Source organism: Abramis brama (genome assembly GCF_963993115.1).
Source record: "Abramis brama genome assembly, chromosome: 16".
Lineage (NCBI taxonomy): Eukaryota > Metazoa > Chordata > Actinopteri > Cypriniformes > Leuciscidae > Abramis > Abramis brama.
In genome coordinates this window covers 26,375,327-26,447,415 of record NC_139978.1, presented here as the reverse complement: position 1 = coordinate 26,447,415, position 72,089 = coordinate 26,375,327, and the positions used below count along the sequence as shown (strand labels likewise).

General features: G+C 38.6%; 1 protein-coding gene across 2 annotated transcripts; it reads right to left on the bottom strand.

The window, feature by feature from the left end:
- Positions 1-17,488: 17,488 nt before the first annotated feature.
- trabd2b (TraB domain containing 2B) lies at positions 17,489-70,390 on the bottom strand. Of its 2 annotated transcripts, none has more exons than XM_084087562.1 (7): positions 69,939-70,390; positions 66,487-67,053; positions 35,771-35,917; positions 33,351-33,525; positions 21,648-21,738; positions 18,476-18,724; positions 17,489-18,384 (listed from the first exon to the last, which is right to left on the bottom strand). In XM_084087562.1, the coding sequence occupies exons 1-7, from the start codon at positions 70,047-70,049 to the stop codon at positions 18,159-18,161; spliced, it is 1,566 nt and encodes a 521-aa protein (XP_083943688.1). In that variant the 5' UTR covers positions 70,050-70,390; the 3' UTR covers positions 17,489-18,158. The 2 variants fall into 2 exon arrangements, with proteins under 2 accessions (XP_083943688.1, XP_083943687.1); XM_084087561.1 differs by having other exon boundaries at positions 66,487-67,056; positions 69,939-70,379.
- Between the last annotated feature and the right edge of the window lie 1,699 nt (positions 70,391-72,089).

Sequence of the window (72,089 nt, the reverse complement as noted above, 5' to 3'; positions counted from 1 at the left end):
TAGGTCCTGGCCTTGAACTTGGACTTGACATGACCACTTTCTTCTCAGATTTTGTCTGGTTACTGACATTGTCCATATAGGAAACATTTTCTGTGCACTTTTTAGCCATTCTGTGAACCTGCAACTTGTAAAGCTGTACATAAAGTTAGTTAGCACTAAGATTTTGTTTGCAATTTATTATATTAATGTTAATTGTGAGCTTTATTGGTTAACTTGAAGCTATTTTGTTTAATGGATTTCACTGTTTAAAAATGCTCACACATTGTATCAGATAATCACAAATGTACTTTGATAGTTTTCATATTTTCTTTTTTTATATATATATCTTTTTTTTAAGATCTTTGATTTTTCAGATAGTTCTCCTATAGTTTTCCATTTGAGATTTCTTTCCTAAAAATATACTGTCCCATTCCAAGCTGTTTCATCAGCACAGTAGAATGTGCATTAAATGTCATTAGACTATGTCAGTGTGTATGTGTGTGTGTGTGTGTGTGTTTTTGTGTAGAGATAGTTTAGAACATCTGATATATCTGCCCATGAGAAATGTTAGTAAATTTATAGATGCTGTTACCATTCCCTGTGCTCTGGGAAAGCCTTACATTCTTCCGTGTCACAAGCCTCACATTTCATCTCCCACTTTCCATCTTTTTCCATCTCCATGTTTTTCATCCATTTGCCTTTCTCCCATTAGCAGTATATCTCACAGTTTTACACTGTTTTTCTGATGTATTTGCAGTGAACTGACTGTCCCGATGCTGTCTGCTCGATTTACAGGACTCAGAGGTTGCAGATGTCATGTGATTCAGTCCAAAAGCCGGCTTCTGGTCTCCTATCAGCCGTGAAGCTTTTTGAGTGCTGACTGCATTATAGCTTTTGAATACCTTGAAATCCCATCACTGCATAGCATACTCCACAGCACTTTGTTTTGTTATCTGTAATGTCTCTCTCAAAACTTAAATCAGGAGACATAGACTTGATGAGACAATGGAGGGGTGCGTGTGTGTGGTTATAACCAATGTTCGGGACGCTACTTTGAAATTGTAGCTTGTCAAGCTACAAGCTAACCATGATTTGAAGTGTGACTTTAAATACTGTCAAGCTACTGAAAGTATTTAGCTTATCTCAGTTAGGATGACAGTATCAATTTTACAAATTTAAATACAACACCAACACCACCCTAATTTGCACATATATGCAGTCATGGGACGCCAATTGGTGAATCGTATTTGTGAATCTGTTTATTTACATGAACAGTCTGAATAAACAATGCTACACAGTTAGTCTACAATGGACTTTACGATGTTATATGAAAGAGCCATTACGGCGCTATATATGAAAGAGACCAGTTAGGACAAATGGATACACTAGAATGAATCTGTTTTTTGCAGGCTACCTATAAGAGAGTTAGAGAAAGGACTGTTTAGGTAAGTGTGTTTGATTGTTCCCTCAGAAAACAGCAATGCAGCGTTTGGTCATGTTTTAGCGATAGTCTTTGGATAAAGTAGCTTACTGGAAAAGTAGCTAGTGAAAATGTCATTCTACTGTCACGCTTTTGAAAAATGTTGCTGTTTTTAGTTAGTTAGGCCTATAGCAATTAGTATGAACTTCTGCCATGTTCTGATGTGATGGCTCAATTGGTAACTTCGGAGTCAATTTCGCTGTAAGGCGGGCTATTTCTACTTTTACTGAAAGGGTTAGTTCACCCAAAAATGAAAATTGTCCCATAATTTACTCACCCTCAAGACATCCTAGGACTTTCTTCTTTCAGCCAAACACAATCAGAGTTATAAAAAATATCCTGGCTCCTCCAAGCTTCATGATGGGAGTAAATGATATCTTGTTTTTTGGAGCCCAAAAAAGCACATTCATCCTTCATAAAGGGAGGAATAAAGGCCTTCTGAAGCGAAGCAATGCAGTTTTGTAAAAAAAAAAATCCATAATTATAACTTTATTAAACTGTAATCACTAGCTTCCGGTAACGTCAGTCCGCGCATTCACAAGAGAGTTGAGTTCCGGCGAATGAGGTAGGACTAGGAGTAGCGTAAGCTTTGGTGAGAGTAGACCTCAAACAAATAGGGCTGGGCAAGAAACTTAAGCTCCTCCAACATTCCCCTTTAAAAATTATTGTTTTAGACTACTAATTCGTGACTGGTGTTTTCTATCATCAGCACTTCTGCGTTCGTCAATACGTCATGCGTCAGTAAGAGTTCGCTCTTCCGCCGGAACTAGACTCTCGTACGGCCGTTACAGGAAGCCAGTGAGTATATGAAGTTATTAATATAGATATTTTTCTTACAAAAACGCATTACTCCACTTTAGAAGGCCTTCATTAACCCCCTGGAGCTGTATGGATTACTTTTATGATGGATGAATGCACTTTTTTTGGGCTTCAAAGTAACATTATATAACACTTGGAAGAACCAGGATTATTTTCAAATACAACTCGGATTGTGTTTGGCTGAAAGAAGAAAGTCATATACACCTAGGATGGCTTGAGGGTGAGTAAATTATGGGATAATTTTCATTTTTGGGTGAACTAACACTTTCAGTATGTTTTTCAGTAGGCTACTCTTTACACCTCTGTCTAAAATCAAAGTGAACTTGTTGAAACTGAGGTAGAAACAGTCCTGAGTAAAGCCAAACACGTAGCAATTGCGGTTATATGCATTAAAACTATCACATGCCATCTCATACAACAAATTGTTTACTGTGAAGCAGAGAATGGCCCACAAACGAACATGCAATAGATGCTATTGTGTGTTAACCGCAGCAAATTAATACAATTATTGTGGTTTTATTTATAGTATCATCAGACATTATAAAACGAGGAGCATTTCAACATAGTAGCAGATGGCAAAATAGCAAAAAGCAGAATAAAATGTTTTAGTGTTTGTTAGCTTCTTTTCCTCTTCCAACCCTCTCATATAATCACATGGCCACACAAACACACACTCTTTCTCAGACCAGCTGAATAGTTTTTGGCCTCTCCACAGGTTGAACCAAAAATAAGAGGCTGTTTAACAGCACTGGCAGGAGCTTACATAAACAGGCAGGGGGATTAGAGTTTCACGAGTTTCTGTCTCTCTGTCTGGTATCAGCACTTGAAGAGAATCAGGAGAACCACATGAAACATTTGGAAGGAATGAGCAACCAGCTAACGTCACATCATGCATTATGGATGAATACGCTTTCCATCTTCATGGAAAAGGCTCACATTGTACTGTTCTTTGTGTCATTGTTTATATGTAAATGCTTGGTAGTAAATTAAAATAACATGCTTTGCCCGTTTTATTACCTTCAGATCTAATAATGGAAATATGGCTAGGTAAACTCTCAGTGTCAGATTTATTGATGTGCAATAATTTTTTAAGTGCAAGTATTAACTTCGCTTATTTTAGTTTTGCAGTTTAGACTGGATTTTAGACCCTGTAATTGTTCCACATTACGCTTTAAATTGAAAAAAAATATATAGATTTTTTTTTTTTATTGTAAAACTCTGTTTGTAAAGGCAGAACAGCTGAAGGCTATTTCTTGTGAGCCTTGTTTCATTAAAAACATCTGATCGCTTCTGAGAAGCACAAAGGCGATGCCTAAAAACCAACACAGCCAGTTTGCATTCATGTGAAATTCTTATATCCTGCATGCACAACCACTATTGTGGCAAAACACAAGGCGTTTGTGGAAATCAGTCCTGTGTGAGGAATCTCATTGGCATGGCGTATTGTATATTGCAGAGGGTGCAGACATGACTGACCATGTGTCATTCCTCTTTTGTCTTTCTCTCTGATGGTTGCTTGGGCAGTTTTCTGTATGCCCTGCTTTGATCTCAACCATAAGTGAGCTGTGACAACAACCATGAGATGTAAAGAAAATAGCCATGTTTTCATGACAGGCTCGTGATATGTGCATTTTGTCTTACTGTATGGCCCACTGATGCTTTTTCATGTTTGAATCATAATGTATCAGAATTATCATGTTACATTTTTTATCCTATTTAGAGATTTTTGTGACTGATGAATCAGTGAAATTCATTTATCATCCTTCATCTCAGTGAACCTCTACAATCATCATCCTTATGCAGATTTCCTGCAGTGAGTTTTATCCTGTCTCCTTCATTCTCTTTGAAGGAGAATAAGGACAATTTTAGCACGTCCCACCTCGAAATCGCAAAAATCTCTAAATTGGACAAAAAAATTAACACGATAATTATAGAATTTTGCCCCACTATCGACGGCCCTGCTCACTGACCAAGGCTGTGAGGCCTAGAGAGGAGAAAAACCAACTGTTCAGCACAACTGACTTAATTTGTTAAAATGCTTTAGAAATGCTATAAGAATTTTAAAGGAATATTATTCCTTCAGAATCCCTCTTCACTGTATTTTTTTTTAAATGCTTCTATTTATTGTTTCTATGGTATGGCTATTTTTCTTATGTTTTATGCTTCTTGATTTGTTTTATTTGCGTTGGATAAAGTATGTATTTTATGTATTTTTATTTTATTTTTCTGTACAGCACTTTGGTCCACTTCAGTGGTTTTAAAGTGCTTTATAAATAAAGTTTGATTGATTGATATTAATAATTTTCTTAAATTAAGGGAAATATAATATTTTTTAATATTAATTGAATATACATTTCTGAACATGCAGTATATATTAATGTAATATATTATTTTGTGCCATAGGTCTTTAAAACCTATTGGAGTTAGCAATTATTTGATGTTGTTGGCTGAGTGACAGCACTTTTCCAACAGACATGCTTAATGTATCCGAGAAACAGTTACAATGTCAGTTCAAGTGAAATATCAGAGGGCCGTTCCAGAACAATAAGCGTATACAGGTGTCGCCATATGTCTATACATTTCACATATGTTTACTGACAGTGAGTTTGTAGGCTTTCATTTGTGGTCTTGTTTGTTTGCGTGTTAAAAAGGTCTGCCTAAACATCTGAAAGTCTGTGTGCTTAATCATGTACACAAAACAACATTAAACTCTCTCTCTCTCTCTCTCTCTCTCTCTCTCTCTCTCTCTCTCTCTCTTTCTTTCATAAGGACTCCTTTGCTTTCAGTCTGTTGTTGCTACCAGCACTAACACACTCTTGCACACACAAGCTTTTTGGCGATCTCTCTCTCTCTCTCTCTCTCTCTCTTTCAATCCATTGCACCCAACTGCACAAACACAGCTATCCCACCCTGAGGACTCTCTGGGGGTGATCTAAGGGGTTTTGGGGGGAGTGAGGCAGAAGCTCACACATGGGCAGCTGTGTGTGTGTGTTTGTGTGTGTGGGAGGGCTTTGATCAAAGACAGGGGGAACAGCCAAGTGGAGGTGGCTGCAGAATGCGGGCTGTGATCATTGAGGAAGGGGTGGGATTGGGGGGGGGGTTGGCTCACTACTGAAACACACTAGCACTGCAAAGAACAAACACCTGCTTATCTCCTCACCACCTCCTCCACATCCAAACCACTGCCTGCTGCCTGGCTATGCACTCACCAAGACAACCAGGAATAGGGGCTCTGGGAATATGGGAAAAGCGTTTGCTGTATAGTAGCCTTGTAGTTATTAGCTGAAAAATAATGGCCTTTTATTTAGCCATTTTCTCTGTGATTGCCAGATTTGTTCCCTGCATGCATTTGCACATTTGCAGAGCTCTTTATTGAATAGTCAAGGTGCAAATTATGGAGGAATTGGGAGGTGTGACCTCCCTAATTATGACTTGAACCCATCCAAAGGAGGTCAAAACAAGGTTGAGGGGGTCTTATAATTATGCATTATTTTTGAACATAAGCATATACATTTCAACAGCCTTTTCACACAATGTTTTAGCAACCAAAATTCGTGCAGTTATTCGAGATCCACAAAACATTATTTATGATTGTATTATTTACGCGTGACAAATAGACTATACAGCAATCTTTAGCTGGCCCAACATATAAATGTATTTATTCTGATAGGTTCATATGCTATTTGAGCTCAGCACCACACTCTCTCTCTCTCTTCTGTGGAGGAACATATTCCTAATCTGACAGTAGATTTAACCCAACCCAGCTGTTTTAAAAAATGTCTGTACGAATTGGTCGTGATATAGCGTTGGAAAAGTGTGGGATTTTAATAGCCTATATGTTTGGCTAACAACCAAACGTATTATAATAATCGAGACTGCTGAAAATATATATTTTTTCGTTTTCAGGATTTCCTTCAGTTTCTGACACGCGTGAAACGTTATGCCTAACTCAAAACACATCCAGAACAGCTTTCTTCAAAGAGTCTCTGTTTTCTGTGTCCCCAAACCTGATTTATTTTCAATAAAGCAGCTGCGAGTTGTCCATTTGGACAGAAATATAATAGTTCTCAGCTATTTTACAGACTGCCCGGGGAAGAAAAATTAATTATGAATGAAATAAATTAATAAATAAAGCCTTTGAAACTAAAGAAAGTCAGATCGTGAAAAGCTCCGCAATCCTTTGCCAAACACAACTTACAAACACGCTCCTGAAAATTCACGGTTTATTAGAGTTGACGCATAAAGATGGAAAATTAAATTTGACAAATATAAATTAATAACAGAAGGCATTAGGCTATATGGGCAGATTTTAGTTGGGGTTTTGAAGATAATGTTCCATAATATGCAATATTACTGCACTGATTATTATTTAATCTTACTTTTAATAATAATAATAATAGGATAGCTAATAACATTGTTGTTGTTGTTGTTATCAAAATTATTGTTTTTATAAAAGATGTGTAAATATAAATTGAATTAAATACATAATTGTCTAAATTATCAAAGTAAATTTATATTGATAGCAATGGACCATTATTGTTATTAGGCCTATATTATTATTGGCTGTGGTGATTTGCAGTTTAGTTGTTCTTTCTCTTTACAGTTTGGGCATAATGATTCGTATTTGAGTATTTTATTATTATTATTATTATTATTCATCAGCTGTGCTTTTCTATGATACTTCATATTTTAATAGCTTGCTACACATGGCTATACACTTTTAAAGTCCAAACATTTATTTTATAAACGACGTCACAGTTAACCGTCAGTTTGCTGCTCACAGTCCGCACAAAAGACACACGTCAGAACTATCCATAAGTGGCTCTGAGGAAGAAAACCCACAAACGAACATATGTTTTAAGTTTAGTTTCCAAGCCGACTAACACATCGAATTGAGCTGGAGATGCCGCCGACGTTTCATCCGTTTCATGCTCCCTGAATGATGTCATGTAATGGAATCATTGCAGAAAATGACGTTGCAGTTTGAGGAAGGAAACGCACAATTAAAATCAGAGTGAATCGGCATTACACAAATCCTGATTTAGCCCCCGTGTGGTGTCTTAGGCCTATTTCACAAGCATGTGCGTATGTTGTTTGAGAGTCTGTCGTGTTGTTCAATAACATCAACGTAATAATTCAAGCCTTTCCGTTTAACAGCAGTAGGACAGAAGACCACTGGACCGAGGCTTGGCAGTGAGACAGCGTTTGAACGGAATCTGATCCCCGCAATTTATTTTGCAAGCCTGACGCTTCATTACTGTAATATTGCTGTAATCGCCACATAATTGCTGCTTCCTTGCCAAAACAAGACGTAACCTTGTTGAAATTAAACTGGGATTTCACTAGGAAATAATCAGAGAAATTCATTATGTTGATATTATTATTTGTTATACCCCGTTTATATTATTTATAGAATATAAATATAGTTCATATTTTTATAAGGATAGGCCTATACATTTAAGGCGTAATTATTTATATAATACAAATTTAAATATGTTTCATATTTTTATAATGATATAAATTAGCCTATTTATTGTGGGCTATGAACTCAGTAGGGCTACTCAACTGTTTTGTGTGGTTTTCTTTGTAGAAAGAATAGTGCCCTATTTTACCTGGAAATGGGAACATAGAAAACGCGAGAATTAAATCAATGTGTGTTTCCAAACAAAACGAATGGAATAAAAAAAAAAGTGTTTGGTTGTTCAGTGGTTTTCTCCGCGGGCGATCTCTCTCTTCTTCTGATGACCCCTCATTGGAGTCTTGGATTGTGCGACACAAAGGCGAGCAGATGGGCTCTAGTCTCCTCTTTTTTCTTTCTCTCTCTTTCTCTGCACTAACAGCCTTGCACGCAAAACTAACACACGTCTCAGCGCTGTTTCTTGAGGACGTGCTCTTGCCACCAGTACCGTCTTAGACACAGGTCAATTAGACATTTTGGCTAAACAGTAATGTGATTCCTTTCTAAATTAACTTCGAATTAACTTCGTTGGCCGGGTCCGTTTTGCTGACTTGATGTCGTAATGTAGGCTATGTCTGTCTAATTGTTGTAGACAACAGTAAGCAATTTTAAAAGTAGGCCTAATGAAATAAATATTTCAGCTCGCGCATTCGCCACAGAAGTGCAGCCAGGATTGAGAACCCGCCGTGTTCATTGCCCTGTACCAGCCCACCTCGAGAAGTGGTTTAGTCCTCAGAAGTGTATTTGGCATGAATAGCTCGGGGTCTCAACAAAGAGGCCGAGCTCTGTGCTCCTCATCGGTGTTTGGAAACCACTGGTTCGTGTGATGAGACCGAGGGGAGAGCTGGGTCTGGAGTCTCTCTCTCTCTCTCTCTTTCTCTCGCCGCATTAGGCCGTAATAGGTTTGGGATGACCTAAACGATTTGTTGACTGGGACAATAAATCTGTTGTGTGTTTCTTGGCATGCTGAGGGGAGGATTACAAGTTGTCGTACAAAGGAATGCAAATTGCTGGCCAAACTGCTGGAGAGGGCTTGGAGGAGGCGAGCAATTCGCACCATTTGTGCGGATCCCTTCTTCTTTTCTTCCCTTTATTTTATGTTTTTCTATTAGGCCTAATAACTGTGAAGGGGTTGAAAGTAGTCACTGTATTCATCCCAAATCAATGGATCACCCATAGCAAGCCCTGTAGACCCCGAGATTTGCATTCCATTGAAATATCGACGCTGAGAGGTGACCAGGAGGACAATGTCCTTCACTGGTGTTTGGACATTTCTATAGGGAACCTCGTGAAAAGTCTTGAATCACTTGGATTTCATCACTCTCTTCGATCCTCTCTTAGCTTCCCCGTAATTATTTCACACGAGTCTGCTGAGTTATGGATTTGGTCAACCGTCACTAAGTCCAAAATATTGACTTAAACTTTATTCACCTGGCTTTTTTTTTCTTTTTTTTTTTCTTTTTCTTTTTTTTGCACAACATAAGCCCATCATTTGATTGCACTTGCTAAATAATCATATAATATTTCATATGAGGATAATAGTACTTCTATAGAAAGACATGACAAATCAAGTCATATTCTTAATTCATGTTGTGCATCTCAAAATTTATTTCCCTATTTTTTCTTAATAAAACATTATTTTATTACTTTCAGTTTTAGTTTCTTTTAAGTTTATTATTTAAATTAATTTGTGGTTCAGATAGGCTATGATATAGGCTACAAAAAACAGCTTACGGTTGGTTCTCATGTCTGTGATGGACTATACAAAAACAGCCAAATTCAGCACTAAACTGGTTAAAATAAGTGATTTCAACACTTGGTATTTTAGGTGGAACTTGTAGATCAATCACTTAGGCCTTTGTGTATTATAAGCACAATTAAATGTCTCTCTGTCAATAATATTTCAGGTTTAGAGTAGCCTAGATGTCTAATTTGTAATTTTTCATTAAAGCCACTGTTAAGCATTTCATCCATCTTGGTTGTTCTCTAATCGCGGTGGATAAATTGCCTGTCCTGCAGACGCAGTTTCGGTGTTGAAGAATGGAGACAGGGACAAAGCCGTGTTCAACAGCGCCTCCTAGTGACCCCTGAATACAATAACGCCCGGCTCCCATGGACACCTCGAATCCTTGTGAAGTTCCTTGGTTCTTCTGCAGCGAGAAAATAAGAACATATGACCTATGACTATGTGCCATATTCCCTCAGGCAAATAAAAATTGTCATAGCTAGCCCACTATTCGTTATGATATCCTATATGATTTAGCGCCATCAATCAATGTCAGTGGTGCTGGTGCTAAAAGTTATCTATCTATCTATCTATCTATCTATCTATCTATCTATCTATCTATCTATCCTTCCTTGTGTGTTGCGTGCGTGGAGGGGTTGATGGAAAATTCAGCTGACTTCAGCACTGTCAAATCGCTAAACCTACTTGAATTCTCTCATTTACCTCCCTACCTCTTGATCAATGGGGAGGGATCCGTCGTTTTAATTAAAACACAACAACAACGCTCTAGTTTAAAAGTCCGCTCTCAGCGTATATCATTCTCAGGAGACGACAGACTCCTCCCTGTTAACAGGTTTAATGGCGCTGTGCTAAAAGCACCTGCCATGTGAGAGTTAGCCTACAGTGATATTTTACGATCACCCGCTTCCAGGGACGAGCCATAATTGCGATCCTCATAACTTTTTAACAGACTTGTTGCATAAGGCCAAAGACGATTATTAAAAAAAAAAAAAAAAAAAAAAGACAAAAAAGCGCATGTGAGCGCGAGACAGAAAGAGTCTTGTCTTGATTTAGCCTACCTCATAAAAAAACGGCACTTAGCCCAGCACAATAACACCGAAATTATGCCAAGCCCTTTCCACGTTTGTTTATTAAAACGAACTAGTAGCCTATCTAAACTAACAGGGAATTTCGTTAAAAGGTTTCCCGAGAGACAGGTGAATTCAAGGCCTTGCTTTGAGGCGTGGGACGCTTTATGTCGTAGCCTGGAGTCGTCACCGTGATTCTGCTCATCCTAACGACCCACACATCTCTTTATGCAAACCTAGGCTCGCCCCTCAATTAATCTCATTGTCTTTGATCAGCACTCATCGCTACATTTAAACCCATTGGCACTCGGCTACCCATATGTGGCCGTGCGATCACGATTGGTTTGATAAATACAATAATGACATGGCACAAAAGACCCGAATATCCATTTCTAAGGAGTGGCGCGAGTGGTTTTCCCGCCACATACAGTACGTCACCCTGGCAACGGCGCCTCTAGAATGCAGATCAGGCGCTCGGCTCTTGTGTTCTTCTCAGCAATCGAGTTTGATAGCTGTCACTTTTGTTCACAGGAAAAGGGGGCAGGTGGAAATTACAATGTGCTCCGAAACCATCGCCCAGATCTTTTTCCTCTCTCCAGTTCTGAATTGATCAATTTGCCTCTTTTTTTTTCTTTTTTGCCCTTCCACTTACGAGCGCCAGAGTCCCATAAAACCGCTCACTTAGGCGCGCGCGGCGGCAGCGGGAGAGAGGTCAGTGTTATCCAAACAGTGCCATCGGGCCATTTGCTATAGCACCCTCCAGCCAGCATGCCGGAGGAACCAGAGCCCGTCACTTCAATCAAGCTTACAAGCACAAGCTGTGCACAATGAATTTATAATGCCAAGAGCAGAGGAGCAAAATCACACCAGAAGTGCGAGGGAGAGGGAAACGGGGAGAGAGGGATGGAGAGGAGTGTGTGGGAGGTGAAAAGCATTACACACACACACAGAGAGAAGAGAGAGAAAGAGTATTATGCTATCGGTGTCAATGGCTCCTATTTTGCTTGTGCGTTTGCTTGTTTACAGATGGAAATAAACAAGTGATTGTTGAAGGTGAGGAAATAGACTGTGAGCAAAGCCAGCAGTAAACAGCGACCTGTTGTCATTGTGTATGTACATGTGTGACAACAACAGTGTTAATGTGCTATTCTCAGGTAGCTGCTGTGTGGCTGATGGAGGTTTATTTTGCCTGTGTTTTCTCAACACTTGCAACGATACTGTGACTATTTGAATATGGTGTGTGTGTGTGTGTGTGTGTCAGAGTTGTTTGCTCATTTTACACCTGGCTGGTGGCCTTTGACCACATTAAGTTCTTATTATGGCTGCTCTTATCATGTCCAATCAAACATTCAAAGAGAGAAACATATACATGTTTACCTAAAGAAATGGAAGGAGAAACAAATGAAACTGATGAGAATGAAAGAAGTGAAAGTGTGAAAATAAGAAAACATCTTGAGGTAGAGAAAAGGGATAGATGCTGAAATGGATCAAGCGTATATGGTGCAGTTCCTCATCTGTCCTCTAGTTTAAAAGGAGGCTGATCAGCCTTTGGCAAACAGGATGTTTTTATGAGACAGCACTGCAGTTACGAGTTACCTTGACTGTCTCGGGTTTAAGAGCTCGTCGGCCTTGGGGTTTCCTGGATACCTGGGGGAGGTGATAAAGATCTTAAGTTAATGGAGCCACTGAGTTCAAATTAAACCCATTCTAAGTTAGTCTCCGGGTTCTCCTTCAGAGTGCGTCTGAGGCCTAGTACCTTGTTTGTCTCCAGTCCAGGGTCTCAGTTAAGGACAAATGCCCTTGATTTGTGTTAGTCTGCATCTTCAAATAAAGCTAAATGCTGTTTCCATGGTGTCGACTGCATCCTGAAACACTTTCTGTGACATTTCAAACAGGTGTTTGGAGACTGACTGATGGGAAAATATTTGATCTCTCTTCTGTGCATGCTTCTCATCACTTAAACATATAATTTGCATATGTATGTGCTTGGATATCTGTATGTGCCTGTGTGTGTGCATGCATGCACAGTTTGCATAGTGAGCATCAGTTTAGCCTCACACACAAACAAACACACACACACACACACACACACACACACACACACACACACACACACACACACACACACACACACACACACACATACATATTAGCAATGTTTGATCAAATTTAATCCAGGACCATTTGACCTCCACCTTCCCTATGACCTCTAGCAAACTCCTCGGGGAGATGAAGGCTAAGGTGTGTGTTTGTATGCCTTGATGTCTGACTAAGGACTAAACGCTGATGGTCAAACACACACATCCCCTTTTTCTTTCACTCTCTGTCTACTCACTTTCAAATCCACCCCATCCATTACCCCCCTCCTCCTTCTAGCGTGCACAGGAAAAGAAAAGGAAAATAATTGTTGCATGGCTCAAGTTCCAAAGTGTGAATTTATGAGCTTGAAAATTACACAGATATAAATAATTACTCTAGATTGATGATGCACTGAGGCAAAGAGACATAAATCTCCTAAAAATATAAATACAATTCAGATCATTATGGTTTTTATTTGATGTAGCCTATATGTGAACGGTGATAATCTGTAAAATTTGAATGTTTTTTTTTTCTTTTTCTTCCATTTTACAAACGATTCTGGAACATTATTTGGTGTGAACAATGCTTGTTGATCTGTAAACCCTGACACTCTGAACCATTTTTGGGGTCAAATGATGCCACATTTTGCTTTTAGTAATAACATTTTTAAAATAATAATAATAATAATTTGTATTCATTACGGGGAAAGTATCTTTGGATAAAATCATATTTGTTTCTCTCTTTTTTACTCTCTCGCTGCCTCAGACAAGCTTTCATGTGTATGTAATTATCAGACATCATTATGTGGTGATTGTCATCACTGGAGCATCAAAGCTTGGGATCCTCGCGTGCGTGTCAGTGAAGCTTACCACTACTTTCCCCCCTCTTCTCTCTCTCTCTCTCTCTCTCTCTCTCTCTCTCTCTCTCTCTCTCTCGATAGTTCAATTTATTTATTTATTTATTTAGAATAAATTTGTTAGCGTCTGTTTTTGAGAGCACTAGCTTCAGTCCGTATCAAAGAGAGCGCGTGAAGTGAAGTGCCCCTTGTTCACGAATAAATGAATCGGTGCAACGTCGAGAAAAGCTGTGAACCACTATACTCAATCTTTTCTTACCTCACTCTGTCTGTTTGCCTATTGAAACTTTCTCCCTAGGTGGCAAAATATTTATTCCATAGCGCGACATTAAATGTGATATGATATACGATAAATCTGTTCTTTGCATATTTAATACAAACTGCTTGTATTGCAGTGTCTTTAAGCACATGGCTCGTAATGGCGTAACATTTCGTTTAAACGTTTGTAACTTTTTTTGTAGGCCTATATACTCTGATATGCCAATTTGCTAGGAATTCAAATACTTTTTACTAAATTGGGATGGTTTAAAACACTAACAGAAAACATGGACACTTTAAATTGTGTGCACTAATTTACCGTGGTTATCAAATTGTGCAAAAGATGCTGTCTCTCATCACCATCTCAATTTCATGATTTTTTTTTATTTTTTATCGAAGATTGTAAATGTTTAATTCAAAACAAAACCAAATTAAACTGAAAACAAATATTTATAGAATAAAACATATGCTAACAATGCGAAAAACATTGTATAAAAGCAGAAATAGCCAACAATTTTGTGCAACTTTTCTTTGTGGATGTTATAAATCAAATTAAATAATTGAACGTGCCGATTTAAATGACACATTTTTTTATGTCATCTACTATTAAAATGAAATAATAGTATATATATATATATATATATAGTATATATATATAATATTAAAGATATACTGGACAACAAATATATATATATATATATATATATATATATATATATATATATATATATATATATATATATATATTTGTTGTCCAGTATATCTTTAATATTTTTATATGGTATATGTCTGTCACCTCAGGAGGGGGAAGGTCATACTGACCTCTGTATTTGGTTACATTTCTTTATTATATGTAAATATAATGACAATATCTTTAAAAGTAACAAACTGTATACTGTTTATAAATATAGTTTTTATTTTATTTCTGTAAATATAGCTAGAATTTGCATAGCTGCTACTATAATATATTATAGATTATGCAGTATGCTGTTTATCATAAGATATTACTCCAGAGGCCTTTTTAAAGCTTTGAAACTTGATGGTGCTTGCATGGCTTGAAAAAAATACAGCTCTCATCATATTTTTTTATTACAAAATATATTATTGTTCTATAATATGAATAAGCTACATCATACATAGTGTTTTCGTTGAGGTGTGGATGTCAAACAATAAAGCAATTGTTTGACATCCACACCTCAACGAAAACACTATGTATGATGTAGCTTATTCATATTATAGAACAATAATATATTTTGTAATAAAAAAATATGATGAGAGCTGTATTTTTTTCAAGGTAAATATTAATGCACTAATGTGTTTATCCAGACGTTCCTTTTGAAGGAACTGAAATAGCTTTTATTTGAAATAATAAATTGTCCTTTATTTCCATTGATCTCTTAAGGAGTCCTTCCAATGGCAATCCCCTGTGTAAGGAACAAAGAAACCCTTGTTTTGTGTGTTTTAAAACCATGTCCCTGAAATTTTTATTGATTAAATGAAACATACTATGTAGTCTGAATTAGTGTTATATTTGAAAGACCTTGAGTTGATTGTGTGCATGCTTTATCTTTCACTCTACTCAATTAGAACTACTCATATTGGCAGAAAGCATTTGAGGGCCACAAACAAAACTACACACAGACAAAAGATCAGTAAATACAATCTATAAATTTAAGTATTACATTTATTTTGACCACCCTCAGCATCTCCCCAGTGCGTACAAGATGCTGAGACCACGCCATCTTTGTCTAGCCCTGGTGGGCCTTAACCTTGGACCATATGACCGTGCAAAGGGAGGCTTTAAAGCTGAGGGGGTCCTGGAGGTGTGTGGGCCAAGTCATGCCTTCCACATTATATGCTTTAACATGGATGGCAAATCCAGCACGGTTAAACAAACTTAACCTTCATTTGTGAAACGGTGCAACTCAAAGGGCAGAAAACGACTTGTGAAAGTAATTACCGCTGGGGAAAAGCAACAGGGGGAGAGAGAGAGACGGAGTGGAAGTAAAGAACAAAAATCATTTACGATGAAGAGGCATTTTTAATGAGTTTGCTCAGACATTGATTTTCCCCAGTAATCTTTTATTAATATGCAGTGGGTGTTCTGTCCCCAAGCCCAGGGAGGGGTCACAGCCTGTCAGGACCCCTACTCCCTCAAATAACACCCCAAAGCCAAGGCAAAATGGTATTTTAGCAAAGGCAAACATTGTCCTGTCTTGGCTTAAGGGGCGAAATAGCTGTTTATTTTAAAACTTGTATCTCTCTGCCTAGATAAGTGAGGTACTTCTGTAGGTACTACAAAAGGAGGTGCCGAAAAGACATGCATAAAATTGATAGGCCTATCCAATTTATTACTTGAGATGTGAAGTGTTTAAACTTCACTCAGTTGCAGTATTAATTCAGTTTAATCACCTTTGGTTATAAGAAGGGCAAACATAGGCCTATACAATTGAGCAAGATATAATTGTACAAAGATGATAAGATAAGACAGTTGACTGTATTGATTTGGTAGGAAACTATTTTTTTTTTTGGTTCCCAATTATATTTATTTTGACCATTTAATATTAGCCATTGCATTTGGTCAGTGCTCAGTTTCTTTAAAGTGTAATTGAGAAAGAATACCCGGATGAAGATAAAGGCAATGGGCAAATGGTCAATGTTATTATTTATTTATAAATACTTAAAATAAAATAAAATTAAAATACAGTATAGGCCTATTATGGGTTTGATATCAAAATTATTCAATATAAAAACTTAAAATAATATTGTTATACAAAAATGTTAATTTTTTTAAAATCAAGATTATTGAACGTAGACAAACCATCTTTTGCAACGTATTTCTAAAGGTTGAAGATTAGAATGCAACATTTCTTAAGGTACAATCAGTTACAAAGGTGTTGTCTGCCACCTAGTGGATCAAACAGGATGGGTTGGTTGCATTAAATCATTTAGACTAATTTTATTCCAACGCAGTACTTATTTTTTCCTTTCTTGAAAGAGAAAGGAGATAGGTTTTCAATACAATGAAAGTGAATTACAATTTTAAATGCCAAGCTACAAAAAGTAAGATAAAAAGTAGGCTACCATAAAACTAGTCCATACGAATGGTGGTCAATATTCCACGTCTTATGAATCCATACGGAAGTTTTGTGTGAGGAACTTTACTAAATACTAAAATTCAGATTCGCGGTCATGACATGCGAGAACAAAAGGGGTTTGCGTCATTTACGTCAGAGCGGCGCCATTTTTGAGTTGAACAAGACCGCGAATGATTACTCACTCACCTGTCATGACTCATAAGGAATACATTAATGATAGTTTTTTATGATACTCAAAACTTGGCATTAAACATAACCATCCGATTTTATAGTATGGGAAACCTGCCTTAGAATTTTCTGCCTTCTCATGTTTCACGGAAGAAAAAAAAATATTTGCTTTGGAACTGCATGAGGGTAAGTGATGATGACAAAATGATAACGGTTTTTTTTTGGGTGGACTGTTTCTTTAACAGAACAAAACTCGACATCATTGAAAATGTGGAGGATAATAAAGTGTCGACCATATTTTCTCCCTCCATTTAATAAATCAACTCGTAGCCTAATTGTTTGTATAATTTTAGGCAGGCCTACTATACAATCAATAAAAATAATAATTAAAAAAAAAATGCTTTGAGTGCCAGTAGAGGGCAGTATGCGTTCAAGTTTTAGCAACGTTGAAAACCTAAATTAAGGGACAGGAGTCAATATTCTTTACATAACTCTGTTAACTTTAATACTTGAGAAATGCATGAAAATATACTCTTCATGAAATAATAAATATAAAATTTCTGTATGAACAAATGCACAATTTACAAAATATAAGTGTCATCTCTGTGAACTATTTAAGTTATTCAGTTATCTGTCAGTGACCATATCACATAATAACAGTCTCTATTACATAATTTAGGTTTTTAACCTTTATATGATAATGATAATTTGGTATAGGCTACTTTCTTTTGCCCCGTTTCACTTATTAGAAGAAAAAAAAGCACATTCATGTTTTGCTGTCTGCTCTAATGGGGCAGGAGGGAACAGTCATGTGGGTATTCACATCAAGGTACAATCTTAGCTGATACTTATGAATGAAGTCTGGTCAGAGTCATTGCATAAGTATAACAAAATGTTCTTGTTTTTCTTTTACTGTTATTCTTACAGACTACCATTCTGCCAGATGTAACAATTAGAAATGTCTCACATATGTCTGCTGTTACATACTACAGCAACTAATTTACTGTAGGCACTAAGGCAGACATTCAAAATTGATCTAAGCAGTACCTAAATGTACTTTACTGCCATTTATTTTTACCACAGGCAAAGTCACTCAGATACAATTCTGATCGAGTTGGTTTGTGAGCTTCCAAGAGACCCATTCCCTCTTCATGAAGTGAAAAGCAGTTGTGAAATGAGACAGGCCAAAAGGTATGTCAGCGCATATGTTGGGTTTGGAGCAGCGGAGTCAAGAACGCTGGGGTTTGTGGGCAGGCTAGGGGGCTTCAGTCTGTCTCTGAGCGGCGTTCGTCTTTGCTGTTGTTCGTGCCGTGTTTGAGGAGGTTCCACCGTCACATAGCCATTGGTTATCCTCATATTCAGGTGTGGAGTTGTGCTACGGTCAACATGAAAACAAAAATGTGGGTTTTATTAGTAAAGAGCAGCTTTGAATTTCCTGCGGTTTCTGGCATGTGTCGTGTCCTCACCTGTCTCCTATGCGCACCCACAGGTCACTGAACAGCCGTGGTCGACTGTGTGAATGATGGGTTTTACGAGGGCGCTTGTAGCGGCCAAACTCCTCTAGCTGGCTGAGACTGTCTGGCAGCAGCATGTGTGTGAGTTCTTCCTGGCTGATCTCCTCTAGCTCTGGAGGTTCTGATGTCCATTCAGTCACTGACTCAGAGCTATCTTCAGAGGGATTCACAGTAGTCCCATCGACCTCAGACCAGCTCCTTCTGTGAGAACATGTGGAAGTTAAAAAACATATGGGATGCAGAACTGTAATGGGAAATTGTCGAAACACACATATATATATATGCTTAAAATTAGGGGTGCATGATATATCAGTACCATATCATTTATTAGTTTTTTTGGATATTGGATATATTAGCTGATATTTAATTAGCATGATAATTTCACCACATTTTAAATTGAGATTATTTTTACTGTCATCCAATGCTCACTAATATCTTTTAAAACATTATTAATTTAATAATGTAAATAATTTAGAAAATCTTGAATTGAATCTCCATTTTTTAATACTAAATTATAACTTTGTGATGTTTAAATTCAGTTGCAGTGTTTAAAATGATTCATTTTTAGTTTTAGTTTTAGTTTTCAATTTACTTAACATTTATTTAAATTAAAATTGACTAATAATAGCTATTTGAATATCAGCCATCTATATCATAAAAAAAAATATATCAGGCTATCAGTTTAGGTCAGGATTTTAATATAAATTTAGTTGTAGCATTTAAAATGAGTATTTTTTAGCTTTTACTGTTATTTTTAAAAATGTATTTAAAGATAATTTTAATTAAAATGTATTATTAATGAATATTTTATTATCAGCCATTTATAACAATTTACAAGCAATTTTCTGATTATCGACATAGGTCAGAATTTTAGTATCGATGCATCCCTATTCCCTACTTAAAATAGTGGATTCATATATCTGAAGGTTATTTGAGAACTGGGTAGTGTCAGGAGACACCTTTGAAGTACTGGAGATAAAATCCTAGTAGTGTTTTAAAAAAGCTCTGGCTTATGGTGTGTGTGCATGTGTTTTGGAGATACCTTGGACTTCAAACGGCTTCATATCAACCTTTCGGCTTGCTAAGAATTTACAAAGAGCCAGTGAGGTCAAAACTACAACCTCAAAGTCTTGAGCTCCCTTACTGATATCCATATTCAGACTTGCATACCAATCCATACAGCTATTAAATGCTAGTGTTATAGAGTCATGACTCTTCTTTCATTATAGACATTTGGACATAGACTTTACCATAGTGAACCAGTAGGGCGTAGCATTGCTCAAGATTATGCCACTCTATACTTGTCACCTCCTGCTGGTGAGTGCCCTATAGGGCATTTCATCGAGTAACCATGACGACATTTGGTAAACCGTACTTTATTCCAAACTGCCTCATTGTGGTTAGGCCAACCCACTGTGTTTAGTATGTCCATGAAGTGTTTTGTTTGGTTTGAATCTCATAATCACCCATATGTAAACCACAAACACACTACAGGACTGGTTTCGGTTCTCCAGTTTGTGGTTCATGAGCTTTTAGTAAACACATGTCCAGCTGCCATTGCATGTTGTTTTACTTGCCCATCATATCACCTCTTTTTTTTTTTTTTTCGCTTTACAGAGGAGAGAAAAGTGAGCTAGAGGGAGCAGGCCTGAGAAAGCTGGAAGGGTTCATGTTTCTAAACCACAGTCAGTCCGTCATTCAGCCAGTCCATCCAGCTGTCAGCTTGTTACCACAGCCACTGTCATCATCTCCAGCAATCTGAGAACCCCCCCTCATGCACTCTCTGCCTCTCCCACTTCCAGTGCCGCAATGTGCCAAAGGAAAACGTTTGCACTGAAATTTGCAACAGGAGATTTTTCAAATGACACCGGCTGTATGTTGTGGCGGTGGTTGGGTGCTTTTGAGTTCTAACTGCCTTTCTGAGACTGTTGGCTTGCTCGTCGCTCTCATTTTTCCATTTGCGTCTTTGTTGGGTGTTTGAGTCATTACAACAGCTATTTAATGAGTACAACCTACAAAGCCTTTGGATCACCTCCTTCCAGCTCCCCCAAAGGCCTGTTGAGTAATGGTACAAGTATGCCAACAATGGAGGTGGGTTTCCTTTGTTTGAGCAGGCATTGCACCTCTCTCTAAAAGATAACTGGGTGAGGACTGAGTTTGGAAGAGTGCTGGGGTAGCCCACCTTGTCATGGTTAGCAGGGGGAGATAAAAGGAATAGTTAGTACTGTTTGCAGTTTAGCACAGTAAGTGGAATATCCTCCTGGTGATTTACAAAGTGCTTGGGGTTTATATGTGGTGAAATACGATACGATACCGAGTCTGTGTATGTAGTATGCGTCATTATATTCTGCGCCACAGAATATTCAGGAAAGTTTGTTGTATAAATAACTTCATAATTATTGTGTGTGTGCACGGTATTGGCATGGGAGGAAAAGGAATTAGTGGAGACTGAATCTTAATGGGGAGGAAAAGGTGAAGAGGAGCACAGTCCTTAGTGAGAGAACCATAAAGCCAAGAGTGTGAAGCAGAGTTGTGTTCAAAATGCAGTTCCTGAAGTTGACTTGAGGTAGCAAACAGGATGCAGAAGTTTAGTTCCAATTGGAATGCAAGGAAGTAGAATTACAATGAATTATGAAGAAATTCATATAACTGTCATTTTGAAGTTTTCAAACATGGCTTTGTCAAGCTAACATTAAAGTTTGGCTTGACAATACCATGTTTGAAAGTTTTTTTAAAAAGCCTTGAAGTTTCAAAGTTTATAGGCCATGGATGGATGGATGGATGGATGGATGGATGGATGGATGGATGGATGGATGGATGGATGGATGGATGGATGGATGGATGGATGGATGGATGGATGGATGGATGGATGGATGGATGGATGGATGGATGGATGGATGGATGGATGGATGGATGGATGGATGGATGGATGGATGGATGGATGGATGGATTAACGTTTGTGGCCCTGGGTGGAAGAACACTTAATTTCCCAGAATGCATTGCCTGTGTTGAATTTCTTTGCATTGCAATTCAGTAAATTCCACTGCATTCTGATTCAAATTCTGAATTGATTCTGAATTTTGCACAACCCTGGTGTAAAGTGTTTGTATGTGTGTGTACTCACTGTGTGATGGGCTCTTGCGCTGGTGTGTGCTCCACCTCATAGCCCTCCTGCCTCAGAATGTCCAGTACACTATGATTCCCCAGGAAATGACCTGTAGCACACAGGAAACAAGTAGCAGCCATGTTAATGAGGATAAGTTTAAGGTGGGCGTGTGCAAATATTAAGAGAAAGCAGATAAGTGCATATAGTTATGGGCGGACGCTGTCTCAAGAACCCTCAGTTTCTCTTGTTCTTGATCTTGAGGTGCTGCACTTGTTCCTTCAAGAATAAGGCCATATAAAATGTGCTACTGTCTCTCCGCCTCAGCTCTCACATATAATACGCTCATAATTCCTTCACTCTTGAGACATCAAACGCACGCGCTCCAGCGCCACGCTGATGAAAGCTGTTTCACTTGTCTGCGTAGCCGATAATCCTGCGTGTCACTCAACCCAGCAATAAGCGCTAATACAGCCTGACCTCGTCGCCTCAGCATGCTCCGTGAGCTTATTAACGGCACGCTGAAAATCTTCAAGGCTGTCTCTTTTCATGCTTCTTTATCATCATTATTTTGCTGATCACTCGTGAAGACAGGGAAGGGGAGGGGGAGAGATGGGGCCAGCGGTGCTTTCTTGGCCGCCGAGTTCAAAGGCTGCTGGGGCGACTGGCACGGAGCGTGAAGAGGCTACCGCTGAGCGGCGGTCAGATCAGACGGACAGATTATGCCGCTACGCCCTTCGGCCCGGTGGAAAGGAACAGGCGGCCCATTGAGACAGGTCCCGTTGTGTTCCTCACCTCGTCTCCCATCCCAGTACTGACTCAGGTTCAATGACACTGCGGCATGGTCAGTAAGCTATCACACCCACATACTCTGATTAATGTTCATATTAAACTCGGTTAGAATATGATCTTTTATGGAAATTTCGAGTAAAACAGCCATGCCTCTGTATTCTGCATGTAAAGTCGAGCAGTTCATTTCATGTGCTGTATTTATTTGCAGGGTTTGAGCCACATAAATAACCCAGCTGGACAGAGCGTTCTCACAGACATTTGGCTACTGGAGGAAGTAGTTACTGGAGAAGTGTTTGGTTACTAGAGGAAGTAGTTGGATTAAGTTTCAGGCTGCGGTGAGGTGCGGGTGGTCACCAAATTGGTGAGGTTTTTCTTTGTTGGGACTTATTTAGGGCGCATTCGGAGGTCTTTCTGAAAAGCTCTCCTTTAATTAATGCAAGGAGGCAGATGCATGCTACAAAACAAATCAGCCTGAACTAATCTCTTGCTCTTTCTCCGTAGGCACCCACACCCAAAACACTGGCACACGATAAATAAATATACACACCCAGAAACAAACAAACAAACCTGTGCGCCATACACACAGACTCGTTTCACTACAGGAGCTTCAGCTCTCCAAAGACTGATACAATTCATTATGTATATTTGTGGTGTTTATTTTGTGACCGCAGTTAGTATATTCTGATTACCAAGAGAAAACTGCTGTTAAGAAATCCTGAAAAGACGCGCAGGTCTTAAACAAATCCATTTGAGGCTTAGCAAAAGCTCCTGGCTTTTCGCTACAGTTACACCTAAAGCCCTCGTCCAAATCATCCTGTTTACAGGTGCAGGTGCAGTGACTGTCAGTTCATTCCTTCTGATTCAGTCAAAGTAGAGCACATGTGGTGTTTCCATAGTTTGTTTTTCAACCTGTAGCTCAGTCGGCAAAGCATGCCGGGAGCAATTCCATGGCTATGGGTTCGATTCACTGGGAGTATGAATAGATTGAATACACTGTAAGTGGCTTTAAATAACAGTGTCTGGTATATTAATAAATGTAAATGTTTAACTAATGTCCTTATGGCCTGGCTTTTGCTGTAATGCTTAAGCTCTGAGCTTTCTCTCTCTCTGACTTTCATCAGACTTGTTCTCGTTTCCACTCTCGGGGTATTTAGGGTTCTAAATCACTTTTTAGCAAAAATTCCTTGGTGCATTTATACATTTTATGAATCCCCTCTCCTCTTGCCCAATCTTCGTACTCAGAAGATGTACTGTGAACGGTTCAGTGGTTAGTTTGAGTGTTTTGGTTTGTGTCCAGGTATGTCAGCACCTTTATGATACATTATATAACACACACACACACACACACACACACACACACACACACACACACACACACACACACACACAGCCAATATTTTAGACTTTAGGCACAGCAGGATTTTTTGTTTTAGTCAGTTATTGTCAGCTTAAATCTAGTTAATATATTTTTTTGTTTTATTTGTCAATTTTATTATAATTTATTAAACTCGCTATAAGATAACAAATAATTTTATATTCCATATTATATATTTGTATGTGCAAAACAGACCAAACAATAACCAAAGTGAATGAGCAAAAGTTAAAGCAAACTAGTTCAGTTACAATTTAGGTATTCAAATCTACGATTGTACATACTTTGAACTATTTACATAAACCTTTTATCTACTAAAAGCATCGTTACTGCACTAATACATACATTGCTGTGTTAGGGTAACCCTAACCCTACTGGTATATGTTTGTCTGCTTAACACTTATGTGAATGTGATTTCACCAAATATAATATGTTCCTAGATCAACATCTTTGTTGGTCCTGGAACAACATTCCAATTAACCAATCAAAATTGAGGTACAAGTTTACAGTTTATGCCAAGTTTAGGCTTACAACAAGGGTTAGGTGTTTCTACATCGGTGTTATTCACCTATCATTTCTATCTGATTTTAGGGATAAGTTATGGGTAGGGTTAGGCTTAGGGGTAGGGATAGGGTTAGGACTACATTTTCGGGAAGGAATGTTGTTATATCAAAATATGTTGATCCAGGAACATGTCTTACTTGGCAAAATCACGGTGGCCCCTATGGATAGACAGCCAACAAACAAAATATTCATTGGAGAGAGGGAACATTTGAAAGAGAGGAGAAAGCACATATTGAGATCTGTGATGTGAAATTGAAATTGTGGTCCACCAGGCTGCTCTTGTCTTTGATCATAGTACTACTTTTGTCTTGTTTGTTCTCTGCTTGCTGTCCATTATTATAAGCATGTGTGAATCTGTGGGTGTGTGTCAGATGATGCTCAAGGGAGGCTCCACCTCAGAGTTATTAATTTTTCTTCTATCCAGCGCTCAGTCCCCCATGATAACCCTACAAACTACTGACCTGCAAAGCAGCACAGCTCCATCTAATCCACACACACATGCTACCCTCTGCAAGTTTTTACAGCAGCAGGAAATCTATAAATCTCGACATGGTCTCTGAGTCAACAAAACCTCTGCGCCGCCCTGAGTGTGAGCGAGAGTAAATGACCACAGATCAGCTCTCACACCTCCTATAAATCTCTAAAGATCAGGAAATTCCAGCCTTCAGGCCATCCCAGGGATCTGAGCTGAACCCAGAGATTAGTGAGAATTAAGGGGGTGCTTCTCTCTTTTACCTGTCCAAAGGGACTTCTCTGGTGGTAGTTCAGCAGACTCCATAATGAGGGGACTCTCTCTCTGTGGCGCTGCCATAGGGGAACTGGAGTGAACTACTTTAAGGTCTGTTTGGGGTTCAAGGGTTTGATGCAGAAACATTGAAACTGTTTCCTTTATGGCTTTAAATATTTACATTTCTCTTACAGTGACTGTTGGGTGGCGGGCAAGCAGCTTTCCCAAAGAGAGAGAGAGAGAAAGTCAGTACAATGGATGGGGACATTTTCACAGTTGGGGAAATGTGAAAATGGAGGAAAGAGACAAAAACAGGCAGAGCAGGAGCGCATTAACAGTCAAAACTCACAGGGGTTAAAGCATTTAGGGGAAATTGCCCCTACAGTTTGTTTTAGTTTCTGACAGCTGGGGTCTTTACTTTTTTTCTTGGAATGTTGAAGTGGCTTTGAAGCAGTAAACAGAAAGAAGCCTTTCTTGCTCATAAATGCATGTAATGGTATGTGCACACATACTCGAAGAGCAAAAACTACATTTATTGACAGGGTAGTGAACAAAAAGTGTGTGTGTGTGTGTGTGTAAATCAAATGTCAAATGTATACAGCCAATGTAGCATATATAACTGCATATGGGCCATTCTACAGAATTGGTGCAAACTGCTGTCCGACAACCAAAAAACACATTTAAAAAGCATTTAAGTATTCAAATTTTAGATGTTTACTAAGATCCTTCTATTATCTATTGAATCCCATAATAATATTTAAAATATAAGTAAGCTTAATATATATATAAAATCATAATTTATCGGGTACTTTCAATTGGGAGGTGGCTGTCCCGAACCCTAACCCCTAAATTTCAACTTGTGAAAATGATATTGAAATATATATTTTAAAAAAAAAAAAAGTTGTTTTTAAAAATATCTTTTTGATTTATTTTAAAAAGTAAAGTAAAAAAAAACAAAAACATTTATTTAATATTTTATTTTTAAATCATGAAACTTTATGCAAAAAAATGTGTCCCGCATTTTCACGTCACCACCAGAACAGTGTGTGTTTTAGTCCATTGGCTGAGACTGATTTTAACCACACCCCTACATTTTTGATCAGGAAATATTATTGTGTGCCTCTCTCTCATAGCCTCTCTTTCATTATAGATAAAAGTCTGAAAATCTGTGTGTAACTTTAAGGGACGTCATAACCAAACACCTTTTTTCTGAAATTAAGCATTTACTTTTTTGGGTGTAATTCCATAAAATTTAAAAACCATGTGCTGGTTATCATCTTTGAACTAGGCTCAAAAGTATCTTAAATTGTCACTGCTGAAACAGTCATGACCGAAACATGCCATCATTGTTTTGGTAGTGACAAAAGGGAACACATAATCATTTATTTGGGGGAAATAAACAAAAATTGTTGTACAGTTATGCAAATCATTAGTATCTTAGTATGTTTTAGTAGTGTTTTAGTATGTGTGAGTTAAAATTCTGTAATGTGATGTGGTCACTACCAAAACATTGGATGTTTTGTCTCATAGACTGAATTATCAACTAAGATGTTATTATAGTGTTTGGTTCAATGTATATTCAAACTAATGAATTCTTAACTTTGAAATCAGTATGATTAACTTAATGCCTTTTACAAAGAAAGATTGGGTTCAAAATACAACAATTCTTATAAATTACACTTGAAATATTGTTAAAATTGTTATTGATTTACCTGTGAAAACTTTTTTTCTTAAATAGCAAAAAATATATTTACAAGGTAGATGTAAACAAAATATTAATAGGTCAATATAAGCCTTCTTATTCAATTATTTATTATTGTGTTTTGGTAGTGACAAATATTCCAGGAAAAATATGGGGAAAAAGGAAAAATATTCCAAAACTTTCTGAAAATACAATATGATAATTAACTGCACAATTACTAGAAATGTGTATTATACAATTTGCATACATACACAATTTGTGGAAAAAGACACCTTTTTTTCAAGACGTTTTCAACTCTGACTTTGAACCAATTCTGTAGAATGGCCCATATATTAGAAAATAATATGATTTATTTATATATACAGTTAAGCCCAAAATTATTCATACCCGGACCAAATTTGTAGTGAATTTTAAGTTAATTTTTTACTTGGTGAATGGGTATCTACTGGCTGTCAATGACACAAGAACGTGGGCAAAGACTGTAAGACATTGTGTTAGAGATATTAATGAAAAATATTAGGTTTTTTATTTTATTTACATTTTGACAAAAATTACTAAATTACTTATATCCCAGATCTTATCGCAAAATTCTCAGGAAATGCAATCTTCTGCACCATTCTAAGTGTTCCTGGTAACTTCTAGCATGTTCTAGAGCATTGTAATCAACTCTAAATTCAGAACATCTGATATACCTGTTTGCTAAAAAATTTCTGGTCAATTGCAAGTCATGGTTAAAACCAAGGAGCTTAGTGAGGACCTCCGGTTGTGCCTGTATAATCGCTTTTATATATATATATATATATATATATATATATATAAGGGGTGGGGGTTATGGCAAAAATATCATATATCGAATTTTTTCAGGAAAATCACGATTCACGATTTTATCAAGATTGTTTTTTCATGTTGGTTTTACTATTTTGCGAGTGACTTAGCATTACAGCCAAACTAATGTCTCTATTTTAAAAACAAAGCCTTACAAGGTAACAATATAAAATAAATAATAATGGCAGACATTTAGGCCAAAGTGGTACACAAAGATACACATTACATATACACAACATACAATATACAAATGGAATAAACAGTGCTTGATTTTTTTCAGCTACAGTAGGTGTATTTAAAATAAGCATTCAAGAAAGAAATTAAATAAACAAATATAAAAATAAAACACTACATAGACTGCAATGTATAAATTATACATTGATTCTTATTAAAGCTACTATTAAAGTTCTCAGAGCAGTGAGTGATTTTCTCTTTGTTTTTTGTTGTTTTATTAACATTAAAGGGATAGTTCCCCCAAAAATGAAAATTGTCATCATTTAATCTTTGAAGTTGTTTTAAACCCAAATAAGTCTCTCTCTTCTGTTGAAATAAAAGTTATTTTAAAGAATGTGATCTAACACTGGCACGGGCACCGGCACAGACACTTCTACACCGGCACGGACATGTCACAGACACAGCACGGACATCGACATGGACACTGGCACGACGCGGACACACCGGCACGGACACACTGGCACGGATACACCGGCAGGTACATGGCACCGAAACCGGCACTGACACAGCAAAGACACCGGCACTGACACAGCAAGGACACCGGCACGGACATACCAGACATGGACATACCGGCATGGACACGGCACGGAAACCGGCAAGGACACAGCGGCACAGACACACGACACAGACACCGGCACGGACACAACGGCATGGACACACGGACACCAGCACAGACACACCGGACACAGGCACGGAAACCAGCACGGACACACCGGCATGGACACTGGCACGGACACACTGGACACGGACACAGGACGGCACAACACACGGACACACTGGACACCGGCATGGACACACTGGACACTGACACGGACACAGGACGGCACAACACACGGACACACTGGACACCGGCATGGACACACTGGACACCGGCATGGACACACTGGACACCGGCATGGACACACTGGACACCGGCATGGACACATCGGACACTGGCACGGACACCAGCACGGACACCGGCAAGGACACGGAAACTGGCATGGACACGGCAAGGACACCGGTATGGACACCAGCATGGACACACTGGACACCGGCATGGACACACTGGACACCGGCATGGACACATCGGACACTGGCACGGACACCAGCACAGACACCGGCAAGGACACGGAAACTGGCATGGACACGGCAAGGACACCAGCATGGACACGGCAAGGACACCAGCATGGACACACCGGCACGGACACAGCAGGGACACAGCGGCATGGACACACCGGCACGGACACACGACACAGACACCGGAACACGACACAGACACCGGCACAGACACAACGGCACGGACACAACGGACACGGACACCATTACAGACACACCGGACACAAGCACGGAAACCAGCACAGACACACCGGCACGGACACACGACACCGGCACAGACACGGACACGGACACGACAAAAAAGGTGAATTTGACTTGGTTACATGACACTCACCAACAGCGGTTACACAAACAAAACTAGACAAGATACAATGGAAACATGAGGGCTATTTATACACCAAGAATAATGACTAACAAGAAACACCTGTGAACAATCAAGACGATCAACCAATAAGAAAAATAAAAAATAATATATATATATATATATATATATATATATATATATATATATATATATATATATATATATATATTATTAATTATATATGCTATTATTTTATATATAAACATCATAACTAATAATAATAAACATCATATCATGGTGAGTCAATAAACTGTATCGTTCACACACTGTATGATTTAACTCCTGCATTTTAATGTGGTTGTCACTCCCAAGACTCTGACTTTGTTGACTGCAATTATTCTCAGTTATTTTTTCTGTTGTAAAGGGACACAAGGCTGCTTAAATAATTTGCACAATAAATCACAGACTTTGTCTTGGAGTGCATCCACATATTCTTTGTGTGTGTGTGTTGGCTAAAATCACTTGCAGGTAGAAGCATCTGTGTAAGTGCATCACAGTAAAACAGTGTGTGGGAGAAGAGAGATCATGTGTTATGTGTGTAATGTGAGCTTAAATTCCATTAGCACCCAGATCAGTTGTTTTAGTAGCTAATGAGGCGTGTAATGGCAGAGTCTGATAATGAGCTCTGCTGGTCTAATTAGCACTGAGAGTCACTTTTGCACAATGTATTCAGAGATGTAGACCAACACAACACCACAGCTCAAGACAAACAGACTGTTTTCTCCAGGGTCCCGAAAGCCATTCCATTTGATTTGCATTTAATAGTTGAGCTTTTTTATTGTGTATTTGGAGGGACCATTTAATGACTCAGATAAAACCTTTCCTGCTTGCCTTTTGAGCCTGCATGATATTCACTTTCTAGTATATAATATTCCTAGCCAATAAAAGGACCAATTGCAGTGGTTATTGTGATGCCATCTGGTGGAGCCATCTTTTAAATCGCTTGACAAACTACAACCGACTCAATTTAAAGCAGTTTAGTTACAGTCAGGCTGCTTTTTGCATCCCAGTTTAGCTCAAAAGAATCCACAAAAGTTCTTCATTTAAAGAATCCATCAGAATGAACTTTTACTAAAATGAATTGGACCCAATGCAAATGGTCCCAATGCTTCATACTGCTTTATCAAACAATTGTGACCATGCCTATGTCCTATTCCATTCACTCTGCGAAGTTAACATAAGGTACTTTGACATCATCTTCCCAAACCACTGGAGCTTTTGTTACGGTTTTTCAATGACTGACACTTCTAATGCAGCGCAAAGAACCTTGGGAGTGAAGTGTCCCTTGGTTGGACACCAAGAAAATGTTCATGTCAAAGGGCCCTTTGAAGCAATTCTTTTTGAGCACTTCTGTTATGAATGACAATACAGTGACCACCACAAACAACTGCAAAACACATGTGCTGAGAGTTCCTCACCACACACAAACACACGGATGAGTGATCACATTCATACAAACACAGTAAGACATAAACAGTGTCCCTTGCTCTTACTGGAACTGACTGTAATAGTGCTTTAGAGCCTGTGATATTAGCATTGTCATTTATTAGTGTCATATGCATGTCAAATCAATAGAAAAACAAATCTGAGGCCATTAATGCAAAGACAAATGCTCCCTATCACATGTAGCGTGTGTATTAAAGAAGAAAGTGGTTGGCCTGGGTTGTGGCCATTGCAGGAAATTCCTAGGGATGTTTTCAATAAGAGCACGAAACTCCACGCAGCACCGAGGAACCAGGCAAATGAGAACCTGCTGAAACGCCACACACACACTCTCTCCTTGCTCAGCAAATGGCTAATTAGGATGTGAGTGAATATGTTTGAGGAAAGCAAAATGATTTTTATTACACAAACAATGTTTACCATCGTACAGCATTGCCTTGACATAAGGCTTTTTATGTAAAATATATGTGTTTGTCGGAGGTTTGTTAATAGATTTCTAGTGGATGTGAAATACTAATATATACTGAAGTTTGTGTCTGTGATCTGTACCATAAACAGATGTGCCATGGTGGTGTGTTCCTGCTTATCATCTGACCTATTATGTAACTTTGCAGTCCTTCTCACACTCACAAAAAACAAAGCAAAACAGATGAAAGGGAATAAGAATTGCTTTTTATATGAAAAACTGAATTTTCACAAATCTGTATACATCAGGGGTGTGTCCAGTCTTGCTCCTGGAGGGCCAATGTCCTGCCCTGTAAAGTATAGCTCCAATCCCAATTAAACACACCTAAACAAGCTGATCAAGGTCTCACTAGGCATAGAAACTTCCAATCCAGGCAGGAGTGTTAAGGCAATTTGGAGCTAAACTCTGTAGGACAGTGGCTCTCCAGGACAGAGTTTGGACACCCCTGGTCTACATGAAGCCTTGGTTTTAATATATGTGATTTACTACTCCAAACTAGTAGGGAGAAGTAACTTCTACTTGTGCTTCTACCACAGGAATTTAAAAGAATAGGGCTAAATCCGAAATCGCCCCCTAAACCCTCAATCACTATTCCCTACGTTAGTCCACTAACACAGTTCACTTAAAGGAGTGAATGAAAATGAGTGAACAAATTCGGACAGCCATTGAGCCAAACTGAATCGAGTCTTATTCATAAACAAATCATTTAGTTTTGTAAACTGTGTGTCTGTTGATTCATTGAATATTTCCAATTTAAAAGAATGATTCATTCATGAAAGTGAATGTCAGGTAGAGCTAAGGCTGATCAGATTTTTAATCAGCATAAATTGTATGGATGACTTTTAGGGAACTTTTTACAAAAAGGTGCTTTGGCGTCAGGGTTTGAGGGTATGTGTGAGTGCATAGGAGTATGATTTTCCAAAAGAGTCTTCTAGCCTGTGCCATAAGGGCTTCCTGTTGAATCAAAACATGCTTTTGGAAAGTCTACAAAGCAAAGGTGGCAGGTTTGCTGTGGAGCAAAGATGGATGGGCTTGTTTAACCACTTTACCAGCACAATGTGTACTTTAATCACCCCTACAGAAACTTGTGGAGCACTCTGGTAACTATAGAACCCTCTGAGCCCAGGTTTACAGCTGCCAATTTTGCTTTCTGTCAATAGTTCTGACTAGGTTCTGTGTGAAATGGTCCAAATGAAACTGAGTACAAGAGCTCTGAGTAAACACAGTTAGAGAAAGGACTAGCACACCAGGGACAGACAGACAGACAAACTAACACTGCAGTTGCCAAACTATTAGTGTGTTATATTTGTCACAGTCTTGATCTTTTACTGATTTTGAGCTAAATGTAAAAAAAAAAAAAAAAAAAAAACGGCATTATCATGTTAAATTCTACTTCTATTTCATTAACACTTACAAATTGACAGACAGGTTCTCTCTCTCACACACACACACACACACACACACACGTCCAGTAGAAAACCTCAGATTCACCCCATCAGTGCTAATGAACTTCACAAACATAAACGTGTGCTCATACCCACACCACAGTTATCCCTGATGACTTGAAGCAGCATTAGCTTGGAATGCAAATTAAAAACAAACCACTCACACTCTTACAGATGAGAGTAGCTGTCAGTCCTCTCACTGGGTCTCATTCACTATTACATGCATTCAAGTGTTCTTAATTACGTGTGTACAAAACGTTTTCACTAAATTTAGAACAGGTGTGTACACGCATGCATTTCTATTCTCATTCTAATGAATCCAGATTATTCTAAAGTGTGTAGCCAGAGTTAGTAATTAGCATAATACACACCCAAACTCTCACTTTATGCACCATTTTGGTGATTAAAAATTTCATGAAAATAATGCATTTTGTGAGGTATGCATTTGTCAAACAGACAGAGAATCGCACACAGGTGCACACAGAATAGGAATGCAGGTGATGTGTTCTCAGTCGTGGGAAAAGTTCTGAGGGCCGTTTGGTTTTACTGCCATCTGGGGGAGTTTGTGTGTGTGTGTGCGCGCGTTTGTTTTGTATGTGGAGCTGGACCTATTCCTAGTCAATGTCAACTGACCTCATCTTCACGTTGTTAAGAGAGTGTATGTGTGTGATGGTTAGAAGTTTTGTGTGACTCACCAGCTCCGAAAGCAAAAAAGAATCTTTGGGTGGGGCTTCTCTGAAGCAGGGCAGAGACACGGCGGGCCATTCGCTCGTTGCGTTTGTAAATGAGCTCCTGCCGCAGGTAACTGTCAATCTGCTGCGCTGTCAAGCGCTCGTGAGCTGGCAGGGAACTGTTGATGAAATGTGGAAGCTGAGAGAGGAAAAAGAGAGAGAGAGAGGGGTGTTACTAAAGGCCTGACATGAATCTTAGTCTGTGTATGTGAGAAATTGGCAGCTGAGAAGTTTATGACGCTTTGTGGAACGTGACATCCACACACACAAATTATGTTTTACTGTCTTGGACTGCATTGATTTGCTGCAGGGTGAAGTGTATTGAAAGCTTTCTACAGCTGGCCGCGTCTCTCTACACAGTCTGCTATTAATACATAAGGATGGACTGAATAGATGGAAGGAGAAAAGGGAAAGTAGACTTCAAAGATGGAATAGAAGAGAAAAAGAAAAGGAAGATTGGGGAAAGACAATAAAGACGCCAAAGTCCCTGTGAACTGGTTTTCCACAATGAGGTGAAGTTTTTCTGATCGAAATGATTGAGCTTGTCCATTTTTTTATGGAATAAAAGTCTAATGAATGGCCACTTTTAGATTTAAAATGCAACTATAACATTTCTGTCATAAACTACAGTAAATCAAAATCATAATAGGGTAAATTATGCAATAGAAATGTATAGTTTGAAAAGCTTTGCTTTTATGACACAAAGTTGTCTTCTATTTTCCTCTTCAGTGCTGTGTATAATCGAGGTTGAGTCAAGGTTTTCTAATCTTTTCGAGATTTTTTAAATTCCATAGTGCTTTAAGTTCAAAATCGAGTTTTCTGTATGATTTCATTGGGTCTTTAAGGCCTATTTACACCAAGTGCATTATGACCACCTTGTTAGGAAAATGTGTGAAAGACCTTTTTTCATAGAGTGAAAAAGTCCATGTTTTAATTGTAAGAAATTTAAGACAGTTTAAAATAAATGTTATACTTTTATGCATCATATGAGTTAAAAAGTTGCAATTGTGAGATATAAGGCTTCAATTACAAGATGTGAAGTCACAATTATGGGATAAAGAGGCAATTATGAGAAAGTCACAAATGTCATTCATAAAGTCACAATTTTACTTATTTAAGTTAAGTATTTACAAATTTAAGTTGTAATTACCTTTTTATTTTTTTTACTTGAGCTTCTAAATGTATGGAATCCATCTTTAGAATTGGAAAAGTGAGTATAGATCTTTGGAAGAGAGCAGGACATTAGGGAAATATATATGGTTATGGCTCTAATAGATGGTCGGAAACACAACGCTTCCCATGTCTTGACTGGCTATACATACACCAGAAATGAAGAGGGGTGGGGGGGTAATGGATAATGGTACCAGGACGGAGGAAGCGAGAGAGACTTAAAAGGGAAACTGTGAGGTGGCCTCTTGTTAGAATCCAGAGCTTTGGAAAGTCTAAATACTATGTATGTGTGTGTGTGTTTATCCATTCACCCCTCTAATGAGAGAACAGTTTGGAAATTGGGAGGCAGAGAGGGTAAATATGGCTGTGCACGTGTGTTTATCTGAGAGATTCCTGCCTGAGTTGTGCACTAAAGAACTGAAGGTGAAGTGCAGCGATGCAGAAAGCCATTCGTTTGACTCCACTGTGTGTGTGCGTGTGTGTTTGTATTCAGACACTGATAGATGAACTGCTGTACCCCTGCAAGCATCCAAACCACTTTTAGAGAAGGCTTTCCCATAATGCCCTCTTATACTCTCTCTCTCCTCCTCCTCCTCTCCTATAAGACACAGTATAGAGAAACTTCAGTGTGCTAAAAGATCTACAAGTCATGGAAATTCAGTAAAAAGAGGGAACCTGACATTTAATGAGTTTATATATGTATACATCATCCTTGAATGCGGTTTGGATTTCTGTCTGTAATGCAGAGACTCCAGCAGGAAACTCAACTCAAGCTCTAAGTCAAGTATTACATAATTTCCGCATAGAATATAGAAACCGAAATAGAGAAAGAGAATGAAGTTGAGAGGCATAAATCAGTGAAAGGGGGAGCAGTCAGATACCTTATCAGACAGTAAAGCCATTAGCTGCCCAGTGTCTGATCTTTGCCGGAAATATGGAACAACTGAGAGAAATTCCCTCCCTCCTTCCTCTTACTGCTCCCTCACATTTTTCCTAAAATGTTCATTCTCTCTTGCACTATGTGTGTGTGACGTTGCTTTAATCTCTTAGCGTGCAGGGTGGAGTGGAGAATTATAGGCCATCCATCAGAAGGAACCTGTTCCTGCTCAAACTTTAAGCTCATAATGACTTCAATACATCACATACATGCAGTTACACTACACACATACTCACATGATGCATAGAACACGAGTATGTGTTTTGTGTGTGTGTACCTGTGATGTGTCATGATTGAAGATGATGGAGTTGAGGTCTCCACAGTTGTAGTGTGTGATGAGGTCCTCAGTAGTGAAGGCGCCCTGCAAAATGCCTGCACGCAAACTTTCATGCTGCAGTAGAGTCTGGTTCAGAGCAAACAACACCTGCAGACACACACACACACACACACACACACACACACAGAGAAGGGGGGGAGGGGGGTCAGTTTGACATTTTGAACACATAAAATACACAAGTTTAGTCATTTTCACTCCCACACACACAATATAAAGTCACAAACGCAGTCTTCATTTATTCACACGCTATAAACATACTCCATATGAACATTTTTCCTTTTGGAGGCGCCCAAAAATTACACCAGCATACTGCCAGGTACAAATATGTTGTGTAAAGCAGGCAATTTCTAGAGAAAAAGGTATAAGAGAGAAACAAAAAAGACAGGGAGTGCTCCTTTAAAAACGGCTCTATCTCCAGGGTCCAAGGGTTGTAAATTTACAGCCCCCATTAAAATAAAAAGTAAACTCTCTTTAGAGAGAATTTATGGTGTGCAACAGCCACAGACCACAGTGACACTGCAGCTGTCCCAGACTCCTGGGGTTAAACTTCACAGTTCACACTCCCGCCCACTTCGCTCCCACACCACACCTGATTGGCTGACTCGCCCGACTCTGGCTGTCAATCAAAGTTAAGCGTTTTGACAGCACAGCCCATTAGAGATGGGAGGGATCGTTTTTTCTGTTATTTTGCGTGGAAAGGTAGATCGAATTTCACACTGTCGTGCACTCTGCTGGCTAACACGTTCAAACCCGATCATGTGTGGTCAGTTGATTTGTGTACTTGATTACACCTCTCTATTCTGGCTGGATCCCGTCACATAAATTGCCTTGGAGATTTACAGGGAGGGTGTATTTGTGAGCGTGTGTGACAGAAATACAGTAATGAAAATGGTCAATGAAAGCAGTGATGCTGATTGATTTATGCACTAGCTTAAAGGCTAGAGAAGATTTAGTTCCTGCCTCATGCAGAAAGGTTGGAAATGAGAGTCTGTGCTGTTCTATTTAGCACTGGGAATGAAATACAAAATGCTGTTTTGCTCACTAGTTCGATGTGCTTTGTCTACACTGTAAGCATTCATTGCTAATAGCAAGCAAACCAAACCAAATCTATCTATCTGCCTATCTACCTATATATCTACCGTCCATCTGTCCGTTATTTATAAGCATCAATGTAGTAAGCTACTTTTATCCTGTAGTTTATAGTGTAACTATCTACTTTCTCAGCTTACTGTAATTTTTGGTATAATGTAATTTTTATCTTAGCTCGCTATAGGCTACCTTTCTTTGAGCATTGTTATTTTAGCATTATTATTTATATGCTATTATAGTATTTATTACAATTTTAAATTATCTTTTATTTTTAGATTTTCAAGATTTATAATTGAACAAATTACTGTGCTTTTGTCATTTTTATTAGTTTTTGTCTTAAAAATATTTCTATATAACTTTATTTTTTCAGTTTTCATTTTTCATCTAATATATATTTTTATTTCATTTAAGCTTTATTTCAAATAAAGAAAATTATTTTAATAGTTTTATTTAACTATAACAACACTGTTGTTTCAGTAGCTTTCCCAACACTCCTGGGTATGATGTCAGCGTGGGGTTAGTGATACTATTTAATCTATTAAACATTTTTTAAACAATTCTATTTTCAGCCCAGTGCTGTACAGATCTTTGTCACGCTGCCAGTGCGGTAATCCCAAAATGGACCGCGATCAAACCAGCACCAGAAGAGCACGAATGCACTCCATCTATCGCACTTCACATCCAGCCAGCTCTCTGTGCTCTAAGCCGACCCCCTGCCGGCCTTCTAATCGCCGGCCGTTTATTTCGATATTGCGTGTGTTGTTTTATTGTCTTCATTTTTTACGTTGCCATGTCATGTCGGGTGTTGCCCTCCTGTGCAGATGTGCTCTGGCTCCGTGTGCCACGGTTTTTGCCCACACATGGGAGCTTTATAGTGATGCCAGCTGCTACAGCGGCCATGGCACGCTCAGATTAGGAGACGGGTGTCTGACCCATCTGCCTCGCTTCTGTGCTGGTGCCAAAAATGAGGAGTTTCCCTTAACCTTAAGCACATTCCATGTGAGAAATAGAAAGATGAAAGGACGAATGGGATGTGATAGATAGAAGGATTAAAGGATGGGACGGCGAGGACGAAAGCAAGCCAGGAAAGAGAATTGGATCATTCTGTGCTTCTCTGCTGTTCATTTGATGGACAGAGTGCGAGAGAGCGCAGACATTAAGGCCTGGTGTTTTGTGTGTGTATGTGAGTATGTGGGATGAAGGATGGCTAAAGTGTGTGAGAATGTTCCATTTGTTGAAGTGTGAACACCCTTTAGCATCCATTGTGCTAAACAAAAGCATATTTTCACAGTGCTTTCTCTCTGATAATGGAGATTTCACAGGGTGGTTGGTGTGCGATTTACCCAGATGGACTCTTCTGTGTTTCTTGACATGTGAGAGGCCCCGTTTACATCTGATAATAACATCCGTTTTAGTGGTCAGTTTAAAACAGGATGATGTTGAATACAAGTGTTAAGATTTAGATATCAAATAAACTTAAAAGGTATGTTTGGGAAAAACAGTGGTGAGAATTTTCCTTTTTGTGATCGGATCACTCGATGGGTGTAAACGGGGCTTGAGTCTCATGGACTGATTAAACACAGAAACCCCTTTGCAAACAAAAAAAGTTTGGAGAACCCAGCCTGCTTCTGGAACGTCTTACCTTCTCCGAAGCATTGCATTCCAAAATTTCATTAGCGGTTTGGAGAAAATAAATAGAGAAAAATACCAAGTGAGGGAGGGAAAAACAAAAGAAGAGAATGTTAATTCCCATGTAATGATCCCAAATGAGAGGAGGAAAAAGAAGCATGCTATTTCATTGACACGTGTAAGTATGGAAGTAGTTGACTTCTTGTTCGTTCATGTTAGTGGTCCAGTGGACTTCTTTTTTAGTTCAGCTGATGCAGATCTACACGACCAACACACAGCTAATTACATTATCACTCTCACACCTTCATTTCTTTGGGTCTCTTTCTTCATTCAATTCTTTGACTCGCTTGTCTTCATTGTTGTTTATGGAAAGTTCTGAGGTAGAACAGAGGGATGGAGGGAGAGAGGATGGCAAAATAAATAATAGCTGGCTGCAAACGCATGTGCACCACAGCTGGAAGTGATTTCGTCTCTTTTAGAGTGGTCAGAGGCATTATGGGAAAAGTGCAGATGGGCACAGGTGCAGTTGGTGGGCAGTGCGAGCCAAAATCAGCTCAGCGTATCCAAACATAAAAAGAAAAGCAGCAGTCGAGCACAGCTGACCACTTCAAACCAACATCTTGTGGATGACACTTGCTCTTTATTGGTCATTAATTAGAGGTTCTCTCTTTCTTGCCAAATTTATCCCTGCACTTTTGTCCCACTCACTCTTGACTGCCCCCTACATGTCACAGAGATATTGTGCATTTTGTGGATTAGCTTGGGATAACTCATATATGGCATGAGGTTTTTAGTTTCTAATCTTTCAGCAGAATGTTTTTCACAGCAAGGTTGGACAAAATTAGAATGTAAGAATTGGCCACTTTTAATGCTTGAATGTGAATTTGAATTGAAAGTTTAGTATTGTCAAAACAATAATACTCCCACAGGCAAAATATCCACCACAATGTTTCAGGTAACTTTATAAAAATATCAAAATTGTGATCTATTTATTTTGTAATGTTTAATGACCAATTATAATAAGTCCGTTAAAAATGACTAAAACTGATATTCTTTGCATTTATTTATGTTCTATATTAATTGTACTTCCTCAAATTTGAATTAGAATTCAATTAGAATTTAAATTCTGCTTCCATTTTAATTTGAAGTTTAAAAGGCATTTTCAATTCAATTTCCAACGACACACACTCCTGAATCAAAGCAGGTGTGATTTTAATGTTGTTTTGACATTCTTCTAAACCATTTTGTGTAAATTCTGCATGTTTTCTTGCAGTACCCTTAAAAGGACATCTTTGTACCTTTTTTACTCCTAAAAGTTGCATATTAGTACTTTAGAGTACAAATGCGTACCTTAAGGTACTACTATTAAATTTTTTGTGATAAAAAAGGTACAAATATGTCATTTTAAGGGTACTGCCCCAGTGACAAGCTGTTGTACCCTAAAGGTACATTTTTGTACACCTTTTTCTTTCTGTGTGTAAGCGACTAATGCCTTAAAGAAACAGAGAGACCCTTTGCAACATATGCATTGAAGCACTTTCTGGACCAGGGTTTCTCTTTCACTACCTTGCATACTAATTTTACATGCTTTCCTTGTCTTGTATTTTCTTTTAGTCCAGGAGTCATATTAGTTACTGCCAAGAAAAATTTGGTAGCACATTGGTGCATTTTGGTTTTCCTCTCCTTCCTGGCTTGCCAGACAAATCTCTTCATCTCTCTGTCTAATCTCTCCATGCACTCGTCTCCATCCTGTCAGTCTGTGTCTTGAACCCGCTGTCAGCCTGCAGTGACCATCTGTGTCTGTTTAATAAGATCATGGAGAGAGTTTCTCTTTTATTTTCTCTCTCACACCCTCTCTCTCACTTTTTGCACTTGTCCAAAAACAAACTCTGCCATTTGACTTGGCAGCACCGGTAGCGGAGTCTTCAGCCATTCTTTCCCTTCAAACAAAAAAAGAAAACAAGACGAAAGAGCAGGAAAATAATCAACTGTTTCTCAGCGCTCCAGCTGCTTCTGTGCTGTGAGGAGAAGAAAGTGGGAAATTACAAAAGAGTATGAAACGTATAGAGAAAGTGAAAGGGTACACCACTGAGAAACGAAAACGCTCAGGCCGGTCTCTAGGAGCTAAGGGAAAGACGGAATGGAGGGATGAATAAACAGAGAAGGAGAGGAGCATTGTTGAGAGGGGTCAGAGGTCAAATAAAACTCAGCCTCCTGAAAGCCCACCGCTCTGAATAAACATGCCAGTAGAGATGAGCTGAGCTGCATGGGGCTTTAGGACACTTATTAACCCCTGTGTGTGTGTGTGTGTGTGTGTGTGTGTGTGTGTGTGTGTGCGTGTGTGTGTGTGTGTGTGTGTGTGTGTGTGTGTGTGTGTGTGTGTGTGTGTGTGTGTGAGAGTCACGTTTTTTGTCATGTAGAGGGGGGGAGTACTGTTAGGACATGATTGGTTTTCTAAACGACATTACAGTTTAACATACAGCTCTTGTGTTTTCGTACTGATTCTGACTAGATTGGGATCTGTGTATCTCTGGATGTGGGTGTTATGGAAGGTCAAGTGCTATGGATGTACATGCATCATGAAACCCTTTGAAATAAAAAGAGACGTATATAGATGTGACCGATGTATGAAAAATTTGTGTGTTTTTTTTAAGTCTCATGCTCACCAAGGCTGCATTTACTTGATCAAAAATGCAGTGAAACAGGAATATTGTGAAATATTATTACAATTTCAAATACATATTTTCTATTTCGAATATATTTTAAAATGTAATTTATTCCTGTGATGGCAAATCTGAATTTTCCAAGCCATTACTCTAGTCTTCAGTGTCACATGATCCTTCAAATTTATCTGTAAAAATTTGTCTTTTGTCAGAATAGGGCTAAAAACCACATTAAAGCTGCAGTCCGTAACTTTTTTTGTGTTGAAAATTTATATAATAAGCGAGTACATCATGAATCCATTTTCCAAACCGTGTTTTTGTCTTATTCTGAACCACTATGGTACACCTATAATAAGTGTTTATATTCAGACTATTTTAGACTGGTTCGGGTCGTACCACTGGGGAGTAGCCCAGCACCTGCGAGACTCGTCATAGACATATACAGAGAGAAGTAGCTCTGGCTACAATGTTCTTCTGCAAGACACATACAGTTCTGTTTAATTAACCGCTAGAGCGGCAAAATTTACAGACTGCAGCTTTAACTACTAAGCATGTTTAATATAAATATATAAAAATTGTGAGCAACAGGAGCCAAAAAAAATAATTCGCTCAGTATATAAACAATAGAAGTCAATGAAAATTCCTCATGATTGATAAAAAAACGAGTGTGTGTGTGGGTGTGCGCGTGTCCTGCACTCTTGCATTGATCCTCTCACATTCTGAAGATAGTGGCCCCTCCCACTGGAAGAGATAATTGACTCCCACTGCTCTTTATCAGACCCTGGGGCATCTGATAGCATCTAAACCATATGATGCTCATTCCAGAGCAGAGAGAAAGAGAAAGACAAAGAGAAAGACTGAGAGAGCCCTTCCAACTTCTCTCTTATCTACGGGATAGGCTTTTGTCCGTTTAATGCCCTCGGACAGCGTAATTCTCCTTGAGTGATTTGTAGTTTTCACAAACTCTTGCTGGAGAGTGTGCTGAAACATGAGTATAACCCATAAGTTTTAATATGATAATAAATGTGCTAAGGAAACTGAGGGGAAAAGCCTCCTACCACTGCTGTTCATTCATACAGACAGACCTGTGTGTGTTTGAGAGAGACTAAATGAGAAGCAGACAGTGACATTGTGTCATGTTCTCCTGCTCAGAGTCACAGATGAGATCTGGAGCACAGATGGACTGCTCTCCACCCAAACCTGCAGTCTTATCAACATCACGTCCTCTTTCTCCCTCTCTTTCTACGATTCATCCTCATCGTAATGTTTATTCTCCTTTCATCTACTCTCGGCCCTTCCTGTGCCATTTTCCTTTCATGTGCGTATTTGTGTGCCCACTAATGTTGGTCGAATCTGAGTGTGACTGTATAGTCAACGTGCTCCAGTTGGTTTTTACATGATTGTAGGATGCACTGATGATTTTTTATTTATTTTTTTGCCCAAAAATGCCATAAAATGCCACTTTCGTTTTTGGCTGAAAGAGAAAATAGACCAAATAGTTGAACAGAAAGCATTACTTTATTCAATAACAGGATCATTAAAGGCTTTAAAGGCCTAAAAATGAAACTTTTGTCATCAGTTACTCATCCTTATGTTGTTCCAAACCCTTTCATTTATCTTTAAAACACAAAGATATTTTTAATGAAGCCTATATGACATTTCTGTCCCTCTAATGAAACTCCATTCACCCAAAACTCCATTCAAAACATTCATTAAAACGTTGTAAATCAATCCACAATAACCGAGTGGTTTAATCCAATTATCAATCAATTCATATGGATTTCTTTTACAGTATTGTTATAAACTTTTTAAACTGTCAAAGATTTGGGTGAATGGACTTTCAATGGAGGAGAAACAAAAAAATAGCACTTTTTGCCACTTGTTACCCATTCTGTTTTACTGAAGAATGAAAACTATATTATATTGTAATATTGTATCACTTATAGTTATTTTAATTTTTATATAATATTATATAATATTAATACTATAATATCAAATATAATATTAAAATGATAAAAGTAATAAAATTTACCATTTTGTTGTTAATTACATAGATTTTTTAGTTTTTTCAAGCAAAGAGCGTTTTAATACAAGCATTTTACCAGACCAGCTAAAAGAAATATGCCTTGCTTAATTTGTTTTAAAAATTAAATTAAATGCTGCATAAATACTGAGAAAAGCACAACCAATCAAAACATATGATCTTTATTATATATTTATTTGGAGCAGGATTATGGACCAATGAGATTTTACTCTGAGTTGAGCTCCTCAGCATTACAAAAAAATAGAAACCAGGCGACCAACAAAAGCTTTTGTTGCATGTCACGGATGCAGCTGTAAAGGATAAACTCTGAGATTGAAGACAGAGGGTTTGACACTTAGGACACAGCGTAAGACTGAGAAGTTTGTGTCATACCATGCGCACTAATGCAGCCTAAGCCCAAACAAACACAGCATTTCACGGCAAATCTTTGCAGAAAAGTCCGATTTCACACATAGACTGTGCCAGCACTGCAGGCCAATGTCTCTCAGACTAGAGGAGAAACAGAGAAAATGTGTGCGTGTGTTGTGTTTGGCTAATGGCAGGCATATGTTGTCTTGACTGTGTCCAGTGTGTACTGCACATGTGACCTGATGATAGAAAACATGGAAGTGTGCATGTGTGCTTTCATATCAGGAGCTTTAACATGTGTTGAATGCATATGAGTGTGTCTGTGTGTGTGTACAAAGGCAATTGCACTCATCCAAAGGGGTCAGCCTCCTCCGTCAATTTCAATGTATTCCATTACAGCAGGAAAGGTTCCTGTCAACATGTGCGTACACACTGCAACAAGAACAAGCTGTCTGAGCCTGAGCAGATATTGATGGAGCTTTCACAGACTGGCGCACAGACGTGCCGTGTGATTCTGTGGAGGAGCCAGCGTTCTCTCAGTGCTGGCTAGTGCAGTCAGAGTCTGAAACTAGAATGAAATGACACTTTTTTCCTGATGGAAAATATGTACAGAGTGCTTGAGCAGTCTTATGTCATGCATTTCTCGTGCTTTTGCTCTCTTTTTTCGGCTCTCACCATCCCAAGGCCCTCTGTGTAACATACACTCATGTGTATTTATACAGACGCATACAGATACAAATGTAATTGGATATATATATACAGTATATATGAAGAGTTCAGATGCAAAAGCCTCTAAGTGCCATCTGAAATTTTCTTCTAGAATGATCATTTTTATCAAGCTCGTAAATTTAAGTTCAGTAATTTCACTTAAATGGCAATGAAAATTACCTATTAATTGTCATTTAAGTGAAATTACTGAACTTAAATGTACGAGCTTGATAAAAATGAACATTCTAGAAGAAAATTTTAGATGGCACTTAGAGGCTTTTGCATCTGAACTCTTCATATATATATATATATATATATATATATATATAATAAATAATTTTCCCAGAAAAAAAATATATATATAGCTGCGAGCAGCAATTATCATTTGAGATGTTCATAAATCTGCCAAATCATATTTTGCTTTAAATCTAATAATTTCTACTGTAAGGCTTAGGATTAGATGTATAGTAAATCTTTTTTTTGAACATGAAAACCATTGCATCTATGAGAAGTCTTCACTAAAACAGCTTCAAAGGTTTGTGTGTGAGGTGCATGCCGGCTCGGGCCGCCTTCACAGACAAAGAATACATCATGTCAGCTCTTTCCCTCTCCTCCACACCCATCACTACACAGAACGAGGGAGCGGGTAGCTTGGCAGAGGAGGGTGTGAATTAGAAGCAGATGAAGACGGGGAGTCACAGCCAGTGTTTCGGCAGGAACGAGAGCATTTTTACTCTCTCAGAGACCCAAGAACACATACAGAAATAGGCACACACACATAGACAGACAGTGCTTCCGTTTCTACAGCTGGCTGGATCCTTATCTTAGAGAGGGAAATGGAAATAGGGATAAGACCGACATACACAGACAGACAGACGACAGGATGAACTCAAGGAAAAAGAGCCAGAGAGAGCCAGGCAGACAGACCCACACACACAAACAGAGCGAGCGCCTCTTCGACTATGTGCTGGTCTTAATTAGAAAGTGGGATCCAAAGTTTCTACCTCTTTCTCCCTCTCTATCCCCTTTTCCTTTCTTAGTGTCTTTCTCTTGTGCTTTCTCTTGCCCATGCCCAAGTCTCCAAACCAAAGAGACGTTTATTACTTTACAAGAATGTTCCACAGGTGAGGGCAAGGCCAATTTGTAAATAAGACACTGGGCAACTTGCAAAGTGAAACGTGCCAAACTGCAGAGATCGCAGCTATTCGCATCCATTTAAGTCTTGTTTCATTTTAGTCTTCATTAGCCTGTCATAACATTTATTTTTATATTTATGTGTAATTTTGTATTTTTTAATCACTTTGAGTCTGATGCAAGGTTTTTGGAGGACTCCATTTAGATTATATTCAGGGTTTTGTTCCTCTTATGGATCCTCAATGGGATTTGCAGTGTACAGAGTGTTGTTAGGGGCTTAGATTGTGTGATTATATGTTTCTGACTTTGTTAAAGAAATAGAATATCAAAATGTGAAATGTGAATACCCTCATGTCGCTTCAAGCACATGACTTTTTTTCTTCTGTGGAACAAAAGAAGTGCTGAATGTATGCAGTGACCAACAACGTGAGGATGAGTACATTTATGTAACATACACTAACGTTCAAAGGTTTGAAGTCTTTTTGTAGATTTGTTTAAAAGAAATTAATACTTTTATTCAGAAAGAATGCTTTAATAAAATTGCACAAAAAAAAAAATCAATTTCAAATGTAAGAAATGCTGTTGTTTTAAACTTTCTATTTATCACAGAATTCATCAAATTTTCTACAAAATTTCATCAAAATTTATCATGGTTTCTACAAAAATATTAAGCAGCACAAACTCTTTCAACTGGGATTTTAACAGGAAATATATTAAGGATCATGTGAAACTGAAGACTGGAATAATGATGCTGAAAATGTTTGCCATCACAAGAATAAATTACAATTTAAAAAACAATTTTTAAATTGTAATATTTCACAATAATGTCACTGTATTTTTGATCAATTAAATGCAGCCTTGGTCAGCATAAGTGACTTCTTTCAAAAACACTAACATTGAACAAAAGCATTAGTTGTGATGGTCCTGTAAATTGCACACTGTTTCGTGCGTGCCTGTAATTCTAGCTGAACTTTATATGTGTTTTCCGGCGTAATTAGCAGCTTTCATATCATTCATATGATGTATTTAGTTAGTTTCTAGTCCAACAGCTCAGAGCTGATTTCATTTCTTTTGTATATTTACAGCTGTAGTTGTTTTCCTTTAATGTTTTATTGTTTTGTTGTGTGTTTGTAGTTGTGTGTGTGTTTTATGGTGGTTTGTGTGTACGTGCATGTCTGTTTGTTTGCCTTCCAGTAGTAGCATGCATTTGGCAACCTTTGGTCTTTTGCTAAAATTACAACAGCATTTGGTTTACTACATTCTGTATCTGTTTGTGTGTGTGTGTGTGTGTGTGTGTGTGTGTTTCCTTTGTGGCTCTTTGCTTTGAAAAACAAACATTTTATTATTTCATTAGATCCTTTAATAATGTGCAGCATTAGGAAAAACAGGGATCTGGGATTTGGTTTCCTAGTACTAACTAAAAATAAGGGTTGGTTTTTTTTGTCTTGTGCACATGATGGGCCAGCAACCAATCACAAACAATCCTGTCTTCCAGCTCCTGCCAGCAACCAATCACAAACCAATCTCTGCCTCAGCTAACTGAACCCTTGGAAAACAAAAACCTATTTTGCGAGCATAAACACAAAGGTGTTCTGATAAATGTAAGCTAACTTTGACTGACAGTCATTTGTACTACAAAGAGCATACAAAAACACTACACACACCTGTGCTTACTCACATTTGTGGCAAATTTGGATGGTAAAACCCTGGGAAAAAAAAGTGCTGATGTTAATGGAACAGCAGGGAGAGGGAAAGTTTTGCACCATATTTTAACCAATAAAACCAAAGAATTACAGCTCAAACGGACTCCATGGCAATGCACACATACACACTCACAACTCACCAGAGAGAGTATATATATATATATATATATATGTATATATACATATATAGTGTGATACGCCAAAAAAGTACTAGTGCTTTAAAAACATACAGATGACAGATAATATATATATTTTGAATTTCTTTTCTGCTTATTTTGAGTTGCTGGGACGTTGCTGTGTGATTGCTGTGTTGCCTCTAGGTAATTGGTTACTGGCTTAAGTCAAAAGATTTCACTCCCAAGTCTCTATGATATAATAGACCCTAAATATGGCTCGGGTCCTTCCATCAAGTAAGTCTAGGGGATTTTTCCACCCATTTAATTGTCCATCACGCAAAATCGTAAATCTGATTGCTTAGAAAAGTAATAGCACACCTCTCTTCAACAAACCACATGATTTGAGGTATCATTCAGGACAAACTACATGCCAAAGATTTGTCCAAATCCCAAACCTTAAGTATGAGCAATAGTACTAATGATTATCGTCTTAGCAAGCACCAGTAATTCTAAGCGTGATCAGACTTTTAAACAGCCTTTTAATCTTGAAAACGTTTTAACAGTCACAGATTGATTCATCCATAGTGCCATTAATGTGAATCAATCTAGTTAATAAAGCTTGATAAGTTGTGATGGAGCAGGTGAGGAAGAGGGTAATTTTGTGGTAGCCCTAAACGTTCCTTCTGCTGGACCAGCTGTGAGCAGTAAATCCAGCGGTGCCGCCAGGCTGATTTCAGCTGATTTAATTCAATGAGTCGTCCTTTTCCTGCTCTGGACAACACGGCCTCCCATCACATTAGGGCTGTACTGAGGCCTCATGGGAATGCATACAATGGAGCTCTTTTATTGGACTCTCAACTACTATTCTTTCCCTCTCACTCTGACTTTCTCTTACTTTACCTCTCTGATTTTTGTTCATAAATTTGAATGGGGCCGCTCTGTTTGGGAGCAGAGGACTTTGTGCTGGGTAAAGCTGGTTTAAAGTCTCCTGTTTCTGTAATAGATGGTGCTGATTAAGTCTTTAGGGGACCAGGCAGAGTCTTTTGCAGCTGTGTGAGGTGTGCACATGTGTGTGAGGGGATATGCAGTGGATGTAGCAACCGTTATAACTGCATTGGGGGGAATAGAAATGAGAAAGTTCCTAATCTTTCGGGCAATTAATGATATGCTGCAATGAATGCTATGAAAAGTACTGAAAGAAAAGTCACCTATACAGTAATTAATATTCATGAGCCAGGCTGATGATAAGGTTTATAAAATTTCCCAGTTTGCAATATGAGCCTGGAGTAAATAATTTTTTAAGTGACTTATTGTAGTCCAGTTTTAAATGCCATATCTGAGACTGACACACTCAGATTGGCCGTTCTGTGACCCTACATTTATCTGTTGTTCAGATCTCTCTGTGGGACTCGAAGCACTGTCTGGTTTGGCTATGCCCCAGGTCATTTAACCTTTTCTCTTTCTCTATGTCTATCAGTCTTGTACTTAAATACAGTGAATTTCATTCACTCACTAACAGTGTGTACAGATGTATGCAAGCATAAAATCTGTGTGCATACATTTTCACACAGAAACTTATTTACAAAAATGTACATGTATGTCAGGGGCGTTTCCTCCGAGGAGGCAAGGGAGGCAGTGCCTCCTCAAAAAAATAGGATGAGAAAATAATCCCTATTACAAAAATAAAACAACGCAAATATTACAAAATGTGACATTAAAAAGTGTATAAATCACTACTTTTTTTCTAAAGTAACACTGTCCAACAGCAACACCAGCAGGTAAAGTTACTGCGGGACGCCGCGTCTCTCGTGCCTCCTCTGAGCCCATTGACTTTTAACAGACCCCCTAAAGTTTGCAGTGGGTTTAGTGCGGGGTAATTGAGAATAAATGGGGGAAAGTCACGTGAGAGGAGGCAATGCCTCCACTGCGCTAAGATTATATGTGATTGGTTATGATTGGTTCACATGATAAATCTCGCCTCTTGTTTTCATGTGTGTTCCAATGAACAAAATGATGCCGCAAATGGAAAGACTAATTAAAAATGAAGCCCATGTTGTGTTTTCATGTTTTATGGAGACTTTCCATAGACATAATGATTTTTATACTGTACTAACTGTATATTCTATCCCCTTACACTAAGCCTACCCCTAAACCTACCCATCACAGAAAACTTTCAGCATTTTTACATTTTCAAAAAACATAGTTTAGGATGATTTATAAGCTGTTTTTCTCATGGGGACCAAAAAATGTCCAGGCAAACCATACACACACACACACACAGAGACACAGACACACACACGCACACACAACTATTAAAAGATTGGGGTAATTAATATTTTTTATTAATACTTTTACTCAGCAAGGATGCATTCGACTGAAAAGTGACAAAAGTAACGGTAAAGATATTTATGATATTACAAATTCAATTTCAAATAAATGCAGTTCTTTTGAACTTTCTGTTCATCAAAGTATCCTTAATATATTGTTGTATGTTGAAAATTCAGCTTTGCCATCACAGGAATAAAATACATTTGAAAATATACTAAAATAACTATTCTATTAAAATAAAAGTTATTTAAAATTGTAATAATATTTTAGAATATTACTTTTGTATTTTTTATCCATCACAGAAAGCCACAAAATCACTTTCCAGAACATTCTCATTCACAGTTCCCTGCTGGTGGAATGCTCTCCCCACCCTCATCCGGAATGCAGAATCCCTGGCAACTTTCAAAAGACAGCTGAAAACCCATCTCTTCCGTGAGCACTTAACCTCATTAAAAAAAAAAAATTCTCTCCTTTTTCCTTTAAATCCTCGCTTATCGGGTTTATGCTACTCTGAACAATGCCTGAACTTCGTATTTTGAGCACTTCTTGCTTTGTTTCTTGCCTCTTCACGATGACTCGGTTAATTTAGTCCTAATTTGTAAGTCTCTTTGGACAAAAGCATCTGCTAAATGACTAAATGTAAATGTAAATTTTTTTTATCAAATAATGGCAGCTTTGGTGAGCATAAAATACTTCTTTCATAAACACTAAAATCTTACAATTTGAGGTTATACTGTGTATGCATGTACAGTATGTGCTTTATATATCTTAATCTGGGATAGGCTCTGAATAAACATTAAGTCAATGACAATATTTATGGTATGGCTGCAGAGAATGCATCTTTAACATTGTGGTGCGTATGTTCTAACTCTTGTTGAAATTTTGTATGAGAACCTTTCCTGCTGACATAAGCAAGAACACTTGAAGGCATTATTAGTGAGTGAGTGAATATGAATGACTTTGACAGTGGCAAAGCCTCTACCTGAGTGTCTACAGTATATCAGTGTGTATGACTCTGACACAAAGCTCAGTTTCACCCAAACCCCAGGACCCAGTCATTTCTCATGAACCTTTTGTTTTTTTAAATTAATATTAGAATTGAAATAGACATTGGACTTTCGACTCATGCAGTTAAAGTCTTGATTCCTGTGTTCTGCCTATTTCTATCAAAATGCAAAATATCTCTATCAAAATATTTCTATCACAGACATCTCAGATTAAACTCTGTCAGAAGCACTTAAGTTACGAGGAATGTGTTTTTTGTTTTTGTGTTTGAGAAGAGAGCGATAGCAGCTCTCATCTTTCAGTCGAGCCACTGCTCTTGTTTCATTTAGTAACAGATGCTTCGGGTGAGTGGTTGTGGTTTTGGTATCTTTTGGCGTGTGTGTGTGGTGTGCTGTGCCTCCTAGACACAAACTAACCACATTTTTATCGCTGTGTGCGCATACATCAGTGCCTTTTATTTATTCAAAATAGGAATGGCAGAACGAGAAGAACCATTTCAGCAAAAATAAGTCTCAGTTCACCGCAAACACAGACACACTCATATTCTTGGCTGTGTGAGGAAATGCTTCATTTTCAAGGCCTTTCCACATAGGTTACAGGCAGTGAGTTGTTCACCCCACAAACAGTGTGAAACCAGAATCCTTGAGAAGAGAAGATGAGCTCTTTGGGTTATTTCAGGTCACACCAGACCCAGAGCGCACACACACACACACACACACACACACACACACACACACACACTGCTGAAGGCTGCAGGGGACATTTATAGGTGTCAATTAGACAGACCACAACACACACATAATAAAGTCCGGTTTGTGGGCAGTCCAGCGGTGCCCGTGAGTCAAAGCACAGCTTCAAAGGTAGCCTTGAACACCATTTTCAGAGAACATTTAGACTTCTCTGTCTGTACATTTAAACAAACTCAAGACAGCTTTCCACAGTGTGGTAACTGAACCCACACACCTAGAACACAGAACCGGATCAAACGGCTTAATGGCATATACAGTAAAGCTGAGATATGCTGGTTTGGCAGACAGGTTTGGGCTTGGGTTTTATAAAGGATAACATTACGTTTGAATTCTTATACGATTTTAGTATCTCTCCTATTTATGAGACATTTCATGATTCACACTGTATTTGTATCACAAACAAATTGTCCGTACTGTTTTTTCCTCTCAACTCATCCGCCATATTGGATTTTCTTTTTTATTGAGCTCAACACAACACATTCTTGATTTGCTTTTTCTTCTAAGAGTATGCCATGGAATATATTTTAGTAGGCAATGTAATTAGGCTGCTTGCCTTTTGCAACAACCCTCACATCAGAAGCACACCATTTATTATTTTCACAGCGTATATAGGGTTCACAGGGTATCATAATGCTTGTTACGAGGTTCAGATTGCAGGACACTGATGAGATCAACACTTGTGCAGAACAAGACACAGAGTATTACACAAAAGTAATACATAAAAGTATATCAAGAATTAAAATATAAATCTCCCATTTTTAATAAGAGAAGACTAGCAGACTGTAACGTGCTTGTAGAGCAACAATGATGTCTACAAATGCTGTCTAGTTAGGCAGCTCACTTGGTTTTGGTCAGTGCTGATGTGTTTCTTCCTCCGACCAGAGCAGGGACCGGGACACATGGTTATCATTGAAGAGGATTGTGGATTCCTTTCATCCGGGGGTGACTGTCTGTTTCCTAAACCCCGCTCTGACCTCCCTTACCTTTATCTCTCCCTGTCTCTCTCTCTTCCTTTCTCTCTCCATTTTCACCCGCTCTCATCTGCTTCTCATCCGTGAGTGAAAGTGAATCGAGGGGTTTGGAATCAGAGCATGTGTAATGTATGTCAATGCTGGACTGTAAACCGTTTTCCCATGTACAAGTGGAGGTTATCTATTCCCATAATACGATACAACGATACATTATCTGCTGTAGACAATAAGCCAATAGATACACATGGATCACCAGTTCAAACAGTGGTTTGTCAGAGTAAATGTGGGGGGAAAAAAAACAAATGGAGATTTGACGGGGCAGCCTGCCATTTCAAAACACACATACAGACAGTCTGTAAGGCTGTCAGTGCCTGTTAGGCTTGGCATCCTGATTAACAGGCGGTTTGGATCCACTTTCAGAAGACCTTTTCCCCTCCACTCCTCTCTCATTCACAGACAGAGTGAGAGAGGAGGATTATGGGAAAGTCTGAAAGGCTTAGAAATATATATTCTTTTTTTCTCATAATTTTATTATTTTATGTATATTTTTAAAAAAAAATTAATTGCTTTAACTCTGAGGATTTAAAAAAAGTGAGCAATTCATTAAAAAAAAAAGAATAATTTAGCAGTTCCAACAGTATTCGTTATCGGACGATATTAGAGATTGTTTTATTTATTGTTATTTAAATGTGCATGCTCATTTCTCCTATTTTAAAAATTTAGATTACCTTTGCCATTATCTAACACTGACTTAATTTTTTTAAACTTATATTTAAATACCACTTTTAAATGTATTATTTAGCAAATCTCAATAGAATATAGAATTTTTATACTGTATATTACAATGTTGTGATGCATAAACTCACATGTAGCATTTAAAAAAGGTTGTGTGTTTCAAGTTTAATTTATTTAGGCAAAATAGTATAGAATTTTAATCTTGTCTATTTATTTTGACTATTTATTGTTTCAACCAGAAGTTTAATATCAGGGCATCACTACTTTAATTTTCACTCTTTGAAACTAAATCCTAAGGGAATGGAGCTGATAATGAGTATTTATTTGTGTTTAGGAGTTCTGAGACTTAAGACTAAACCAAAAGATCCCTGTGAGTCATTAAATCCACAGTAACATCAGCCTTAAAACTGACCCAGATCACACACTCAGCCAATAATGACAGAGCCTCAATGCAGAATCAGATCATCCTGATGATGTCTATCACCACATTAAACATTTTTTCACCATAATAAACAAAAAAGGCAAGAACGTTTTCCTTGGATGCAACGTGTCTTACAGAGACCAGTCGGCTAAAGGTGCTCTTTTTCTCTCGCTCTAACCATCTCCCGTTCACCCTCAGAGGAAAATCATTAGCTCCTACTTTTCCTCCATGGATAATGTGTTTCAAATGACTCCTTGCATCTCTTTCATCCCTCTTTGTCTCTCTCCTTTGGGGCAGGGTGCCTCTTGAAGGGCTTGTTTGGAGAGGGATGTTTCCTCCTGAGTTTGGCCAGGGCCCATGGCAGGTTCGAGAGGGGCCCCTGCAGGCCTCTATTCTACAGGTTGATGGATGGCTGTTTCACCTTGGACAGCTCTAAGGGTGGGGGGGGGGGAAACGTTGCTGCTTTGTAACGCTGTAACGGGGCTCGTTCACCCCCCGAGACGGATGGCACTCCAAATAGAGTGAGCGGCAGGGGGCCATGTGGTTTGGTAAGTTAACAAGCTCATGTGTGCTTTTCTCGCAATATACAGATCGCTGTCACACTCGACCCCTACACAGCGGGGTCACGGCTTCTGTAGAACGCAAGGTGGGAGGGGGTCCGCATTTGGCCGGTAAAGACATTATAGGAGAGAATGCTCACACATGCATAGAAACCCCCTGGTATATAGGTCTCTTTTTAACCCTTTCGTACATTTTAACCCCTTTCTTAGTTCCTTGAGCCCACTGAAGAAAGGTTGTGCTTTAAAGACTAGAAACACCATGGGTACCTGATAAAGTGTTTACCTTGAATTGATGTGGGGTCAAAAGTGTTTGTTATTTGGCTAATACACATCCACATGGCTCAGTCAATCAGATTTTAGAGCTGGAACTTATCCAGTGATATTCACAGAACATTCTGTGTTCAAAATACTGAAGCAATAGCACAAGCTATCAGTAGCACCTGTGATACGTCGTCAATTACCACAGAAAAAAAAAAATTAGTTTATAACAGTGATGTTTACAGTAATTTATATACAATGGAATTCCTTTCCTTGTGTAGTATCCAAAAACCATGTGCAAAACTTTTACTTTTAAGGCTACAGCAGTTTGTCATTGGGGCAGCACCGTCAAAAGGTCCACCTTTATAACTTAACTACACTTTAAGGGTGCATATTAGTACCCTAATGTACAATTTTTACTCATTAACACACATAATGTTTGTTTTGGGGCTTTACTTTAGAGTATTTTTTAACATTTATCCTAGCGGAAAGCCTTCCGCCTTAGACTTCTATTGTGAGTACCGTAAAATGATTTTTAGTTACTGAGGGACGGGTCCAAGTTATTTTTTGTGTAAGTCGACAGCAATGCTGTTGATAGAGATTCGCTTATTTTGAACCAAGAACATTCCTTTAACTTCTCCTCTCCAAAGTGTAGTCAATCGTATACCTTATCTTCTTCATAGTGACCTGTTTCACCCTCCTCTGACCTGTTTTTAGGAATTTACTGGGGAATTTACAGCAGTCGTGGCTGTATACAGGCCAGCTGACACAGAGAGTGTCTTAAGCACACAGATATACAAACACGGGAAACATTTGTGCATGCTGAGTGGTATAACTGCCATTCAAAGCTGTGGAGACACAGAGGTCATCTCAGGGCTGAAGTCAAAGGGGCTGAAATATGTAAATCTTGGGCTGAAAAGCCTGAATATCTGTAATTGCTTCAGCTGGTGGGCCGAACGTGGTGCTGTAATAACAGACTGCCAGGAATCACAACAATGTCCCAATATTTCTCCACACTCGTGTTTTTAAACTCTCAGCTAATTTCTCTCAGCATTATTCCAGCAAAAACACATTATACCATTAATTGAACCTCTCCAAGATGTTTTTTAAACCTTTCAAGTCATTTTTGGCTGCCTTTATGTGTAGATCTAACTGAATCCAACAAGCGTTGATGGTGGTAAAATTCAGGATTAGTGGACACCAAGGAAAGATGACGTGTTCGGCTCAGTCATGGATGGTTGGAAAGACCCTTCCCCGCTCTGTCGACACTCTCTTCCCATCTCCAGTTCTCCATCGTGCTAAATGCCTCTCCTGTTAGCAGGCATTAAAAAGCCATTCACACCGCAGCCATGTGCTTGAGTTGGCCGGCATAATAGCTGAGCTACGTCTGGAAGGTGTCCGTTATTCTCTCAATCATTTATTTTCTCCATCTCCCTTAGCTTTTGGCACACCAACAGCGTTCGGTCTCTCTAGACTGGTGCTCAAAGCCGCTCAGACACGGCTCTCATGCAGCTTTTTTTTGCTTAAAACACAGAGAAATGGCTGTTATGACTGTTACCTGTGAGAGCCGGAACAGAGAAACGTGATTTATGCGTTTGAAAGCGAAAGGATTTGCTAATGCATGTCGATCGAATATCATGGCAAGCCACGGAAAAGCGCTCTCTGGCACGGACGAGTGCCTGAAGCCATATTTTTCATATTAGAGGTTCTGTACAGTTGCCTTGTGGTGCACATATCCGCTGGCACCCTGCTTGGGGGACGATCAAGCCTCGCAGGAGCTGTTCTCATACTGCGATGCCCATCTGACCATCATCATAATCAAATACACTGCACATGGGCCCTGTGAATGATCCAGTGTAGCAGTGTGGGCTGAACTGAGGGCATTCTGGAAAGTCAGGGAGGGGTTAAGAGCTTGATGGGTGGGATAGAGATGCTGTAGTGCAAGTCTCTTTTTCTCTCGCTCACTCAACCTCCTCCCTTGGGCAGGTGGTCTGGCCGAAAACTGACAAGGGCATCAGAAACCAATTACCCAGACTGCTTACACACAGGCTTTTCGCTGCCAAACCAAACTATGCTATCTGAATAGGCCTGCGTGTTCACTCCCACCCGAACCCCCCTTTCTCTCTTTCTCGGTGTCCAGCTCTCAGAAGAAAGAATGTGAGATGGTACCGTATTATTCCCCTGTTCCCAATCGTTATGCTTTTTTCTCATTTTCATTCATCGCTGACGTTGCTTCAAATATCCATTTAAAAGTTATAAACACAATTAAGCTTTATTTATAAAATCATGGTGTATTAAGGAGTGTTTTCCTTTTCTTTTTCTTTCTTTTTCTTTCTTTCTTTCTTTCTTTCTTTCTTTCTTTCAGTGTTGTTTTAGGATCATTTATATACTGTTATAGTACAGTATTTATTAATATTTAGAATTTGCTTTTATTTTTTAAATGTTTCAGTTTTTATTTTTGAATTTGTAATAGTAGTATTTAAAAATTTTAATTTATATTTACTTCAGTTTTTTTTACTGTATTAAATTAAGAACCTCAACTTAAAATTATATATATATATATATATATATATATATATAATTATTATTATTATTATTTTACTTTTTTTAAGGTCTCGCCTCAGTCGGTAGTGCACAAGAGGCACAAAAAAACTTGTCCTCTCTCACTGTGACTCCGAAAACCTGAGATTTCTCTCACTCGTTCTCTCTCTCCTCCTGTCTTCCTGTTTTTCTGTCTGGAGGGTGTAATTTCAGATGCCCATCATCATCTCCCATGGTAACTGGTTCCTGAGGAACCAAAGCTGGAATCGTTAAGCAAATTTGATTTCTCAACTCATTTGCCTTCTATAAACGTTGCCATATGTTTGATATTACATATAAGCTGTTCCAGTGGGAAAGCTGAGAAAGGAGAGAGGTGGAGAACAGGAATCGGAACATTAAATGGCAGGTGAAATTGAGCGAGATCTGAGGCGGAGGAAAAACAGAGAAGATGAGAAGAACGATATGCCAAAACATCACTTTTCTTGGCCATAAATAGGGAAAAAGACAAAACATCAATTCTTTCAATCAGTCTGTTATTAAATGCGCAAAACAAGAACATCCGAGTGTTGAAAGTTCAACCAGCAGACAACCGCGATAGAAAACAACACCATGTCCCAACTCTACAACGAGACTTAAACAATGCAACATTGAGTGGCTAACCAGAATCTCTCTGTAGGCTGAATCAAAAGTATATTGTTTCTGGAAAAAAAGATTGTAAAAACACTCAAGTATTTAACTCAAGGACAGCCTGAAGGTTGGACAGTTTTGCACATTGTAAGGAATGTAGGCAAAGGAAAATTACTAACTTTTAATAGAAAGTTGATAGAAAACTTTGTCCAAAAATGCAATTTACATGTTTTCCATGCAGGAAAAAAAATTGCATTTAAAATATATTCAAATAGAAAACTTGTAATAATATTTTACAATATTACTATTTTTACTGTATATTTTATTAAATTAATGCAGCCTTGTTGAGCATAAGAGACTACTTCTAAAAACATAAAAAAAATTGTAATGTTTCTAAACTTTTGACAGGTACTTTAAATGAAGACAGAATTACATTTTTAATGCTTTGTAGGGAGCATTATAAGCACTAAATGAGGTTATGCAGGGGTGAGAGTGAGAGCAGGGATGGGTTTATAATATTTAAGAATAAAGGAGAGGGGATAAAATGAGACTGGGTGATGATCTGTCAGTAACAGATATGTGTCACTGTTTCCCCTTTGATGTCACTGGCTCTAAACCAGTATTAGCGCAGTGCAGAAACCTAATATTGTGCTAATCTGGACCTATCTGCTGTCGTCTTAGATGGACTAGGGGGGAAAAAGCCCTCCAAATGCCATAACCAAGTACTGTAGATGTACTTGCTTCCCCATGTAGCTATAAATAAACAGCCACGAACAGTGAGCACTGCATCACATCCCTGTTTTATTGATGAATTGGGACTGAATTTGCCTGATCTCGTTCTCATCTCATTAAAAAATGGATGGAATGATATACAATCTTTCCCATCATGCCTCTCTCAAGAGCAGAATGCTGATAACTTTGCATCTGAGTATGAGACCTTGTTAATATCACTGAAGCCTGTCTGCACCCCTCAGGCGCTGAAGATCAGGGGTTGTTCAGACTCTGAGCCTGCAGAGGTTACAGTGACAAAGTGAGGTTTTGAGGGGAAGAGGTTGACAGGGAATCAGAGGATTTATGTGCACGCCTGTAAAACTTTACGAGAGGAGCCGCATTTCTAACGATCCAGCGGGCACTATTCACATCAGTCCCGACCCGGTGGGGGCGAGCTATGAATACTTTGTCTGAGGCGGAGGTGGAAATGATAAAAGAAGAAGAGAGATGTTTTAGTCAGTGGCTAGCAGCATCTGTTCAAACAATAGCAGCCTGACAGAAGCTGTATGGTTCAAAACTGTCCATAAGGAAAATGAATATTGTGATTAGGGCAGTGATTCTTACTCTGCATGCACGTGCCTGCTTGTCCAGGGGTCACAGAAGTAGCCCTATTCCCATCTTTACTCATCTCGTGGGGTTTGTGCTGACATGTACGGGCAGGACCCAGAGGAGTGTTTAGGGAGGGTATGGATCGTGTTAGAGCAGAGGTCAACAAGAGGCTGCTCATGTGTGCTGTGAACCTGATAAGATTCAGAAAAAGACCATAGAACCAAGCATGGAGGGTCTCTGGATTAAAGAGTTTTCAAAATACATTTACCTTCTGTGATGACAGATTCCTGAAACTGAATATTCTGAACTTAACATTATTATATTCAATAATTATTATATATTATATTCAAATAATGTATTTTATCTATTAAGATTTATTGGATGAGGTTGAAATGTGACAATATATATATAACATGCACATACACACTACCATTTAATGTAGTGTAATTTTTTTTAAAGAAGTCACCTATGCTCACCAATCCTGATGAAAATTTGCATAGAAAAAGTAGCTGTTTTCTATGTGAATATATTTTAAAATGTAATATATACCTGTGATGGCAAAGCTGAATTTTGTATAAAGTAATGTTCAATTTCTCATTTAGTGTCTTTCAGTTCAAGTACTTTCAAATGTAATGAAGTCGACCACACAAGTGGATTTCCTCTAGTTTTGTGTCTGTGTGTGTACATGACAAAAATGTTTGAGTCTCATTTCAATCTTCTTTGTTCCACTAACAAAAGCACTGCTGGAAAGTTTCCTCATATTTCTGAAAGGGTGCCATGTTTGTGGTCAGTCGCCTCAGAAATCTTTCCTATGAAGAGGGAACACTCTCCAAACCTGTTGACCGTTTGAAGGGTGTTTGTAGTGTGTTATCTGATTTAACTCTGTTACACCCATTGGTTGTATTTTTTATTTTTTTGTAAAATAGACCTTGTTCTCACTGATAGGTAAGACAGCCGGTGGGCGACCTTTTGCGTGACGTTAGGCCATTAAAGCAAAGATGAAATGACTGTTCCATTCTCAAGGAGGAATGCAGTGAAGATGATGAAGAGAAAGGAAAAGAAAGGTGGATCTTGGCACTGGGATCACAGCTGTGTGGAATAGCACTCTGTCTTGTGCATTCCCAGCTGTTGGGAGCTCATAGCACGATCTATCCCCAATGTGCAGAATTCATTAGCGCTGGAATACTGTAGCACAACAGACTTTCATTCAGGCCATTCATTCAGTCATTGAGATGTTTCATGGATCACTAACAATAGATTGATTTACTGATGCATTAACAGCAATAACTGATTTTGATACAAAGAACGTCTGACTGCATGAATCATTAAATATCAGAAATCACTGATCACAGATCAGGCAATGGAATGAACATGGTTACTTATATGTTGTGACATTACTGTCAGGTCCATTTCTTACAGTGAAAGTGTTTGCAAAGCTTGCGCCGAAATTGCAACTGATTTACCTAAGAATCACAGTGAAATGTAATAAAACAAACAAACAAAGCTCTACTGAGACATTCACATAGTTGAAAATATTTGCATTAGGATTCTGTACCTCTTTTCTCTCTCTTTCTCACTAACGCGCCAGTGGGCCGGGCAAAAGATACGATGAGGATTCTGATCTATACAAATGTCTATACATTTAGCATAGAAGTAGGCGTTGTTTTTATTCGGCTGAGGCAGTCTTTCGTCACACTATTACGTCATAATGTGACAAAATTCCAAACAAGTAATTTTCTAAGCTTGGATTCAATAAAAGTTGTTTTTGGACTAGGTTTTGAGTTCTAAAATTTACAGGATGTTTTTATAGCACAATGACCGTATATGTCGAGGAAAGGAAATTTGATTTCTCAAATCATGACCAGTTTAATAGACTTCTATCAAGCACATAATAGCAATCTTACCAAAACGAAACGTATGAACTTTAGTATACACTCGCAGACACACATCTTTTGCTATTGAGTCCAAATTCATTTTATGCATTAACATTATCCACTTCTATTTTCAACATGACAGAAAGCAGAAAAAGCCACAGAACAGGATGTTTGTGGGACACAAACTCCAGTGTGTACTTCATGGATAATTACCTCTGCGAGGAAGGGCGCACCCTCAGCACAGACACAGAGTTGGCCTTGCTGACCACTGCTTCCTCGCTGTGTGTGTGCCACACTTTGGGGAAAGATGGCACTTTGATGTAGGTAACTACCTCCTATTTGATGAAAGTAAACATTCACGGTATCCATGGCTTGGCTTTTCCACTTCAGTGATTTCCACAGCAAGCCTCCTTTTCAGGCCAATACATAATTGTTTAAGTGGTCCTGGACAGCAGGGGACAATTTAGTCATTAGAAAGGCCAATTAAGTAATTAGGCCAGCGGTTTGACTGCCGCGTGTACGCGTACAGGCCCCGCAGATTGCCTGATTTGGCTTCGGTGCCACTTCTATGCACATTTGCTCTTGATATCATTGAAAGCTTAAGTCCCCTAGTGGACATCCTCCAAATGGAAATTGCATTTCCTTAAGAGCATGATGGGTAATTGAGAAAATTAAGTCGTGGATATACAAACAGAGGTCATTCCTGAGTCAAAAGCATTTATGAAATAGAGAGTGCCAGAATCTTGGGTAATATTTAAAGACATGCTTAAACATCAGCAAATCAGCCACATGAAAACACCAAGCTCCAATACCATCTTGAAACAATGAGGAAAGAATTTGATGATAACATCTTTGCTTCCACCAGACTGAAGCTCATGTGTTCACATTCCCATATTCTGATAATCTAATTCTCCATTTATTCTAATTCCATTGTGCTGACAATTCCACTCTTTGCAGGTAGAGTGTCACAGAGGTGTGCAAAATGCCTCCACGAAGAGGACAAGTAAAAAAAAGAGAGAGGCAAGGAGAATATTTTGGGCTAGGAGGTTATCCAGCAGGAGCAGAGAGGTGGCTGCTTTTTCCATCACGCCATTGCTCATGCCAGCAGTTTAGCGCCCAGTTCTTACACATGAGACCTGGAATGTAAATATTTAAATGCAGCAAAAGTCAGATTCTCCTTAATTCTATCATTTAAATATGCATTATTTATCCGAAGTCCATCAGATGATTACAGCATGGAGTATTGAGTAAATATTTGTAGCACAATGCTGATTATAAACTCTTTTGAATAGCCAGTTGACCATTTGTAAAATTTATGATGGAAATTTTACACACATTTTCCATCATGGTGTCATTCCTAATAACATTTCTAATTAAGCAGTAAGAATACAAGCAAGAGTGCAATTGTGCACTGAATGGCTGTGATTCGGGTGCTTGCTTGTGATGTTCTTCATTTTTAAGTTGCTAGTTTCAAAGAAGTCTATTCAAGGCTGTATTTCTTTGATTAAAATGCAGGGAAAACATGATATTGTGAATATTACAATTTAAAATAGCTATATGAATATAATTAGAATATATTTAAAAAATATATATACAGTATTATAAAATAATGATATTAAATATATATATATTTTCAGCAGCCATTACTCCAGTCTTCAGTATCACACGATCCTTTAGAATGCCGCCTTGCTGAATAAAAGTATTAAAGGTGCCGTTCTTCATGATCCCATGTTTTAAACTTTAGTTAGTGTGTAATGTTGCTGTTAGAGCATAAATAATATCTGTAAAATTATAAAGCTCAAAGTTCAATGCCAAGCGAGATATTTTATTTAACAGAAGTCGCCTACATCGAACGGCCCGTTTGGACTACATCCCTCTACTTCCTTCTTTAATGACGTCACTAGAACCGTTTTTTGACTAACCTCCGCCCACAGGAATGCTCCCTCAACTCTACCGAAATTCGTTTATGTACTTGCGCACTTCTTATAACTTACTGTGTTTACTCAGCTCTTACGGTGATTTTCTGAAGTAAAACTGACGCTTCATCTTTTGTGTGATGTACAATAAACTTTATTAAACTCATCAGTATATGTTTGATCATCATTCAGACAGCAGACTTGTAGGCTATTAATAAATAATGGATACATACAAGCAGATGACAAATACGTTATAATAACCGAAATTAAACTACTAAACTATACCTGTTTCATCTCTATACAGCACTCTGACTCTGTAGGCATTATTGTCGACTCGAAATGAACACCGTTACTGAGAGTTTCTGATATTATCATCATTCCGTGAGATGAAATTGTCCTGAGAGACTGAGCGCGAGCTCATGAAGCTCCGCCCCCTGGGTCGTCCAGCAGCAGCTTATTTGCATTTAAAGGGCACACACTAAAACAGCCCGTTTTTCTGTGCCCCAAAAAATGACAATTTAAACATGCTGTAAAAAATGATCTGTTGGGTATTTTGAGCTGAAACTTCACATACACACTCTGGGGACATCAGAGACTTATTTTACATCTTGTGAAAAGGGGCATAATACGGGACCTTTAAATTATTTTTTATAAAAATCTTACTATAACACCAAACGTTTGAACAAGAACAAGTTTTTGAACAAATTAATATAAGGTAACTGACATTTCATTCACAATATGGCTGGCCATGTTTATTTTTGCGCCGCCAACAAAAATACTTTAGCTTATACAGTTGGAATTCTCTGTAGCAAACACAGAGAAGCAGTGATACAAACAAATTACTGGACTGGAATTAATTGCTGTATAATAATATGGTGAAAAGATCATGACAATTTCACAGTGAGTGTACAAACATTTCTGCTGTATTCAACCTATATATTCCTGTTAATCCCATTTTAACAGACTATATCCCTCCACGGTCCATCAACACTTTAGCACTTCTTCACAGCTGAAAACAGATGTGGCTTCTGCTAAAGTGTGAGATCCAACAACTTTATACTGTTAGTCTAAGTTTGCACTCCTTACGCAGAGCCTGAAATAGCCTTGTGACTTTCCCTTTCTGCTGGTCAGAATCACACAGAGACTCTAGTATACATGGGGTTGTCTGCATCGTCAGCAAGGCCGTGACTTTTGACCTCAGCCCTGACGAGATTGGCATATATATGATGTTTCTTGTACATTTTTTGTCTTCACCCCAATTGTCAAATGCTAGCTAAGAAGTGACCTCAAAATGAATAAATAAGCACATGCATACATTGCTTTAGCATAGGCATGAGGCATTCAGTCCAGTGATGCATTATGGGAGCTTTTCTCACGAAACCAGAGATAAACAGCTTGTCCTCCACCCCTATGGACACCCTGTTCTGCTATTGCCTGGTGTATTCTGCATGCTTTAAGCTTTAAGTAAGTGTGTGTTGCTTCCTGTCATGCCCAGCTGTCTGTGTTCATCCATGTTTGCGAAGCTAGAGATGAACCATGCGCTCCATGCGGCTTTTGAAACTCACCACTCCTGCTTCAAGGAGAAAGCCAAACCCTCCCCAATGCTCTTCAACTCCCCCCTGCACTCCATCCGAGAGCCAGACATGGATCTGTGCCAGGCCAGGCAAACCGCTCTATCCTCCAGGCATCACACCCCATTATCCCCCAAGGAACCACATCAGCACTGAGATGGGACCTGTTTTTCTGTAGCACCTTTCAAGCTCAAAGCACTTCCTGAGCTCTTAGCGACGATTCCCAGCGAACAGAGAGGTAAAAGGTCAGGCTAACTGCTTTAACCTAAGGTAAAGGCCAAGGAGGTTAATGCCAGTGACAACTGATGACTCACACCACAAAGCCCCTAGAAAGAGCGCACTGCAAGATTGAGGATATCGTAGGCAGTTACTTTTATTGGGAACGATTAATACGCCGGCTAGCGGCATTTGGAAGCATTCCCAACTCTGATCTCCCACAATCCCGTGGCTCATGTTTCAGATTAAGCCTCGCAGCGACACCACAGCCTACACATCATCCAACCCCTTCCTTCTTGCCTCCACGCATGATCTTGCCGTCTGACCTCACTCCTGCTTGAGCGTTCCAGGCGAGCACAGCGCTCAAATTATCCCTCAGATTCTAATACAGCATAATCATTTGCCTGTCATTTTCATTTCATGCTCTTTTCTTCTTCTGGGACTATTTTTGGGTGGAAAGCTGTAGGAAATTCAGATGTTCAAAAGCTTGCTGATTAGCCCTGTGATTAAAATGGATCGCTGGCTGAGCCTTCGCCAGAATCTAAAGCAGAGACTTCTACAGTCATTAAGAGCACTTTGTAACAGTTCACATTGCAGTGCCTAACTCCATCTGCTCTGCCCATTCTGATCACATTTAGTGTACGAACACAATTCGCTGAAAAGTAAACTCATACTCAAAGAAATATTTGATGCAATAAATATCCAAACCCAAAAGCCATTCAGTCTGAAAGCATTATTTTGCTGCTACATTAAATATGTTTTTTTTGACTTGCTCAGCCTGGGAATGGGAGTGGTATTTTGACCTCTCCCAGATTAAAGACGAGAGTGCTGTCACCCTTAGCTGGGTCTACATTTCCCACGATTCCTTACAGGGGGTGCGCTTTATGGCGGGCCCTGAAGGCATGTTCTTTTTTGACAGCATAGTTAGGAGGTGCTGATGAAAGTGGAGAGGCTACGTTGCCCCTGTACCCTCTCAAATTAGCACAGGAGCCCTGTTGCCTGTCACACGGGGGGCCCAACTCAAAGATTCAGTTACAGTGTGAGCGTTTATGACTGTGTTGCTGCCACTGATGCAGGTTTTGTGGTGCTGAGGTTGCGGATGTATATTTTTTATGCATATATGTGTCACAAAAGGAACAAAAACTGTCTCTGCCGTGTTGAATTTGTGGATGTGAATTTTTTATATATATACATTTTTTTTTTTTTTTTTTTACATATTTATTCATATATATGTGTGTGTGTGTGTGTGTGTACTTGTACAACTATCTTTGTGAGGACCAGTTTGAGTTTTAGACCATTGGAGTGAGGACAAATAGAGTAGAGAAATAGAGACATTTTGGCCGGTCCTCACTTTCTGAGACCCCTTTAAAGGCCTGTTTGAGGGTCAAGACTTGGTTTTAGGGATAAAGTTAAAATTAGGTTAAGGGTAGGTTTAGGGTTAGGCACTTAGTTGTGATGGGTAAGGTTAGGGTAAGCGGCTAGAGATTGCACTGTGTCAATGAATGTCCTCATAAAGATAGATGTACAAGAATGTGTGTGTGTGTGTGTGTGTGTGTGTGTGTGTGTTTGTGTGTGTGTGTGTGTGTGTCTGTGTCTGTGTCTGTGTGTGTGTGTGTGTGTGGCAAGCAAAAACTGTCTGCCTGTTTAATATAACTCCTACGCTCTATACATATTTCTGACCCACTTCTTAAGTGCAGAAATAAAAGCTGGATACCCTCCACCTGCATATCATCAAGCAATTAGGTAAGTTTGTCCATCTTTCACTCTAATGTTACATTCGACAGGCAGCAATAGGATAATCAAGACGTGTCAGATGACAGCACGACCCCACAGGCAGCCAGAGTCATTCTCTTTCCTCCCTCTATAACTCATAAATATTATTCAGCATTGATTTCCACACCAATCTATCAACCTGACAGCTGCTCTCCCTCCCCCTCTGATTTAACTTCAGTGGCTTCAGACTTTTTTTGTCAGACTTTTATCTCATTTCCTCTCTGCTCTGGTCTGTCGGTGGACATTCATAATCACTTAATCCATAACAACACCTTTTTTTTTTAACCACCGGATCTCCCATGCACACTTGCCAAAACACACACACAGGCCTCTCTGTCTGGTTGCCTGCTCACTGACCTGTGAGAAGTTCAGTCCATTCAGGGGATGACACTGTTCCTCCACCCTCTCCACAGCACCTGTCTGCTTCCCGAGACGCTCTGCCTCCTGCGCCATGAACAAATCGAGCACCGGAGTTCCCCTCGACCGCACATCTGCTTCAGTCAGAGAGTTCACCATCAGCATCACCCATACAGGCCTCTTGCGTTCCCAGTTCCCCGCAATGGCATTGAAGAGGTAGTCAGCATAAAGTCCACGGCCACGCTGATCTGCCGTCATCCATAAGGGCATCATGTGTTTGACGTAGTCCAGGTGGCGCTTGAGGCGACGGTAGAGGTCGCGCGGCAGTAACGTCTGGAGGTTTTCTCCATTGGGCAGGAGCTGGCAGCTGGTGAGTTTTGAGATGGTTAGAGGATTCGTGAGGTCCAGTTCAAAGAATACATTGGTGCTGGTCTGGAAGGCCCGTTTCGAGTTCTCAGGGATGTAGTCCCAGACTCGAGTGTAGGGGACGTGGATTGTCCCGAACAAATAGGACGGAGGGTAAGGAGGAGGCCGTTTCACAGTCCACAGGAAGGAGTTCATGTCTTTCTGCTTTATAAAGAGAAAAGGAATAGAGAGGAGATTTTAGGGTAATTAAAACATTGGACTGACACAAACACATCAAGGTTATTTCCTTTAACTCGAATAGCTTTATATTTAGAAAAGTAGCCTATATATTTGAAAAAATCTTAATACATTTTTGAACTGCATGAATCAAAGTAAACCACACTGATTGGACACTGATATAATAATCTTAACTGGATTCCACAGAGTAAGACATTAACATGCATTAACTTTTTCCTTATTCACAGTCAAACTGAGAGAAAAAAAGCACCGTATAGTAGCTGTATCACAGAGGAGTCGGTTCATGCCAGTGCACTGATAGAGCTGGCGTATTAAATCTGGGGTGGAAATGTTTAACTGGGGTTCTTAGTTTACAGTGTGCCTCTCCTCGTAAAAAGGGCCTTTACACTCCGCAGAGCTGCAAACCTCTGCTGTTCTGCACCCTCTGAAACTCTCAAGTATTTACTAGTTGCTGAGGCTGTCAATAGCTGTGCCCTCGTAAAATGTAACCTTCAATGAACAACTCACTCTTAAACGGTCAATCTTTAATTTGAATGAATTGTTCATCCACCTCAGATCAGGAAAGAGCAGTTTAGAGTTTATTAACCACTAGTCAGAGCTGATGGTAATGAGAGCAGAAAGAACTGCAAGTGATGTTTGACTATATTTTTTGAAGGTCCCCCTTCCCCAGGTATCTTATACTTGCACATAACTCTTTTTTTCTTTTTGATTGGATCTATTAAGTAGGCCTACATTACGAAATGCAATTCATACAGAAATGACTTGGATACACCTCTTCTATTATTTCTGAATTAGACATTTTAAGATCTTTATGAGGGTGTTATGCTGAAAGCCATTTTGCTGTCATGTGACAAAAACACCTTAAGACCCCCATGTCATAACATTTGTTTTACCTTTTTATAAAAATTGATCAAATCAAATAGAGTAAATGTAAGCAACTCTCCATGCTGAAATAAAAATATGATATATAATTATTTAAAAAAAAAATAAAAAATGATTAAGCTATGTGTAGCCTACATAAAATATTTCAGTACTGTTTACTTGGTGACCATGAAATCAAAATATTTTTAAAAATGGTATAAATGTTTTTCAAAAATGTATGAAACCAACATAAATGCGAATGCATTTCTAAGAACTTGCATGTTTTAATATTATCTTTTTAAATTTGTAACCTGACATCCTTATTGTTGTTAATGTTGCTAATGTGCCTTGGCTGTCAGCATTTATTTAGCTATAGGCTCTATTCCTTTATTCCTTTTTTCTAGGTCTTCACGCCTGAAGTCCTTGTTCGTAAATGGCCAGCGACGGCTCTTGTCTTTGTATTAGCCTAAATGGACACCTGTAAAAATGACTCAAACACTGACCAGCTTTACTGGAGAGAAGCTTATACTAAAGTAATATATTGTGTATTAGCCGGTCACATTTGCAGACCCTCTGCTCTGTTTTATAGAGTAATTTCTTAACCAAAAACAGGCCTCGCAGTACTCGCGCATTATGAATTACATAAAGAATGCACAGGTCATGTCCTGGACAATGGGGCCATTAATGATATAAATCTCCAGGAAAAGATAAACATTAATTGTCAAAACAAATAGAGAGGTAAATTGGCAGAACGTTTGCGGGCATAATGCATTCATTTTCAGATTAGTATATTTAACAAAGTCTGTTGCATTTTAGCCTAAATATAGGCTACTCAAACACTATTGAATGTGCGAATATCATAAGATTTGGGATAGTCAATATATTTAAAGGAATATAATGCATCATCTTTCCTTATGATTTCCACCTCGACCGATGAGGAATTCTCTCCTCAACACACTGCATGGCTCAGATGAAAGCGAGACATTAATTGCGTTAAACAGACTCGCGCACTTGCCAAATCATAATTAAGTAAATATGCTCGATAACTACTTTAACAGTTCTCGTCTCACGCACTGAAACTTGATCAGTTTATGGGGGTCAGTGATTTTTTCCCATATAAATGCATTTGAAGTCTATTCACCCGTGGGCTTCCCCTTTTTCCTTTGACACATAAACTGGCATTGCACTGGCAAGAGTTTAACGGTATTTCACTTGGCACAAAAATTCATTTTTCAGGCCCAGATTTCTACGAGTAGCCTATATGACAAGAAGTGACACGCGGTTGGCTGGACGCCACTAAAATAATTGTTTTAAAACAATAAATTCCTATGGCTCAATTAATAACTGGAATGCAATAAATCTAATAATAATAATATACAAATAATTGTTTCTATTGCGATTATAATGCCACTAGGGATTTATATGATAACTATTTTATTTTTAAATATTATATAGGCCTAGGCTATATTTGGTGTTGTTAATAATACGAAGAGGAACAATATCGTGCAGAATAATTAAATAATAAGAAACGAAGATCACTTAAATCTAGTAGCAAAAGTTTTATGTTAAAATAAATCAAATAAAAAAATCATATTTTAGTGCCCAGATATAATTTTAGTTTGAGAAAAGATCGTACAGATAAAACAAATGCATCTATTTTAAATTCATTCAATTTTCTTTAATTTTATTCAACTAAAAAAACGCAAACTGAACTATATTAAACATAGGCCTACACGCATTCTAATAATTTTGATTTAGCCTTGTGTCTTGACAATCTGGAGAAAAAAAATAAAAATAATCAGTTGTTGATAATAAAAGCACCTCTTTTAAATAGCCCTCATCAGCAGCGGAGAAGATCAAACAGCGAATCAATCTGTTTATAACATCATTCAAGATAGATCTAGTTAACATGTCATTTACGAGGATCTCCAAAGGTGCGTGCATTGCGCGCGAAGCAACTGCAGAAAGTGCGTTTGAGACAAACTCACCGATACGGGCTTGTCACATTGCCGCGTGCTCTCGTGCGTGTCCCGGGTTGAGCCCACTTGAAAGAAAGCGCATAAAGTTACCAACCATCGTAGTCCCGAGTGACAGTTCATTTCGAGATGAGAGGGCACAGGACACCTCACGTTTCCCTCAGCTCCGTTACCTCTGTTGTTTACAAGTTTTTCCTGGTTTCACAGCACAAATGAAGTGTTTTACGCCGGTTACGATAATGAGCTCACATTTGCCGTTTCGAAAGGGAAGCATTCTGCCCCTCCGCCATTCTACTGCCCCAGACTATCAAAGAGATTCGCGTTGTCTCCTGTCTCTCTCTCTATCTCTCTCTCTCTCTCTCTCTCTTTCGTTCTCTCTCTCTCTCTGTCCAGTTGCCCAGCTGTGGAGAGCACTAAACTCTGCGCTGCGCCCCTCAAGTTTCCAGCTTAACTGCACCGAGAACGTGAAACGCCTTGAATGTTTCCCCCTCTGCTTGTTTTACAAGAGGAGGGGAGAACAGGTTCTTTCAGAGGACGCGAGTGTGTAGCATTTCGACGGTCATGGAACAGAGCATTTATCTTTAGCCTGTAGCTATTGAAAATATTGCATTTTTCATTAGATGAATGTAGACTTTTCATTAGATGGATGTACATGAATTGAAATAAACCCCACAAAAATCCTGTTAAATCTGCTGTGAAACGGACAGCTCTTGTCGCCAGAAATTCACCTGACGACGTTTCGGTCATCACGGAAGAAGTTTTGTGCTGTAGCTTATATTTTGCAATTTCATACAGCTATATCATCTACTACTGCGGTATAATGTTAATATTCCTGGCTGACTTGGATTACTAAAATCTGCTTCGTACCTTAAAATATAACTACCATAATTTTGCAAACAGTATTGTCTCATACCATGTGATGAACAATGAGGCTACTATTAAATGTATGGACAGTTAGCACAGTGTTACACAAAATATCATCCAGGGTAACACACATGACAGTAAAAGCATTAACTAAACAACAAAAAGTGTTACACCCTAATGTGCATAACTGATTTCAAAAAGTAAATTTAAGTATTTAGATAAACCGAATGTAATGTAATGTAGGGACTCATGGGAATGCCTTTTTTAATTGATACGCCTTTCACTGTGTTTCACTGTAAATGTTTCTAAAAAATACATTTTAACATTACTCTAAATATGCATGTATTATCTTGTTAAATATAGATTTGCACTGTAAAGTAGGCCTGTCGGCTATATTAATTCATACTTTTTACTTATCACATTTTTAAATATGTTAGAGTGAAATTGCATTTATCCATTAATCAATCTGCTTTTTCTGTTAAAACTGCATATTTTACAGGGAGTCAAAATAATCCGGCAGTGGTTCTTAAAGGGTTAGTTCACCCAAAAGTTAAAATTCTGTCATTAATTACTCACCCTCACGTCATTCCAAACCCGTAGGGCTTTTGTTCATCTTTAGAACACAAATGAAGATATTTTTAATGAAATCTCTGAGCTTTCTGTCCTACCATTGACAGTCTATGCAACTACTACTGTCAAGCCCCAGAAAGGTAAAGACATCATTGAAGTAATACGTCTGACTCCAGTGGTTTAACCTCAATTTTATGAAGGGACGTGAGTGCTTTGTTTGCACAAAAACAAACAAGAAACAAAACTTTATGTACAAAATATTAATCTCCGACACGTGTTGACGCGAGAGCAGACGTTGCGTGAAAACGCTTTGGAAATTAATATTTTATAAATAAAGTGGTAAATTGTGTGTCACTTGCGCTTCATAAAATTACTTTAGGATTACTTTAATGATGTCTTTACTACCTTTCTCGGGTTTGAAAGTGGTATTTGCGTAGGCTTTCAATGGAGGAACAGAAAGCACACAGACTTCATTAAAAAGATCTTCATTTGTGTTCCGAAGATGTTACAGCACAAACGACGTTCTTCATGAATTTGTGAATGTCATCAGGGTCTTTTAATGTTTAAATGTTTTGTTTCTGATACTGTTTACCCTCAATTCATCACTGTCACCATCTATTTGACAGTAATGCGTTTTGGCTATTGCCTCTAATCATTTTTGCATTGACGTGTACTGGATCGCAGGCGTAGCTATGATTAATGAATCCAAACATTGTAGGAAGTAATGCC

What these genes read in the sequence shown, in the direction of transcription:
- trabd2b (XM_084087561.1), bottom strand. Translation starts at nt 70,049, where the DNA reads ATGAACTGTCACTCGGGACTACGATGGTTGGTAACTTTATGCGCTTTC. An exon ending in TCAATCATGACACATCACAG is followed by an intron (nt 33,526 to 35,770) that starts GTACACACACAC and finishes TTCCTCTCTCAG; the next exon opens with CTTCCACATTTCATCAACAG. An exon ending in TGGGTGCGCATAGGAGACAG is followed by an intron (nt 18,385 to 18,475) that starts GTGAGGACACGA and finishes TGTTGACCGTAG; the next exon opens with CACAACTCCACACCTGAATA.